At 42.6% G+C, this 64,391-nt stretch overlaps 1 protein-coding gene across 1 annotated transcript; it reads left to right on the top strand.

Moving 5' to 3' along the window:
• Positions 1 to 12,564: 12,564 nt before the first annotated feature.
• Positions 12,565 to 45,745, top strand: tmtopsb (teleost multiple tissue opsin b). The gene is made up of 4 exons (XM_070553259.1): positions 12,565 to 13,110; positions 24,317 to 24,645; positions 31,981 to 32,214; positions 45,328 to 45,745. The coding sequence occupies exons 1-4, from the start codon at positions 12,702 to 12,704 to the stop codon at positions 45,598 to 45,600; spliced, it is 1,245 nt and encodes a 414-aa protein (XP_070409360.1). The 5' UTR covers positions 12,565 to 12,701; the 3' UTR covers positions 45,601 to 45,745.
• Positions 45,746 to 64,391: the final 18,646 nt, after the last annotated feature.

Raw genomic sequence — 64,391 nt, 5'->3', positions numbered from 1 at the left:
TCACCAGGCTAAGGCTAAGGGAGAAAGCAAAGCTCTATTTATCATCTGACCTTCATTCCAGTCCTCATTAGTTCATAAGCTTTGGGTAACAAGCAAAACAAAAACAAGCAGCTGAAACTAGTTTTTCTCACAGGGAGGCTGGACTCATTTCAACCCAGTGCCATAGAACTAAATGTGAATGAAAGCAATAAGAGTAGAAAGTGAAGCCAAGGTCGTATCCCTGAAGAAAAAGGTTCTGTCCTCACCCTGGCAAGCACTTCTGAAAAAGCAAAGAAGCTTCTTAAAATAAATAAATGCTAAATCCACCGAAAGGCAAGATTACTCAGCAGATTACTCGTCACAAAGCTGCAATACAATATTTAACTACAAGTACAAAGATCAGAGGGAAGCCAATAACTCAAAAGGAAGTACTTTGGATAAATAATTTTGACATTATTGACAAGCCAAAAGCTTTTTTTTTTGGATTTCTGCCTAAAACGTCTACTTGACCTGGACGATTTTGGTCTTTAAGACGAAACCAAAGGACCTGTAGAACACACACTCACACACCGAGAAGAGATGTAAACACATAAAACGGTCCCAGAAGGAACTCATACCAAGGACCTGGTTGCTAGTGCTAACCAGCCTTCCACACCACCACGTAGCCTGGAGAGAAAATCTAAAGGCAATAACATCTGACTGTGTCTGAGGAGGAGCTCACGTCTTTAATTAGAGTGGACCTAGTGACGTATTCATATGATTGTAAATAAAATGAAGACTTTCCAAGAACCATTTAAGGGCTACCTAAGAATACTCATGTTGAGGGGTATTCATAGGTAGTTTCAGCTCGTTAAGAAACAACAGACGGACACAGTTTAGACGCTCAACCCTCCCATATTACAGTCAGAACTGACAAAGCTCCTCGAATGAGAAGCAAAACATCTTCAAGAAACCAGAGAAGTCCAGTTGCCTTCACCCTTTGGAGAACGTTGATTCCATCTCAGGAGGACAACATGTCAATCAAGGGGATCCGTTTCAAAGACAAGTGGAACTTTGACCGCAGAAGCTTCAAGTAATCAGATTAGATTTTTAAATGTCTGTTTATCTTTTTGAACATATATGACGTCTTCCTCTCATCAACCTTCTGCTATCTGCCTTTTGGGTCCGACCCAGTCATCACATTGGAAGAGTGAAACTACCTGAGGCTTCGGTGATGCAGACCAGGACCTGAAACCAGGTCATCCTCTCATCGTTTTGGGATCATTTGCTGTTAGCATCAGTGAGCCAGATATCTGGGGGGCAAACAGCGCTGCCACTCGGATTGTGCTCCTGCCAACACTGACCAAACACCATCTGGTAACCACGCCTGACTGCGGCTCTAATGAGTGCGCTTGAAAGGTTCGATGTCTTGGCTGAAACGGGCACCCCCAATTCAAAGAGCAAGTTCCATCAGAAAAATGAATGATTGCACTGTGTAGCAGCTATAGCTCCACTGAAGGGACATCCAAAATCCTGTTCAATGTGACCTTAGCACTCGGATAAATGTTTGTATCAAATGATGAAAAATGATCTCCAGCCGCTGAAAACATGAAGAACATTCAGGTGAAGGTTCCGGGCTCATCCAGAAGTTTGTTTGGAACCAACCAAAAGTTATGAATCTAATCCAGTTGTCTTTGTTTAATCTGCTTAAGTGAAACGCTAAATCAAGCTTTATACTTTTTTTATCCATAAAGTCAGGAGCTACTTTTAGAATTTAAAACTTCTGTGGCTGCTCCACGAGGACAAAAGCAATAGTGGTCCCCAGTGAGTCCAGATGGGTGAGTCCATGCATGTCAGTGACAGTGTGACATAGATCTGTCAGGATTTTCTAATCCTAGAGTTTCACCGTCAATTTTCTATCAGAAGCTACAGCAGGAGATAGGTGTAGGAGACTATTTCCATGTTCAGCCTGCATGAAACACTCAGAGTGACCCGTTAAGTCTGGTTCATGCTTCTCCGTCAGCTCCGCAAGGGACAGACACGCACGGACTGACAGAAGCGTTTTGCTCTCATGCTTCTCCGTCTCCTGGAGAGTGTTGCAAAGCAATTGCCCGGCAGGACAACAGAGGGCGTAGCGCTGTTCTGTGGTATCCTGTCATGCATCGGTCCAAGATCGTGTGTTTATATTGTGTTTTTTGTGTATATAAGAGACTTTTAACACGGACATATTTGTCTCTCATTCTCCCACCTCTTCGTGCGCTCCCCACCTCTAAACCCACGTTTCCTGTCATTTCAGTCCACAAATAAAACGCTTGCTGCGCATCTTTTCACTCCTCCAGTCACGGGAGGATGAAACGTTCATATTTTTAGAGTTTTTTCGCGAGGTTTTCTTCAAACTTCTCTGTGTCTGCCGCTAGTTATCCTCGGCTCTCTTTGCAATGGCGGCGCTGTAAACAACAGCGGTGTCCTGACCAATCACAAACTTGCGTAATCCGTCTCGTTCGACGGATGTTAAAAAAGTGGGCTGGACTCCGTACGTACTTGCGTGCCTGCCGGAGCCCTACGCAAGGACGGCTAATGGCGTTGCGTGTCTCCGCACTGACGCAGACGGAGAAGCATAAATCAGGCTTTAGAATCAAAAACAAGGTGTTTTTCATTGTTCCACACCTTTAATAGGATAAGCTGAAGACAAACCTGTTTGTGAACCTGACCTGAGAAGACGCTCTCCTCCTTTCCACCGCCGGCTTTACATCAGCAACACAATCGTTTCTTTTCAGTCTCAAATTTGCCCAGATGATGTCCTCTACTCTTCTATTCATGTGTGTGAAAGGACACAAACTCTGAGACGTGAGTCTTAATCTGACCTGATTGAAGACAGGAAGCCATCAGGTAATTATTCAAGTACAGACAAAGAAAGTACAGCAGGAGACGAACAGAGGGGAAATACTGAGAGTGAAAATGACTCATCCTTGAAACGGGTTGGAATCGATCGAGTCAGACTGCGAGGACAATGTGTTCTCCCTGCAGAGAAGTGAAAGGACCACAGGACAAGAGGGGAGAACTGAGGCGCTGGAAGATGTTAGGAAAACAAACGGAATGAAGCAACAAACAACAGTTCCTTAGTGCACTAGCAGCATTCCTTACATGGGATTTATGAACAGTGAGGCCTCATGATCCCTACAGCACAAAATGCCGAACATGAAAATAAATACTTGTTTACTTTGAGTTGCACCTTGCTGACCTCTTCAAGTGCGACTTTTTTCACTTCAGGCTTTTTTCTAATAAAAACATGGACAGGACGGCGAGGTGTGTAGAGGACGATGTCCGGTTTAACAGCATCAAGGTCTCATCGCTGCTTTTTGCAGATGACCTGACCTTCAGTGTGCACCGGGGCATATCAGACCTGGGATGAGATTCAGCTTCACTACATCTGAAGACATGGTTCTCAACCAGAAAACAGTCCAAGGCTCCATATTGAGCCTCTGCCTCCAGCAGAAGAGGTAGGATGAAGCAAGAGCTGGACCAGAAGTATGGAGCGCATATCTTTTGTCCGTCACGGTGATTTACCCGTCCATCTACATCACATATGTCAGACACAAGGCCCGCGGGCCAGATGCGGCCCACGGAGCATTTTTATGTGGCCCGCGAGATAAATATCAAAAATATATTAAAACTGGCCCGCTGGCCAATTTTACCGCAAAGACTTCAACTCCCATGATGCTTTGCGGCGTCAGCGCGGAGCCGACGCGCCCCCTCCTTTGTGTTTTTTCAGCGCCTGCTGCCGGTGTGCAGCTCCGCTGTCTCGGACAAACTACACTCCTCTCACTCAGCGCCGAGTTCACTCAGCTGTTTTCTGACGTTGAAGCCCAGAAACGGAGATTCTAGCCGCTCAGTAATGTGTTCACGACTGAAAGAGAAAGTTTTCAAACTAACGTCCAGACAGAGCCGATATAACTCCAGCGAACAGCGACACGCTCAAACCAGCACGACTCTGTCGTTGTGTTTCCTCCCCGACACACAACAACGTGGTCAAGCTGCTCAGACATGTTCAGCAGCACAAACCTATGTGAGCACCTGTTGTCATCTAATGTTGTCATTATTATGATGAAGATGAACAAAACAACAGGAGTCTCCTCCTCAGCTCAGATCAACCCCATGATGCAGGTATCTGGCTGGAACAGGTGAGCATCACAGTAAACCAGTGGAGCAAACTGAGCTTTAAATATGTTGGTTTTATGCTCTTTTTCTGCTCCAAAACGTGAAAGTTAACAGGTGAGATGTTGCGTTTTCATTTAAGATGAAATTATTTGTTTATTTTGTTGTTGGCCCGTGAGAAAAGATTTAACCTGCAGTAAACAGGAAGTGGAAAGGCTGCAGATAGATGAATAGAATAGAAAATCCCTTTATTGTTCCTCAGTGGGGAAAGCTAGATGTCACAGCAGCGATGACACTTATTACAGGAGAAAAAAAGGAGAATAAAAAATAAGAAAAATGAATAAACAAGTAAACATAAATCCTGAATAGATTTTAAAAATGCTGATTATGCCACAAGTAATGAATACCACTGATGCCTTTTATTTAAAACTGACTTGCTCGTGTGTAATTTGGTTATTCCACATTCAGTGTTAATGCAGAATTATGTTTGTTTCCAAATTTAAAGGTTCAAAATTGCATATATGTTGATAAAGAAAATGTGCAAATTTGCCGTCACTTTTTCAAAAAATATTAAGTTTGGCCCTCGACTCCGTCCCAGAGTTTCATTTCGGCCCCGTGTGAGTTTGAGTTTGACACCCCTGATCTACATTCAAGCACTCACTTATGGCCCCAAGATTTGATCGTGAACAGAAGAACGAGGTCTGGGATCCGAGTGGCTGAAATGAGCTTCCTCTCAAGGGAATGCCATTGCTTCTCCTCAAAATGAGTCTGCTGAGGTGACATTCCTCTGAGGATTTTCTGCAACTAGGATGAGACCCTGGAGCAGACCAAGAACTAACTGGGTAGGCTGAATATCTTCTCTTGTGTGGGAATGCTTTGGGATTTCCCAGGAGAATCGTGGAAGGAATGTCTGACTCCCTCCTGCTGCAGCCACAACCCAGGATGGGTGAAATGGCTGAAAGGACCTACACCTTTACTTGTTTATTGATAACGTTGTGGAGACCCAACCCTGAGCTGAACATGTCCTTTTGAAACCTCTCACACAGGTGACATCACCAGAAGATTCCACACATTAGGCTAAGTGCAGGCTCGTGCTGTACGAGAACCTCAGACCACTCAGGAAAATCATGAGATCCCAACGACTAAACTCCCAACTGGAAAATAAGACGTCCAGAGTCTCGGAAAGGTGCAGAAATGCTTTTACTGACCCGTCTCTAATTCTCTGAGCCCAGAGTGTGGCACAGGAGTCAAGCGCTCGCCCCGTAATCGGAAGGTTTCAGGTTCGAGCCCCGCTCAGTTTGTCGCTGTCGTTGTGTCCTTGGGCAAGACACTTAACCCACGTTGCCTGCTGGTGGTGGTCGGAGGCTCGGCAGCCTCGCCTCTGTCAGTGCGCTCCAGGGCAGCTGTGGCTACATCGTAGCTCATCCCCACCAGTGTGTGAATGGATGAATGACTGATTGTGTTGTAAAGCACCTTGGGGGGTTCCAGGATTCTAACAGGCGCTGTATCAAACACAGGCCATTTACCATTTCCCATATATCCTAATCCTGTTCCCTGTTCTCATGTTTGCCTGGTTTAGAAAAACAACAAGTTTTTCTCCATCTTTAAAAAAACATTTGAACCTCTTCGAGGTTCTTCAGGTGTGATGTTCTTGTTGATGTCGGGAGACTTTTCTGTGTGTGAACATTTGGCACAACGCCTACAGATGGCATCTGCTCCAGAACAATCTCACCTACAGACAACGGCAGCAGCAATTCAAGCCTCTGTCGATGATCCGAGTCAAAAACAACAAATGAGCACCTTTCTCCACTAGAACGAGGTCAAAAAGGTCTGATACCACACATAAATCAAGACCTGACACGTATGAAACAGAAGGGCGTGTAGGCATCGTCGCTGCGCAGACTTTGGGACATTTCAGGCTGAATTCCAACAACGGCACCCCCCACCCACCCTTGTTGACTGCTTGGATCCTGTCGCTCTTTCAGAACGCAGCATTTTAGCCGTATCTTCATCATCTTTACATTACTTCTCCAGGTGAGTCTTATCTCCCGGGTCCAGCCTCGCGAGCTGGTCCTCATTTCATTACTTTTCTTTGCTGCGGTCCCAGATTGATCACCTTCCTTCGGGGTCGATCTGGTGACCTTACGCTTATGGAAGCTTGTCCCTTGACAATGCTGTCCCCACTTCAATAACCTCAGATTGCAAAGACATAAAGAGAAATGGCTCGAGGGCTGGTATTGATTGGCATCTTGCTGATGTTCCACACGAGGTTTGGTTCTCTCCTTCATGCGGAGCAGAGTGAAGCGCTCTGCTCTACATCCTCTGAGACACCTCAGCCTTTATTTCTTTGCTGTTAGGTCTTTAATCGGATGCCCTTCTCCATTTGCTTATCCACACGAGGATCCCTGTGACCCGCTGATGGCCAGGAATGCCACTCTGCTCACAACACTCAGTCGAGCGAAGCCTTAAACAACAACGATGCTCTAATAGAGTTTATTGAACTAGAAGAGGAGAATTTCTTAGGTTTGAGGTTTCGCTGCAAAAATCAATTAATCACCAATTCAAAACAGAAGCTCAAAAAGAAAATAAGGAAATTTAAAAATAAGCCACGAAGAAACAAAAACAACCTAAAACAACGTTTTTGTCCAACATGGGAGCAACACAGGCAACAATAACAGGACGTCTGAAGTTTGAGTCTTAGCCGAAGGGTGAAATTAAGCTTGTTGTAGTTAGCTGAGAGGTTTGGAAGTAAGCATAACAGTTTTTAATTTTAAGAAAAAGATTTTATTGCTGAAAAAGGGAAAAGAGGGGACAGAAAAAGGAGGAGAGCAGGAATGAGGGAGGAGGAGGAAAATCAAGAAAGGAGATGGAGGAGGAGGAGGCAGGAGGAGAAGAATCGACACAACTAGGAGAATTTCAAGGAGTTTTCATTGATTTATGAAAAGCTGAATACTTTAAAAAGTCTAAATTATTTTAATGTAAAAAGACAAGATGGAAAGTCCTGAATGTTTGTTATAAAATTTGTTTAAATAGCTGAAAACTAAAATGAGTCCAAGACAAAGAAACGCCAACAGGATCTTTAAAGTTTGAATACCGACTTCTACGTCTCGACAAATGTGGCCGCCATATTTGTTCCAGTCAGAGAGCATGACGCAGGCTACATGATCTCAAAAAGCAACACGTCACGTCGGTTTCTTAAGTAATTCAAAAATAAAGCAATATTTCTGGAAAAGCAAATCAGTGCCGTCACCAAATACAGTTTTTATCAGTTAAGGAGGATTGCCAAGGTTAAGCGTCTGCTCTCAAGTCATGACTTTGAGACGGTGATTCACGCGTTTATTACATCACGTCTAGACTATTGCAACGCACTGTACCTTGGTCTTCCTCAGTCTCACCTGTCCCGTCTTCAAATGGTGCAAAATGCAGCAGCACGCCTATTGACGGGTTCGAGAAAGAGGGAGCACATCACCCCAATTTTAGCTTCGCTGCACTGGCTGCCTGTGGTTTATAGGGTCCAGTACAAGGTTCTTTTATTGGCTTTTAGAGCTGTACACGGCCTTGCTCCGCAGTATCTGTGTGAGCTTTTAGTAACTCTCTCCCCGTCTCGGTCACTGAGGTCAGCCGACCAGTTTCTCCTGGAGGTGCCGAGAACAAAGAGAAAGCTCAGGGGTGATGGAGCTTTCTCAGTAGAAGCTCCAAGGTTGTGGAACGCACTCCCGATTAGGATTAGGATGGTTTCCTCACTGTCGGGTTTTAAATCACTCTTAAAGACTCATCTGTTCTCAGTTGCTTTTAATTCAGTTTGAGAATGCATCTGTTTTTAGTAGCTTTTATGTCAGTTTGATATGTTTGTTTTATCATGATTTTACCTTGTGATGAACTTTTTATCTTGTTTTTAGAATTTTTGAGGAAATTCTGTTCGTTTTGTCTTGTTAAGCACTTTGGTCAGCTTTTATGCTGTTATAAAGTGCTGTATAAATAAAGTTGACTTGACTTGACTGTTGCAAAAGCAAAGGCCCAGCTTACAATAACTAGAAAACACTCGCGATCATCCCAAAGGCTTCAGGCAAACACGGCACTTTCTAGAAGGTTTGTGTCCCACAACATCTGGCGTTTAACACTAAAACATACAAACAGCCAAGCATGGCGGGGCTAGTGTGATGGTCCGGGACCTGGACCACTTGCTACGACTGCTGGAACCATGAATTCTTTCTAGTAGAAAATCCTGAAGGAGAACGTGTGACCTTTGACCTTAAACAGGAAGTTCATGCTTGACAACCCAATGTAGCAAAATTTGTTAATAGACTAGATTCAATCATTTTTTATTTTGTTTTAGTTTTGATTTACTCTTATTCTTTTTTATAATAACTGCACCTTTTAAGTTATTAAAATAACAAAAATCTAATAAAAAAAGGGGGAGAAATAAAGCATCCGAGAGGCTGCAGCTCTTCCGCGACCCTGGTGCACTTTGTTTCTGTTTGTCTCCTCAGCGATCACATGGCAGCTCTTCCCAGAAGTCGATGAGTCGTCCTGTGGACTGGAACGCCGAGTCTGTGGCCACAGTGCTTGATGTGTGTAATGATGTGGATAAATGGAAACTGACGTCTATCCCAACGTGGTCATTCCTGGTGGCTCCTGGTGGAGCACAAAGAACCAGAGGAATAAAGCAAAGAGCATCCCTTCATCTCCCTCCATCCTGACAACTCATAAGTATAAAATACACTTTATAATTTAGCTACATGGGCTCATATTTGGGGTTTTTCCTGGTCAGATTTTAAATTTCTGGTGTGGAAAAGAAGAATAATTTTCATCTTGATGAGAAAAGTCTTCCATCATAGTGAAAAGCAAGGTAAGAATTAGAGCCCTGCATTGGGACTGGGATCCCGCGGGACTAATCTCAAATCTCACACGAGCGGGCGGTTGCAAGGCTGCTGTGGGCAGGAGCAGGCAGCTAAAAATAGATAAGATTGTCAGTGGAGAGAAGAAGTGAGGTTTGTGATAAAATAATAGACTGGAAAGCATAAAACTAAGGGAAAAAAAAACAGGAATTATGATTTATAAGTGAAAGCTCTGAAACAAAACATATTTTTGTTGGATGGAAATCATACAGATACAGAAACCGGTGATAACGGTCCAAAAATAAAATAATCCCATGCTGGGATCGAAGAACTACATCGACACATACATTTTATAATTTATACTCGACAGTTTTACTTTAAATGAAAGGGGTGGGGCTTTAAATGTTTACTGGAGTCAGCCACTAGGGGGCAACCTTTGAGCTGGTTTCTGGGTTTAGTCATACTAAATATGGCTGTTTGGACTAGATTGACAGGAAAACACCACCATGACTTCCTTTATGCTGGAGTAAGTTTTCCAAACTGGTGCAATGAAGTTGTAAATAATGTCACTAAGGTCATGGAAATGCTAGCCTAGAAACCTAGACGAACCGTAGAAGTAGCAAAATAGCTGCACGTGCCAGTCTAGCCACGCTCCATTGTGACTCAGCAGGTCTACCATTGGCCCGAACACTTTTCTGTCTTACCAATCACAGCACTACATTTGGTGGGCGTAACACCAGAGCTGTGAGAGAAAAACTACAAAGATGGCAGTGGCTCAGTGAATCTGCTCGTTTTAAACAGCTTTGGCATCAACCTTGGACTATTTAGACTTGAGCCTTTCTTTGAGATATGACCACAGCGGTATTTAAGTCCTTTATTTTGAAAAAGGATGCATGCGCTTCAGCTTCATCGATGCTGCATGGTGGACTGCTCCGTTGACAGATATCTGCTCTGATTGGTCCTAGCACTGTCCAATAGTGTGCTTAGACAGAAAGACAACTTCCACTTGGGTTGTTTCAACGGCTCGAGGCCAGAGAGGAGGCTCGTCAGGCTAGGACCGTGCAGGAAAACTGTACGTTTTCATTTCGTTACAAACTGCTCACAAACGCTCAAACTTTGATAGATTGAGTTTTTGTTTGTGTTGCAGAGAAAGTCGGTGTCACGTTGACTTTCTGCCTGAATGAAAGAGATCTAAATTTATCTAATTTCCTGCATGAACATCTGTTGCTTCTCAGCTAACTGGGAAACCCTGAGTCAGTGGGAATGACGCCACTGGATTCTTCATCGTTCTACTGATCAGCACTAATCGATGCACCATCTAATACAACAGCACAACAGAGTTTATTCTGGTTTTCTTCAGCTATTATTTACTTTTACATTTTAGTGGAAGAGACACCGATGAAGCTAAACCTTGCACAGCTTCCTATTAAAGCTGAACGAAGACATGGCGACTTGTTTCATAACATCTTTGCTAGAACATCGAGCTGCAGGGGGTGAAGTTGCTTCTCTCCGATTCCTTTGAGGCCAATTGCAGCTTTGATGCTTTTCTCACGTGTTTTTTTTACAAAAAAATGAATATTTTTAAATATTTTACTTAAAAAAAAATCCCCAATGTTCCAGAATTCAAACATTCTTTGAAATGTTTTTATTTTTTAGCTTCAGGCACAGAACATTAATATTTGTTGCATTTTTGTAACATTGAATTGATATTTATGCAAATTTATTTTCAAATGTTTAAAACTTCTAACAGGTAAACTTGATATTCATTTATTCAAGCCTTATCATCAACGCCGAGGATTTTGATGTGTTAATATTAATACTGAGCGGTGAGCATTTCCCTGGTTGCACGGCTGCGTAGTCATGAGAAGACAACATGTTGACAGCAACGTCTTTGCTCAGGAGATTACATTTTCTACGATCCGCTGGTTTTGTTTCAGTTACAACAACTTACAGTTGAATTACGCTTTTACTTAGAGACGTGGCAAGCCCAAGAGCTTCAACATACAACAGGAACTGGGAGTAGACTCAACATTCGGAGTATTTTTATTGAAAACGATGCTTAAAGTGAAACAGCTGATCAAACGTTTAAGATCACACCTCCAACAAAACCTGTCAACCCCCCAAAACAGAAATCAAAGTTCCAAACATGAAGACACAGACGACGGCCCTCGGATGTTCTCTGCAACATCTGGACATAATAGTTTCACTTAATAATTTGAATTATGTAACGCATATGCTTCTTACCCTGATGCACCATCACTCTGGAACTAGGGATGCAACAATACCACTTTTTTCCAAACCGATACGATACCGATACTTGGATCTGAGTACTCGCCGATACCGATTACCAATACCGATACTTCTACCACACACAAAAATGCAATGATTTGGAATACAGATTTTATTTTCTTCTCTGCTTTCAACAGGAAAAGACTGTTAGGTATATATTAAGTAAAATATATGAATGGAAATCGTCACAAAACTAAAATATTAGGTGAACAGAAATGACAAATTACAGTGGAGCCATTTTCAAGCAACTGCATTGGTATCGGTTCCTGGTATCGGTTAACTTTTACCGATACCGACACCAGTATCGTATCGGTGCATCCCTATCTGGAACAAGGTCCATCTGGACTCAGACAAGTTGATAATAAAGCGCCGGACAGTTCTTAACCCAGTTTTAATCATTTCTGCCATCTGCTTGATGCATGCCATGATCTGACCCTTCTCACACAGACCACCATCTTCTCCACGACCACCAGATGTGTTGTTCCACGTGGTTGTTTAAGAAATGAGAAGCAGCTCGTTGTATAAGTTGGGTTAAATAAGTTGTTGCAGCTGAAATGAAGTAATGATCCAACAGGAGGCTCCTGTTTGCTTAGATGAATCCAAGTGCAGACTTTTTTGGCTGAAAAATGTATCTAACCCATATAAATGGTGTCATCCACAACTAGTTATTCTTTTCAAGTCAATGTTTGTAATTTTAAACAATGTTTTGCACCAACCAGCAACATGGCCCCATTCATTCTGACCCATTTCTGCTCACCAAGACAATAAGAATTGTTTTTTATTTTATCCAGAAGCTGACTGGTTTCTACAACACTGGATAGAAATATAAAATTCACATTTTAAGTATTCATTTTAAAAGTAACAAGAAAAAATTTAAGTAAAAAAAGTATGACTTAGAATCTTGTAGGTTTGAAAGTTTTACACTTTGTGTGATCATTTAAAAAACTTCAAAAGTCATATTCTTGTTTTAATTTTAATTAAAAAAAAGTCTCAATATAAACAGTTGCAGTCGCGAGGATTTAATATAAAATTATACATATTAAAAAGCCAGATAATTGAGATTTAATATCGTCTGAACTTTCTTGCCTTAAAATATTTGCAAAGCTGATTTTTTTTGTTTCATTTTATTTATTAAATCCGGAAAAAACAGCGCAGTTTCACGTTGTCTTTTGTTGTTGTTGTTCTCATAAAACAAACAAAAGCAACCAACTGTGCATGTTGCCACTGTAGCTCCTCCGCCTCCAGTGAGTTCTGCGCTCCTTGTGCGCATCGTGCGCACGGCGGTAAAGGACCAGAGCGCGCGCGGTAGAGGGGCGGAGAAGAGGGGAGGTGAGGGGGCGGATCTATGACACCTGCATCTCTTCTCCCGAGTTCTGATGCATCCACCGACTGGACAACCTCCCGTCTCCACTCGGGCCACCTCTCCAGATGAGCTGACCGAAAGGAAAGCACCGAAATCGGATGGTTCCGTCCCGTGGTGCAAACTTCTTTCCCGCTGGTCCAAACTTCGCGGCTCAGCCCGGCATGATCGTATCGAACGTCAGCCTGAGCTGCGCGCGCTGTCATGGACAGGGGGTGTCCGGATCGCTCCCCCCTCTGTCCCTGAGCCCGACGGGACACCTGGTGGTCGCGGTGTGCCTCGGCGTCATCGGCACCCTCGGATTCATCACCAACTTCGTGGTGCTCGCGCTGTTCTGCCGGTACCGAGCTCTGCGCACGCCCATGAACCTGCTGCTGGTGAGCATCTCTGCGAGCGACCTGCTGGTCAGCGTGCTCGGGACCCCGTTCAGCTTCGCGGCCAGCACGCAGGGGCGCTGGCTGATCGGACGCGCTGGGTGCGTCTGGTACGGCTTCATTAACGCGTGTCTGGGTGAGCGAGCTGCTGTTTTTATTCCAGTCATCAGTTTGAGAGTTTGACTGCATTATCTCTGCACGCGCCCCTTCTACAACCTAAGGGACAGGAACAGCTGACGCTATTTAGCACTGAAGTTTTAAACAAAATAATTTGCGTCATTTCCAGATAAACGAAACACCTGTTCAGCGGTGCAAACCTGAAGACTGAATAAAGACCAAGCTCCCCTCAGCTGCGCCTGTCCCAAAGGGCTCTGGGCTTGGATGAGATAACATGAACACTAAAACTAAAACATGAAAAAAGCGTTTCTGGATCTGGTTCATAATAAAGCAGCTTCTGTCTGCATCCTCTGGGGTTTCCTGCTCAGATTGGGAATGTTGAGACAACTCAAGCAGTGACCTTTAAGGTTCCAGACCATCAGTCTAATTACTGACCTGGATTTATTGGCTCTGCAGCTTATGAGATCCAGATTCTCCACCCAAGGAGCCATGAAGGGTGACCCTGACCAGATCCTCTCTGCTCTATTTGTGCTTTAAATGTTTAAGAGAACAATCGGTCTTTAAGCTTGAGGAGAAACTTCTTTTATTTAAATGTAGACACAGAAAACGAGGATTTAATAGCTTTAAGAGCTTGAATGCAGCACAAAGAGCTGCATGTCTCTAGACTTCAGGTGATGTGCTGCATCATTATGTTGCAACAATTCTCTCGAGTCTGGAAACAAAAAAAGATTCAAATATTCTTCAATAAAACTTTGTTTTTGCAGCAACTTTTGCTAGTTGAAATGTAATCAATGACCATATTAAGAGAAAATGTTGATTCAAAAGCCATAATGAATGCTGAATAAACTAAAATCAATTCAATAAAGATAAATAAAAGGAAAATAAAGGGATTTAGCTTGAAGAAAATGCTAATCAAGCAATAAGTTCAAGGACAAAAAGTGAATTTGTGTCAGCCAGACTAAATGAATTGGATTCGAAGTCTCTGCAGGCTGAGCCAGCAGTTTGGAAAAATAAAACATCTAAAAGCAGCATTTTTAAATGTTATTGTTTTGGAGCAAAAATTAAAAGTGTTTAACACGGAGGTCTCGCTGAGGTCACCGAGTCTAACACGTGAAAATTAAGAAATCAAACGTTTACAATTGAAATTAAATTAATGGTCTTAAAAAACGAGAGAGAGAGAGAGAGAGAGAGAGAGAGAGAGAGAGAGAGAGAGAGAGAGAGAGAGAGAGAGAGAGAGAGAGAGAGAGAGAGAGAGAGAGAGAGAGAGAGAGAGAGAGAGAGAGAGAGAGAGAGAGAGAGAGAGAGAGAGAGAGAGAGAGAGAGAGAGAGAGAGAGAGACAGAGAGAGAGAGAGAGAGACAGAGACAGAGACAGAGACAGAGACAGAGACAGAGACAGAGACAGAGACAGAGACAGAGAGAGACAGAGAGAGAGAGAGAGAGAGAGAGAGAGAGAGAGAGAGAGAGAGAGAGAGAGAGAGAGAGAAGAAAAATACAGTTTATGTTAGTTTTTCAAGATTTGACCCAAAGGGCTGAAGATCGAGTCTCTGCTTTTTGTAGATGATGTGGTCCTGTTGGCTTCATCAGAACGCGATCTCCTGCTTTTGCTGGAGCGGTTCACAGCTGAGTGGGAAGCAGCTGGGTAGAGAATCAGCTCCTCTAAATCCTCTAAAGGGTAGAAAGCCTTCTTCGGGTGAGGGATGAGGCCCTGCACCTAGTGGAAGAGTCCAAGTATCTTGTTTACGAGTGAGGGAAAGAGGGATCGGGAGGTGAAGCTCTCGATTTACCAGTTGATCTACGTTCCTACCCTCACCTATGGTCACGAGCTTTGGGTAGTGACCAAAAGAACAAGTTCGCGGGTACAAGCAGCGGAAATTTGTTTTCTCCATACGGGGTCTGGGCTCTCCCTTAGAGATAGGGTGAGAAGCTTGGTCATTCGGGAGGGGCTCGGAGTAGACCCGCTGCTCCTCCACATCGAGAGAAGCCAGTTGAGGTGGCTCGGGCATCTAGTTAGGATGGCTCTCTGTTGAGGTTTTTCTAGCACGTTCATGGAAGGAGACCTAAAGGGAGACCCTGGAGAAGCTGGAGGGACAATGTCTCTCAGCTGGTCAGAGAACACTTTGGGATTCCCCTGGAGAAGCTGGCCCAAGTGGCTGGAGAGAGGGTGCCCCGTGACCCGACCACGGATAAGTGGATGGATGGATGGATGGATGGATGGATGGATGGATGGATGGATGGATGACTGTAACCATGTCAATATTAGATGATCTTACTTTAATCTCTGGAGGTTAGGAATTCCGTGAGGAGCTTTTTCTTTTTTGCCGTTAAACATTTTGTTTAATTTGGTTACATTTTCTGATGCACTTTGAGATTTCTCTAGATTTTCAAATTACAAAATCTGATGAATAGTTTGTCTTGGATCAGAAACTGTAGAACAAGGGCGTCAAACTCAAATTCACACTGGGCCGAAATAAAAAACTGGGACGAAGTCGCTCTACATTCCTTGAAAAGTGACGGCAAATGTGCACATTTAGCTTTATCTACAGATACGTGTTGTTAAACAGAATCTGGTATGATTACACACATCAGTCGTTACTTAGGTCTTTTTATTCTTTTACTCTTTATTCCTTAAAATGTGGACATATTCAGCAATTTAGAATTTTTTACCTTTTGAAAGTTTTTCAGTTCTCTTGTTGTTTACTCGTTATTCTTATTGTTTACTCTCCTCCTCTGCTCCTGTAATCAAAGTCTTTTATTTTATTTTTTTATTTCATTTATTATTAAAATAGAAAAAAAACAATGCTAACAAATAAATTGAGGTTTCTCAAACCAAGAAAATGAAAAGGGAACAGAAAAAAGAATACTTGTGTTATCTGCCCCTTTTAAACTAAAATGACATTTTTACAATGAAATAACAATAATTATAAATTAGCCTATACAAAGTAATTGCTCGACTGGTTAGCTGACTTGAGTTCAATTTGTAAAGAAGAGAAAATTAATAGTAATGGTAACAATTCAAAAAGCAAAAGGATTTTTGCACATATGTACATTAAAGTGCATCGCATGCCCATATGCTCGCACATACTTCATCTATACATATCCATATAGACATACACACATATTTATACATACACACATGAATAAACCTACATACATCTCTATAGCTTTATTAATTATTTATTTTTATATAATTGATTTGCATGTATATGATTCCAGTATTTAATTTTTAATTAGTTTATTGAAAGTAAATATTGTTTTTGCATCCTTGATTACATTACCTAGCTTATTCCATATTTTAACTCCATATATAGAGACACAGCGCTCCTTTATAATTATTCTATGCTTAGGTATTGTAAATAATTCATGTCCTTTTAGTTCATATTTACTCTGTCTTTTTATAAATCTTCCAAGTAAATTTTTAGGAAGGGTATTTTTGTTTGCATTATATTTAGAAATATTGTAGTCCACTAGGTCATAGAATTTTAATGTTTTTGTTTTCATAAATAACAGGCTAGATGGATCTCTAATTACTCCTTGTAAAGATTCTTATTTCTTTTTTTTTGCAATATATAGATAGAATTTGTATAAGTTTTATATGTTATACCCCAGATTTCTATAAAATAGTTCAAATATGGTGCAATAAGTGAATTATATAATAAATATAGGGAGTTATCATCCAGTGACCATTTTACTCTATGTAACGTTGCAATTGTTTTAGCTATTTTAGTTTTCACATTGTTTATGTGTGGCTTCCAAGATACACCATCATCGATTATAACTCCCAAAAATTTTACTTTGTTTACTCTTGTAATATTATTATCATCTATATTTAACAGACTTGTATCATTTGAGTTACTTTTACTAAATATCATGAAACATGATTTATCAGTGTTTAATGAGAGTTTCTTCCCATCAAGCCATAATTTTATTTTTTTCATCTCAGTTTGTACTGTTTCTACCATCTGTTTGATATTATCTCCTGCATAATAAAAGGTAGTGTCATCTGCAAATAGAATAAAGTCGTTGCTGCTGCGACACCAGCGTTTCCCCACTGAGGGACAATAAAGGGATTTTTTATTCTATTTCTAATCTATTCTTTTATCTGTAGCCTTTCCAGTTCCCATTTAGAGTTGGTTCAATCCTTTTTTTAACAAAAAATAGCAAACATCTCATCTATTAACTTTCATGCTCTGGAGCAGAAAAGGTGCATGAAAACAAAATAATTCAAGCTCAGTTTGCTCCACTCTGATTTACTGTGATGCTCACCCGTTCCAGCCAGTCGCCTGCATCTCTGGGGTTGGGCTCTGAGCTGAGGAAGGAGTTCATCAGCAAGACTCTTGTGTTGTTTTGTTCATCTTCATCACAGACAACAGTTGTTCACATAGATAAGTGCTGCTGAACATGGAGAGCATATGAGCAGCTAAGGCTGGAGTTGGGTCGGTGTGTCGGGGAGGAGAGATTAAAACTGCAGCAGCCATATAGTCATACTCTGACTTGATCGTGTCGCTAAACTGGAGTTCAATCAGCTCCGTCTGGAAGCTGGTTGGTGAGCTTTTCGTGTCAGTCGCGGACGGACTACTGAGCTTCAAAGTCGGCAAATCGCTGAGTAAACTCGGCGCTTAGAGTTGTATTTTCAGTTTGTTTGAGACAGAGGAGGGTGTCGCTTCAGACGCCGATTCTAGTAGCATGGATGCTAATGACTAAACAGAAAGGAGGAGGCACTTTCACTGATGCGATAATGCCGCAAAGCACTATGGTAAAATGGGCCAGTTTTACTATACATTTGATATTTGATCTCGTGGGCCAAAAAAAAAAAAAAAAAAAAAAAAAAAAAAAGACCGCGGGCCAAATTTGGCCCGAGGGCCTGAGTTTGCCACCTGTGCTGTAGAATAAATAAGAACGACCAGTGAGGAACATAACATCTATGATAGTTTCAAGTCAGGTTTTCATTGAGCTCATTCTACTGAAACAGCTCTTCTTAGGGTCTCTAATGACCTTCTGACTCACAGTGATGCAGGGGACTGTTCTGTTCTGGTTCTGATCACCTGCTACTGGAGAGGAACTCAATCAGGAACTGCTCTGGAGTGATTCTCCTTATTTGTCTGAGCGTTCCATCTTTGTGGCCATCTCCAAGTTTAGGTCCTCCACCACCTTCCTCAACCATGATGTCCCACAAGGTTCTGTGCTGGGGTCTCTGCTCTTCCTCCTCTATCTGCTTCCTCTTCAGCACATCCTGAGCTCCTTCAAGGGAATCTCCTACCATCTTTACGCAGATGACATCCAACTGTACATCTCCTTTAAGCCCCATGAGCTGTCTAAGCTGCAGCTGTTACACACCTGCTTAGACTCTACCAAAACCTGGTCGCCTGGGAGCTTTCTGCAGCTGAATGAAGATAAGACTGAGGTCCTCATCTGAGCCCCAGACAAGCTGGTTCCTAAAGTCAAAGACTCTCTTGGTCAGCTTGCTTCTCACACCAAACCCTCCGTCAGGAATCTTGGTGTGACCTTTGACCCAGCTCTCACCCTGGATTCTGATGTCAGTTCTCTTGTTCGCTCTTCCTTCTTCCATCTCAGGAACGTTGCTAAGCCGAGTCCCATTCTGTCTCGCTCTGAACTTGAGACAGTTCTCCACACCTTCATCTCCTCACGCTTAGACTACTGTAACGCTCTTTTCACGTGTCTGAGCAGAACCTCCCTGAACCGTCTACAGGTGGTTCAGAATGCCTGTGCTCGGCTTCTGACCAAGTCCTCCAAACACACCCACATCACCCCGCTTCTCCAGCTTCACTGGCTGCCAGTCAACTTCAGGGTTCATTTCAAGATCCTGGTTCTGGTCTATAGGGCCTTACATGGACAAGCACCATCTCTCTCAAAAACCAGCTGTTATGTTTCAGATTCACTTGAGGGATTTCTGTGTTTTTATTGACTGAATTCAGACACGAGCACCGCAACATCAAAGGTTTATTAAGTAGTGATAATTGATTGATGGTTAGAAATTCCTGCAGGGGTAAATTACGTTGGACCGATTCTTAGTTTGATCTTTTGGTTGGACGAGATCAAACTTGACTGTTTGATTGCTGCCCGCTGAGGAGACTTTTTGTTGCCTCTTTAGTGCCGCAGCGTATTCATTAAGTATTTAATCTGAGCTGCTGTTTAGAAGCTCAAACATCTGTTTGCATGCAGATGGTCTCCCAGACTGCCAGAGTAGACAACATCAGGCGTGTTGTACTGTAAGTTTAAAGGGCAAGTACCCCAATGCTCCCCACAATAGGCACAAAACCAGAAACCCACCCTAGAGGCACATAATTGTACAAAATAAACTGTGAACTCTGTGGGCGGAGCTAAATGATGCCTAAAGCCTCTTCAGTTTTATTTGACACTCATCACATCCTGGAGGATGACACATCGCATTCTATAACTGTTATTGTATTAAATGCAACATTTGTAAACCTCTTTCTGGTGGAGTTGAGCACCAATCAAAACGCGACGCGTGAACCTAATTTGTGGAGCAAAGAAAAAGTGAATGCTGAACGTGGGACAGGTTTGATAGGTTAAAGAGGAAACGGGGACATTGTTTCATCCTGAGATGAAGTTTAGCTTGTTTGTTAAATGGGACGTTGTCCTCTCCTGTTTAATTAGCTCAGACAACACAGGAGGGACATCTGTACATCACTGCATCGTCTAGCAGCAGCTAAATAAAGAAAAGGTCTAGACTCTTTAGAGCATCATCCACAGCCTGTGCCGGAGTTGATGGAGGTATAGCTTTTTGTCAGACTTTAGCTCTCTTGGTGTTTGCTAATATCAGCTAGCCATGACAGCCATCTTGAATCAAGTAGACTCCAAATGGTTTGTGGTTTTGATCACTGGAAATCACCTCTGCTAGCATTTTCAATAAAAAGAGACGTTTGAAGAAAGACCTGGCAGCTGATTGGCTGAATATTTGTTGCCTTTTTTTTATCACAAAGACTTCAGCTTAAAGAGTGTCACAAACGAAGCTTTCAGTGACTTTTTTGATTATATGTCAAGCACAGAGGTGTGGAACACTGAAAAACATATTTAGATGCTTTTTTTTCTGATTAGAAATTGGTCACTGAGTGTTTCATGCAGGCAGAACATGAAAATAGTCTCCTACACTTATCTCCTGCTATAGCTTCTGATTGAAAATACACGGTGAAACTCTAGGATTAGAAAACTTTGACAGATCTACGTCCATCTGTGAATTACTTTTGTGTTCTCGCTGGTCTTTACTGTTGTTGGTTTAGCGTCCGGGAATCAGCAAACAACATCTTTGCTAGTTTAAGCTAACCATTAGCATTAGCAACAGCACCACACGGCGAAAGCTCCTCCAGGCTTGAGTTATTTATGGAGATAAAACGTCAACGTTTCAAGTCAGTGGTAGAGTCACATTGCTGTTGTCCAATCCAGGATGAGATGTCCAAATATCAGGAAGTAGGACTCCTAAACCTGCCGTCTGTAGCTCAGCTGCGCACCAACATAAGTGAGAAAAAATTAAATTCACTTGTGAAAAGAAAAGATTATTATTAAAGTTTTCCTTTATGCTTCATTGTTAGTTGAAATTTGAATAAATAGTAAATGTTTACAATTTTACTAAAGGAATGACATAAACTCCATTTAGGTAGCAGTTTGCTGATTTTGTTCATGTTTATTTTAAATACAAGTTATAAATATGCCAAGAAACATTTCTCTGCAGATCAGAGACTAAACTTACTTCTGACCACTTTAAAAAAAATAAATGTCTTCTTCAAATAATCTTTAGAATATTTGTCAGACAAGCAAACTCGATCATTTATGACACCGAATCAATAATAAACATTTGTCTAAGAGGAGAATTCGTCTGAGCTGATGTTTTACCATCAGGATCAAAAACAACGAAAAGGAAGCAGAAAAAGACAAATGAGAGCCAGAGTCAAGGAAAGATGATTAGTTCTGGTGCCGACTCTTTGGGCCATTCCCGTTACCTTAAATCGGTTCCACACCTTTCAGGAACAGGTTGAGGAAGAGCCGGGCCTCGGGTAAAAACCCATTAAAATGCGAGCTACAGAATCAAAGTGGGCCATGTTTGATTCAAAGCCAGCGTCTGGGACTGATATTCCCTCCAGGCTCCGAGTTCAAACTGTGCAATTGTTGCAGGAAATTAATGGGAAACTGGTCACTGCTGAGCAAGCAGTCCATTTAAATATAGCGAGCCGGTTTCCACGGGGAGGGAAGGTCATTTTTATTATTTATCTAGCCGTAATTACAAAAGAAATGTGCTGTCATGTCTTCTGTTCTCCTGTCCTTGTAAGGTTGAGTCTTGCATCATAATAGAGTTTATCTTTACAAAAGTTCTGGAAACTTTCTACAGAGAATAAAGTTTAAATTCCTTCAAACAACTTGTGGTTAAACAGCCTTCAGAGCCATTTTGTCCCAAATTCGTTTCGAAATAGTCGAACTTTACTCTTATGGCTAAAATGATGTGACGGCAAAACGCGGCGTCTAATCCCAATTATTTAGGAATATTCTATACAAGATAAAAAGTTGCATAAAGATCAAATCTGTAAAAACGATCATGTTAAGCTTTTTTGTGTGAAATATGATAAGAAGACTTAGGTATGGTGGTGAGATTTTACCAAAATCCTGCAGCGAAAGGAAATATTTAGATTTAGTTTAATTGGGTCAGAAATGCAGCCAAGATCTCATGAATCTGGATTCTGTGGAAACAATATGAGCACTAATATCTGGTATAAGGTGTTCTGTGAACATTTAAATGCACTTTTATTTTATATGCACCTAAAGGTGTGGTTCACTTGTTTATCAATACATTTGCAGTCTAGTAGGAATGAATGCCTTGTACGTCGTACTCCGGGTACAAAAAGCCCTGGTTCACCTGTTTCAGGATCGAGAAAGCTGCCAGATCAGAGGACCGCTTGAGACGACAGGCTTTGGAGTCTAACTTCCTGATATTTGAACATCTCACCTCTGAAAGGCTAACAGCAATGCGACTACCACTGAATCCGTTTACTTAACACAAGCCTGGAGGAGTTCTGCCACGTGGTGGAATTGCTAATGCTAACGTTAGCTTCTACTAGCTGAGACGTTCTCTGCGGTTTCCGGATGCTAAACCAACAACAGCCTTCCCCGTCATGAGTCAAGATGGGTGAGTCCATGACGTAGATCCGTCAGGATTTTCTAATCCTAGAGTTTCACCTTCTGTTTTCTATCAGAAGCTAAAGCAAGAGATAGGTGTAGGAGACTATCTTCATGTTCAGCCTGCATGGAAAACTCGGAGTGACTGATCATAATCAGAAATCATTAAAATTGTTATAAAAATAATTTACAACAGCATTTGATGCCTTAACATGTATTCATGTGCTAAACATCTGCTTTAACATCAGTTTGGTGGTTTTGGAGAAATCTGTCAATTTGTCAAAGTTACCAATAAACAGGTTAATGCAAATTTTAGTTAAATACTAAAAACACACACCAATACAAATTAAAGCTGCAAAGGAGAATTTGCAAAACAAGCTTGTTTTTGAACATAAACAATGCCACAGCACCCTCACCCCTCCCATCCACCATCATCGTAGGCCACGCCCCCCTGAAATGGGAACACACATTGCCACAGTAAACGAGAGCGCGCTAAACACCAGTCACAGTTTTCTAGGCCCAAATATTTGTTTTCCTAGACTTCAAACAGCATTTTTCCTTTTGGGACTCTGATCATTTGTCTGAAAGTTGAAGTGTCCATTTTTAATCTCCACAAAACATCTTTAGCTATTCCACAGTTAAAGAGCAAATCAACCCCTACCAGAGTCTTAACTCCACTCCCACTTCATGTTTGAAAAATGCAACAAATGCTGTTGCCTGGCAGACCGAGAGGGCGGAGCTGCTAACAAATACACACACACTCAGGCTCACGACAGCATTGTGACATCATAATGTACCAGTTTACATCATAGCATACTTCTTAGCCAACAGCGGTGGCAGATTTAAATTAAAGTACAGTGCAGAGTTTTTACCAGACAACGGCACAACACTGCCAGTTTTAGGCAGAATATTTAAATTTTAACTAAGATGCACTGACGTGCCAAATTATTGACGACACGTGTCTGCAGCACAATTAGACGCTCGTTTATTTAGTTTATCAGCAATAAAAAGTTTATTTGGGGGTGACTTGCTCTTTAATGTTGTTAAGAGGCATGACAAATGTTTATAAGCTATGCCGATCTGCCTTTGCAGCTTTGGGGTTAGGGTTCGGTTTATATGCGTACTGAAATTATGTTCAAGACCGTTTAGTCAAGAAAATGGCTGAATCCCATTTTTCCTGGTTGTAAAATTTAATATAAAAGCTACTCAGGTTTCTTCAGAGTGCCACACATGAGCAACTAAAATGAATTACTGCCAACAACTTTAACCTAAACAAAGCATTTCCAGCTTTTTATCTCTTTAATATCATAGAATCCTTTAGTCAGATTATCAGGATTATCAGACAAGGATGTGAGACCTTGGTTTTCCTCATCTCCTCTGGTAATTAATTAGGCAGCCACCTGTAGACACATAAAGGAGCTTCCTTTTCATCTCATGCATTATCCAGCCAGTACATCCAGTTAATAGTTTTATCCAATCAGAGGGCACCGTTTTGCACACAGGTGCCATGATTGCAATTAAAGTCTTTGTTGCTGGGAGACCCATCCGATTAAAGTTAAAGTTCCTCTGAATCAGCACTTCATGAGATGATTAGCTCTGAGGTCACTTCCCTCTTCTGAATGTGTTCAGTCCGTTATCTTTCTGAAGAAAATGGCTTCCCTTACAGTCAAGGCCTCCATCAGGTTTGTGGTTTGAACACAGATAATCTCCTAAACCTTGAACACACGTAATGGTTAAAAGCATAAAAACAAAAAGGTTCTGTGGCAGAAGGTGTTGGGTAGAGAGGAGGAGATGCTTTACATCTGTAGTAGTTGGACGTAACTCCTAAATTCCAGCTCTGGAAATCAGTCACGCTCACATTAAGTTGAGACGCCTTTTCACGGTAAATGTCAGTAAATTAAAAGATGATCAAAGCGAGTGGGAAATTGGCTTCACTTTGTGTCTAAATGCTGCTCAATCATCAAACAGATGCTCCAGTTGGGAGAAAATCCGGCTGATTTCCCTAAAATGGCTTAATGAGAATGAAAATCAGAACGCGGGGTGGATTTGTGACAGTTCCATGTGACCTGCTCCTCTCCAGGTATCGTGTCCCTGATCTCCTTGGCGGTTCTGTCCTACGAACGCTACTGCACCATGTTGGAGCCCACTACAGCCGACGGCAGAGACTTCCGCCCGGCGCTGGGAGGGATCTGCTTCTCCTGGATCTACTCTGTGGCCTGGACCGTGCCTCCGTTACTGGGCTGGAGCAAATACGGACCAGAGGGACCTGGAACCACTTGCTCGGTGGACTGGAAGACTCAGACGCCAAACAATATCTCCTACATTATCAGCCTTTTCACCTTCTGCCTGGTCCTGCCATTTGGCGTCATCGTCTACTCCTACGGCAAACTGTTGCACGCAATCAGACAGGTGAGCTCCTGCAGACTCAGGTGGTAAATGTACCTCCGATTAAGCCGTCTAAGAAGATCCAGTAAAACTGCGCCCAAGTAGATCTGAGACAAGTAAAAGTTCATTTGAAAGTGAGTGAAATGCACACTGGCAGTGCACTTTTCTTATCTGTGACCTTAACTACATCACTGCTGCATCAAAAAGATTTGGTCCAGTTCACATTTTACAGACGAGAGAGCGGGGAATAGCAGTTCAAACATTACATCAACTTGAAAGCTGAGAAATGTTCTGATGGGAGAATCGGGTTTGACATCTTCACAGCGTCACCATCAAATACGCCAACATCACTTTCTGTCTTGGTCTAAAGCTTTGCTCCATTTAAAAGTCATGCAGAAACAAACATGGCTGCCTGGTTATGCAATAACGCGAGGATGCAGGGAAGATGCTAAAGCAGGGGTGCCCAATCCTGGTCCTGGAGGGCCGGTATCCAGCAGGTTTTGTGGTTTTTCTTCTCCAACACACTTGATTAAATGGTTGAATCACCTATGCGGCATCTCATCAGGCTCTGCAGAAGCCTATTGATCACCTGCTGATTGAAATCAGGTGTGTTGAAGCAGAATTAAAACTAAAACATGCTGGACACCGGCCCTCCAGGACCAGGATTGGGCACCCCTGTGCTAAAGTTTTCATCAACACTCCTACTCCTTCCACTTATCCAAGGTCAGGTGGCCAAGGTCCCGCTCTCCTGCTCCTCTTGGTGGATTCTTAATCATTCCCAAAACAACGACATGGAATACTTCCACCGAGTTCTAGACCTGTAGGGTCTAATCCCAGGGAGATGCACCTGGAAAACCTCCAAGGACCAGGAGGCATCCTAAGCTGTGTGTCCACTTTAGGAGTTCTGGGAAACTTCTGGGAGGTTAGGGTTAGGGTAGACATACAAAATCAGCCCATTGAAGACTTTGCTTGCATGTCACCATTTATCACCACCGCTTTGGCAGTGGCCAGTTAACCGAACCACCTTAATTCACATACGGGCATGAAGAAACCAGCAGAACCAGAGTTAATTAGCTGCATCACATGAGAAAAACGGATGAAAAATGTGCTGCATCTAATTCAAACAGGCAGATTCAGATGGTTAGAAGCTGAAACTTGAGCTAAACTGAGAAAACATTTGGAGTTTTTAGGCAGGTAGAAGAGTCACGGGAATGTTTGACAGATTTATAAACGAGTATCTTCATTACTCAGCGCTGAGTCGCCTCATTAAAACTCAGTAGGACGGACCTCTCCAACCATTGTCATCTTTTCTCTGCAGACTAAAAGCCTCTGTGTGTATTTGTGCTTAAAACGGGGTCTAAACCAACATGGAGTGTCTGGGGGGTTTTAATGATCTAGATCTGCAGATCCTCACAAATTAGAATCAAGTATTTATAGTTGTTGCACTTCTACAAACCAGTTTGTCTTATACACCTCACAGAAATCTCCAGGGACATTCTCTATTTAAGGTCGCTGAAACCTACATGAGTTTCCAGCATCTTGTTCAGCACCTGAAGAGACTCGACTCAAGGCACTTTAAATCAAACACTCCAGTTGAGTTCAGTTCCTTTTGGCCAATTAGTTAAAAGTTTCCTTTATAAAGAAAGTCAGAGTCTTTACAGCAATCGCCGTTAGCGAGCATGCAGCGACAGTGGAGAGGAACTGCGCTGCTCTGGGTGGCTGCATGTTGGAGTAACTCTGCTGACCATATGTAAGTTTTGCCTTTTCTTGAGCATTTTTTCTTCTAGTTTCTCAAGAAAAACTGTATGTTTTTGGACACTCTACTTTTCTGTTTCTGGTGCTGTGAAGCTTGGAGGATTTTTACTGCTATTTTTTAGCTTTTTTCACTTTTTGAGCATTTGTTATGATGCGTAACCATGGCAACAAGCTGGTTTACAATCGGGAGCGGCTGATCAACATTGGAAAGGCTGAAATAATACCTCAACTGAAGCCACAAATCCCAAAGGAGCTAAAACACAAGAAGTGTGGGTGCAGAGCGGGAGCAAAACGGAGACAGAGAAAGAGGAAATTCAAACCATCTCTTCCATCGATCATAACGGGAAATGTGAGATCACTGGCCAACAAGATGGAGGAGCTCCAAGCCCTTTCAAGGACTCAGCCAGAGTTTCTGCAGTTTCTGAACCGCTGGAGGAGATAATGCAAAGAAGGATTCTCCAGAAAATGATGGACAACCCTGAGCATTCTCTTCACAAGACTGTCCGACAACGGAAGAGTGTCTTCAGTCAGAGGCTTCCTCAGTTTGGCTGCAACACTGACCGCTACTGGAGATCCTTCCTGCCAACAGCCATTGTAATATACAACAACTCTTTGATGACTTGATTATTATTATTATTATTATAAGCTACTACAGCAATCAATTTCCCTTTGGGATTAATAAAGTATTTTTGAATTGAATTGAATTAGAATTAGAATTTGCACTTACTGAACATCAAAATTACCCTAAAAAACAAAACTTTTCTGAAATAGCTTCCACCCTGGACCACTGAACAGATCGGGAACACGGCTGCTATGATCAAATAAACCTGCCTCCAGTTCAGTTAAGACGAGTCTTAAGTAATCATTTCAGGGCCACGTGTAATTAAGTTTCCGTTTTTCTACCAGCAGGGGTGGAACGCTGCACTCCATCCCAGTCTGAGTCAGACCTTCCCGACCGATGCGAAGATAAATGCATCACTGCTTTCAGAGCAGTTTCCAGCCACGCAGTTGAATCCACATCTGTTGTGCAACTGTCATGGATGCTGTGGGGATCGGGGAGTGGAGATGGAGGAGTCAGGATAGAAAGACAACATCTGACAAAAGTTCAGGAAGATACCAGATCCAGATCATGTGGTGGGAAGTCCCTCAGCAGACGTTACTGACAGTGATGGCAGGTGCGCTGATGGATTCTCCAAAAGGTGTAAAGAGGAGCAGAAAGGAGAAAAACAGCCACAGGACAATAGCGTGCGTGATCGTTATTACTTATATTCATGAACCCGATGTTAATCTGAAATTTGGATTTAGTTTTAATTTGATGTCCTGAATTAAATCCGATTCTGTGAACAGCTAATCTGTAACGTAGATGAGATTGAAGGATAATCTAGTAATCTGGAATTGGCTAATCAAATTAGGTCCAGTTGGTAGCTCATCTTTTTGTTGCTGCAGGACTTTCATTCTCCAGTTACTCCGTTTGTAACTCATGCTCAAGTGAAGAGACACCTTGATGGTATTGACTTTGATCAGCTGTACTAATACACAGTCCTATAAGACCTTGGAAGCGAGCAGTCGTTTAACCCTTACCCAACGTTTAAATTTTCTAACGTTAAAGTCATTAGAGCACAAAAAAATGCTCTAATGTGAGGTAAGGGTTAAAGAGACATCTGTAGACCCCTGAAGTTAATCACCTCAGAGGAGATGTGGCTAAGCAGTGTCGGCCAGTGCTTTGAAAACAAACCAGACTGCTTATGCTTTTGGGCTGAACCTCCTCCTCTCTCTTTCCCTCTGTTGCTGTTTATTTTTAAAGGAGACGACAGCTTTTATGAATATTAAGTCGTAAGTGATGTTCTTTGGTAGAGGAACTAAAGAAATGACAAAAACAAAAAGAAACACATAAGTAATAACAAAACACTTAAAGAGCAAGTCACCCCCTACCAGATTCTTACTCAACTCCTACTTCCTGTTTGAAAAATGCAACAAATGCTGTTGCCTAGCAGACCGGGAGGGCGGAGCCGCTAACAAATACACACACGCACGACATTGTGACATCATAATCTACCATCTAACATCGTAGTGTACCTCTTAGCCCAAAGCGACGGCAGATTTAAATTCAAATGCAGTGCTGAGTTTTTCCCTGACGATGGTGCATCACTGACAGTTTTAGGCAGAACATCTAAATTTGAAGTAAGATGCACAACATTTGTCTACAGCACTCATTTAAATAGTTTATCAGCAAAAAACAATGTTGATTTGGAGTGACTTGCTCTTTAAAGGACAACTTGGGTGTGTTCTTTACTCATAATGCATTGCTGAAGGATAAAATTGAGACGCATCATCGATACTGAAAAATAATTACTCGGGACTCGGACTGGGGGTGAGAAAATGTGATTGGAACATCCCCAGTAGAGCCCTGCGCGGGACTGTTTTCTTCATCCCTCTCCTGCCAGCTCCCGCTGAATTTCTGACCATTACCGCCCGCAACCGCAACGTGTGTGTTACACTCCCGCCCGCACTCGCAGTGTGCATGTCTACTCCCGCCCGCAACCGCAAAACTCTGAGAAATTATTACCTCACAATAAAAGAGATGTACTGGGTTTGTGTCCTCTCTGGTCCTGGAGAAAACATGTCACAACCCGCGGCTCTTCCATCCATCTGATGCGGCTCTCTGTGCTTGTAAAATAATGAATGGATATTTAAATAAAATGCTTTATATGTTACTGAATTAATTTTATATCTGTATGTCAATTCTAGGTAAAGATTGTCTGCGTAAACCTGAACAGGTCCAACCCGGTCTTACTGTGAGACCGGGTTGACGGGTCACGCTTGTGCGTAATCATGTGTGCTTTCTGAGCTGAAGAGGTTGTGAGATTCTGGGATTCTCCTCAGATGGCTCCTGGATGCGTCGCCACATTGGAGACAGGAACAAGCACTATTCAGCCAAAGTTTCATAATCAGGAAACATTTTCTAAGTGACAAGTCTCTCCGAGAGACAGGATTTGGAAAACACTCGCTTCAGTGGGAGGAACCTTCCCGCATGCGCTCTGGTTCTGCGACACGCTCCAAGCCCCTCTCCACATCTTCAGCTCACTGTGCACCGTACGTACGCGCCGACAGCGAGCTGCGCTGAGCAGTGTCCAGCTCAGATTTTCAGATGGGAATCTTTTCTTGGGTGATTTAGCTACATCTGCGATTTGCGTAGAATAAAATGTCAGTTCGTCTGCATGTGTCGGGGTAATTCTTTCTACTCTTTCTCCGTCAAAATAAACGGTCAAATACGGGAACTGTCCAGTAGAAACAACACAATCCCTGCTTTTGACTGTTCTGTTTTCTTGTGAAAATTGTTGGAAAGAGATAAAATGTAACTTGATTACCACCAGAGCCAGGAGCACTGCGCCGTTATCTCCGTGACGGTAAATGAGGGAAAAACAAATTGATCGGATCCTGCACGTCTTTTAACACATTGGTCAGGATTGACGCACTTTGTTTTCATTTAGTTTTTAACGCCGATGTGTCACCAGGATCACCGGTGACGCCTCAGCGCATGTGATTTCAAAAAATCAAATAAGAATGAAATCAAGGCCGTTTCATATTCTCTTCTCTGTAATCAGGCAGTGATCAAGGTCGCTTTTCTAAGAGAGACCTGAATGAGAAATATTAACACAGTCGGAGAAACTCCTCCAAATGTCTGACTTGCCTTGCTTTGGTTTTTGTGTCATAAAGACCTTGTTTCAGCTTCTTTTCAACATCAGTTGCCGACTCCATCATACTCATCCCGATCCCGCACTGTTTCTTTTAGCCGACCGTTCCCGCCCGCAGCAAAATTCACACCGCCCGCCCCCGTAAGATTTTTGTTGGGTCCTGCGGGACCCAAACCCGATGCAGCCCTCTGATCCCTAGCATCCAGACAACCTAATAAGCCAAGTATGGATCCATCTGGTTTCATTCAAAGTCTAGATACTCCCAGAACATCCTGGAACATTACATGTGTGCTCAAACCTTGATTGTTCTCCTCTCGTCTGACAAGGATGTTAGCAGTAGCTCATTGCTTTTGCAGTTAGCATTATCGCCACCAGCGTTTATATTTTGCCAAGGCTGAAGTAAGTTGGGACGTGCAAATATTAGGGGACGTGTGTATAAGCGGGCTAGAACTCTGATTACCACCGCTTTGCTCAGAAAGAAACAGTTTCTCTGTGTTTGTTACAAAGTTACTCATTTACATAAGGAAGTAGACTCGATGGCACACTCTTTGGTTTATTACACTAAACACCCCAGCTATCCTGCATTCAACATTGACTACGTTTACATGCAGCCAATATCCGGGTTATGATCGGGTTAAGGTCGGTATTCGGGTTTCTGAGTTGATCAGAATAACCCGTTTACAAGCACAAATAGAAAGAGTTACCTCTAACTTGCATAACCCGATGTAAATGCGGACGTTGGGGTAGCGTCTGGACGTATGGACTACGTCCAGACGCAATATGCGTCATTTCCGGTTCTTCTTGTTCCGGTATCCGTGAAAACAGCTAAATTTTTCCCATTTCGGAAGAGACAGTGACCGCGTTTGTTTGCGCTTTAGTTTCCTCGTCACTCCGAAAGTGTGGTGCTGTGCCGCGACTCGCCATGTTGCTCCCAACTTGTTGTTTACTTCCGGTGTTCTGGCGCATACAAGACGTCTCGCTACTCAAAAGACCAAGATTCCTTGCGAACAGAGCATGTGCAGAACACACGCTTTGATGGGGATATCCCGATATGTGTTTACACGACCAAACATTCGGGTTAGAAAAGGGTTACCCCAGGTGTAGTAACCAGGTTTTTAAAAACCCGGTTATGAGCATATCCGGGTTTCTGGCGGTGTTTACAAGGACCTGCAGAACCGGGTTATTGAGAATATTCGGGTTTTAAAAAGGGTTACTGGCTGCATGTAAACGCATTGACTAGGGCCATTCTAGAACCCCTTTCACAAGCAGATAAAACAAGCTTAAAGCACAGCGTTGAGCTTCATCAAGAATTAGTTATCGACATCGCTGCAGGTTCATATGCTCGATTCTCAACATGTTTGTTCGGCTTTGAAACAAAACTGTGGAACAAAACTTGCAGGAGGACAAAAAGAAAAGCAGGTGGGCTAAAGGCGCTCGTCAACAATGATGGTGTAACCCAGGACTAGCTACTGTGAAATGCCGTCTCTGCAGCCCTGATTCCCAAATACTACCTAGATGTAAAAATTCCACCGTCAGCCGACAGTGCAAGAGATGTCATCAGCTCAATATCTGCAATGCATTTGCAATCCTGGTTTGACTCATCCGTATGCAGCCAATAATGGCACGATCCTGATGGTGTAGTGGAATAACCATCCATCTAGAACCCTGAGAAGCTGCCACTAGCATACTTCTACCCTGGTGCTCTCATTTTCTGCCACACATAACGGGGAGCCCTTGTTTCCTTTCACAAAACACACAACAGACGCTTACCGACTCGTCTGAACAACTGGATTCCTTAACGTTTCCTTATCTGATGAAACTAAGATTGAGAATTTGCTTCAGTTAAAAGAGGAAAGTTGTAAAAGTTAGAAACCGTTATTACAGAGACTGTGTTCTTTCTGTTTCTCAGGTGCGCAGAGTGAGTTCAGTAGTGACCCGTCACCGAGAGCAGCACGTTTTGGTGATGGTCGTCGTCATGGTGATGTGTTACCTGGTCTGCTGGCTGCCGTATGGAGTTGCAGCACTGCTCGCCACCTTCGGACCCCCCGACCTGCTGACTCCGGAGGCAAGCATCACGCCGTCGCTGCTGGCCAAATGTTCCACCGTCGTCAACCCTTTTATTTACGTCTTCATGAACAAACAGGTGAGACTCGTTAGCTTTCGTTCCTTCTTGAACCATTCAAAGGCGTTTAGTTCTGACGCGATTGATGCTCGTTGGAAAACTATGTCATGTGATTTGAGTAGCGTGTGAACAAGATTCTTTAGTGAGTGATGTTGCAGGAAGTAAATAACCAAATAAGAGAGCATGACTTCAAATGACTTAAACAAAAAAACATCTAGAATATGCAGGATATCTGCCCAAGAGGGCAAGAATTAAAAACCACTGTTTCAGTTGTTTCTCTGCTTCAACTCACTCGTTTCAAACCTCATCGGTGTGTGATTAACTTCTGAAGAGGTTCCCGAAAAACCCATTTATTTAAATCAACTGAGAGTCTTAGATGCCCAGAATTACAATTATTAGCAATGCTTTTGTTCTTCATTTGGCAATAAATGGGTTCACAGATTTTATTTTGTAGGATCAAATGTGAAAGGTTTGGGAGCTCCAGATCTAAATCTGTCATTTTAAGAGTTGGTTTTGAGATCCGTGTGTGTGTGTGTGTGTGTGTGTGTGTGTGTGTGTGTGTGTGTGTGTGTGTGTGTGCGTGTGTGTGTGTGTGTGTGCGTACACGTGTCCTGATTGAGGTGCAGGAATCTAATCAAATTTTAAAGTAATTACATTTGACATATTTAGTCTCAGTGGTAACAGAAGTCAAAAATATCCATCAGAACAAAAATACTAGAAGATTATTTTTAAGTGACTTATCTGCAGAATTTGTGCTCATGGGAGTATGATGGCTTTTATTTTGAAGGTCCAAGTTTGATAAGCACTGCTCTAGTCCCCCCAGGAGACACTTTAGGTCAATTTCATGGTGTGTGATAAATGCCATGTTGTTACCGTACAAGCAGAAAAGGTGTATATATATATATATATATATATATATATATATATATATATATATATGTGTGTGTGTGTGTGTGTGTGTGTGTGTGTCTAAAGTTTCTCCTGGGGGGACTAGAGCAGTGCTTATCAAACTTGGACCTTCAAAATAAAAGCCATCATACTCCCATGAGCACAAATTCTGCAGATAAGTCACTTAAAAATAATCTTCTAGTATTTTTGTTCTGATGGATATTTTTGACTTCTGTTACCACTGAGACTAAATATGTCAAACGTAATTACTTTAAAAATTGATTAGATCCCTGCACATCAATCAGGACATGTGTACGCGCACGCACACACGCACGCACGCACGCACGCACACGCACACACACACACGCACACACGCACACACACACACACACACACACACACACACACACACACACACACACAGATCTCAAAACCAACTCTTAAAATGACAGATTTAGATCTGGAGCTCCCAAACCTTTCACATTTGATCCTACAAAATAAAATCCGTTAACCCATTTATTGCCAAATGAAGAACAAAAGCATTGCTAATAATTGTAATTCTGGGCATCTAAGACTCTCAGTTGATTTAAATAAATGGGTTTTTCAGGAACCTCTTCAGAAGTTCATCACACACCGATGAGGTTTATATATCATATAGAAGCGTACCTAATGTCGGGCTTGACTTGATACCCAACTCCATCCACCGGTGCTTCAGTCGTGGATCTTAACCACAGCTTCAGTTCAGGTTTTTCTTCAAAAGATGAGATTCCCAAACCAGGAAGATCAACTGATATCCCAAATTTCAGCACAATTCCTGGTGGTATGATAGCAAAGCCATCAAAACAGTCCTCCTGTCTGAGGCCAACTCCTCACTCCACCACAGCTGAGTCTCATCAAGCTGATCAAGGACCACCCAAAGCGCCTCTCAGGTGATGTGTTCAATACCTCAGGACATCCCAGCTTCACCGTGTTGCTCCACAAAACCAGCCCAACATTTTAAAATCTGATGAAATGTTATCATTCATCACAGTTTCATTTCATTTATTTTCATAAATATCACCAAGTTCTCTCCAAATCCTTGTCCTTCCTTGCATAAATCACCAAAAAAATTTATTTTTGCTGATCAAATTCAGGGATTTCTGCTGCTGTTTTCATGCACAGCCCTCTAGAGCATCCCGTTGATGCTCTGTTTTCTTGTAACTTTGCCCTCCATATGCTCTCAGCTGTTTGGTGATGCCATTTTATTCCTCCCACCAAAACTCAAGCTAAATCGTCTTGAGTTGAGGTGTGTGGGCTGCAGGACTTAAAAGCAGCCGGAGATGAGCGAAACGACGGCATTTGCTTTAAAGCTGAAGAATCAAAGTTTTTATTCTGGCTGTTTTTTGTGCAGCAAACTCACAGAGCAGCTTCTCATGTACTCCACCAAGCCAGCAGCAGAATAAATCCACTAATGACCTTTACTTCATCACCTTTGTGTCTAAAAACTTTCATTTAGTCTCGTTAAAAGGCTCAGTGGATGTCTACTAAACTAAAATAACATTTCTCAAGGAAAATGCTTGTAGTTCAGGAAGGACGCCTTATCAATTATTGTTAGAAGGTGGGGTTGCTATGGTGACCATCGTGCTCCACTCTCTGCAGCTTAAAGAGCAAGTCACCCCCAAATCAACATTTGTTTTTCTGATAAACTAAATAAATGCATGTCTAATCGTGCTGCAGACACGTGTCGTCAATAGTTTTGCACTTTAGTGCATTTTAGTTAAAATTTTAAATTTTCTGCCTAAAACTGACAGTATTGTGCCGTTGTCAGGTAAAAACTCTGCACTGCTGTTCTGTGGTATCCTGTCATGTATCGGTCCAAGATCGTTTGTTTATATTGTGTTTTTTGTGTATATAAGAGACTTTTAACACGGACATATTTGTCTCTCTTTCTCCCATCGCTTCATGCGCTCCCCACCTCTAAACCCACGTTTCCTGTCATTTCCGTCCACAAATAAAACGCTTGCTGTGCATCTTTTCACTCCTCCAGTCACGGGAGGATGAAACGTTCATATTTTTAGAGTTTTTTCGCGAGGTATTCTTCAAGCTTCTCCGTGTCTGCCACTAGTTATCCTCGGCTCTCTTTGCAATGGCGGCGCTGTAAACAACAGCGGTGTCCTGACCAATCACAAGCTTGCATAATCCGTTTCGTTCAACGGATGTTTAAAAAAGTGGGCTCGACTTCGTACGTACTTGCGTGCCTGCCGGATCCCTTCGCAAGGACGGATAATGGTGTTGCGTGTGCTCCGCACTGACGCAGACGGAGAAGCATAAATCAGGCTTTAGAGGTACCCTAGAACATTAGCTGGTACCATATGATGTCACAATGTCTTAGTGAGCCTGTGTGTGTCTGTATTTGTTAGTGACTCCGCCCTCTCGGTCTGCTGGGCAACAGCATTTGTTGCATTTTTCAAACAGGAAGTGGGAGTTGAGTAAGAGTCTGGTAGGGGGTGACTTGCTCTTTAAAGATTCGCTTCAGTTTGGGTTCTCTATACACCTTAGGAGTTAAAATGTCAAAATTGTCACCCGCCCATCCATTAAAGGTCTTCCTGGGGGGTCTCCCCCCAGTGGGATGTGCCTGGAAAACCTCCAGAGAGGAGCCTTTTCAGATGCTGGGGCCACCTCTTGACTCCTTTCACTGAGGAGGTGCAGAGACTCTGATGGATGAGGTCCAATTCCGCCATCCTACAGAAGAAGCTCAGTTTGGCTGCTCCACGTCTCGCTGTTTTGGTCATGATCCACATCTTATAGGTAGGTGAGGGTTGGGACGTAGAAGGACCAGTACGTTTAGGGCCTTCCCTTTTGACTCAGCTCCTTCTGCACCACAACAGAGCAGAGCAGCACCGGATGAAGCCCGGATCTGTCATCCGTCCATTCTTCAGTCTACCTTCTAGTCAAAATCACGGCCTCAGACTTAGAGGACTTTTATTTTAAGCGATGAAATAAAAAAAGGACCTCGTAGTCTTTTTATTTTTGTTCAGCAACAGATTGGGTCCAATTAATCAACCCTCAGGCCAGCTATTCGAGTTTTTTCTGTGATTAACACCCAGCAGAGGATCGAGCGCTCACCGCTATTTCTGTCTTTACACCTTCAGACAGAAGACACATGAACCGACACCCGCTGACTTCAAGGCTGCACGTCCTCCGAGGACACGGGGGGGGGGGGGGGGGGGGGGGGGGAGTAAAACAAAGGAATCTTACTCCCAGCAGAAAGCAGCTGGAGGTTCTCTCTGAATGCAACATTTTAGTAAACCTCAAACTCTCATTAGAGGATTTCTTTACTGGCTGAAAACAAGTTAAAACATTTAAATTAAACTTTTACTGAAGTAAATTCTTCTGAAAAGGTTGAAATTAACATTTTAGTTACAGGCGAGAAAGAGAAAAGAAAGGAGAGGATGATGCTAATGATTTAGGTTAGCATGTGATGATGACCTTTCCACTCCCTCCTTTCATGTTCCCCCGTCTCTTTTCATCTGACTCATCCTCAGTCTGTCTCTCAGGGTTTCAGGTTGTCGCTTTCAAGCTAGCGAGACGTTTGACTCGGCTTGATGGCCGACTTGTCGTGTCAGCAGGGTAAACTCTTCCCATTTGACGAGGCTGCCGGCGAGCGGGAAGCTGCACTGTGTGGCGCTTTCAGTCTTCAGTTCCTCCCAGCCCATGATCATAGCAGCACTGAGTTGAGGCGAGTTGAAGACTTCAAGCGCTGCACAGATTCACGACCTCAGCTGACGTCCGACAAACGACTCCTTGACGCCGCTGCTCTGAACCGGATTTCTCTCTCTTCCAAGATTTCTGATAATTCTCCTTTTTGAAGAAATTTAAGGAATTGAAGGAGAATAGATTCACACTTTTTAGGGAAATTGTTCAAGAATTCCTCCTAATTGTCAAAAGGTGCAATAATGTGAGATTTTTTTAGTTTGAATGAAAACTGCAGGTCCATAGCTGAATAGCTTTTGGAGTCAAACCACATAAAGACGATTTCATAATCTTGACTAAATCACATCTGAATTTTAACATGTCTAAAAATTTCAAAACACATCTGGTAACCGATAATAAAAATATCAGTTTATTAAATAAAAATTCTTATTAAAACAAACAAAATAACTGACTTTGTTAAATGTTGTTATGTTAAAATGTACATTACTCTTGACATTTAAGCAACTAGGTTTAGTGGAACCAGTTGACGTAGCTCATTTTTACAGTGATGATTCTATTGTTTTCTTTAGAAATGCTGTTTTATTTTCTATGAATAAATTTGTCTCCTGAGTCTTTTATAGAATTTATTTTTATTAAACCGACTGTAAACATGGAGGTCACATTTATCAGTGACAGAGTTTCTGTTTGTTTTCAGAGAGAAAGCAAAGATAAACGGCTGCGTTGTGTTGAATTGGGTTTGGTAATTAAAAAAAAAAGGTATATTTAGAAAAAAGCGTGTTTGTTATTAACAAAGGAGACTTGCTTTAGTTTTTCTGTTCTTAATTGTTTTTAACCGTTCTTATGTTAGTTTTTAAGTCGCTGAAGTCTGACAGAAAACTCAAATCAAAAGAGGTTAAAACAGCAGCTTAAAATTAAAGTTAGTGAAATTCATTAATTTCATTAACAATTCTTATAATACATTTTTAAAATGCACACTGCACATTTCGCTCAAATATCCACCAAACTGACGCCCCTCGGGCCTGTTTTCGTTCCTGAGGTGTATTTTGACTGAACCTCCTGCAGCGTCAGAAGCAAACCAAGAGCCCATAATCACATCTCCTCCTCGATGCTTCATGCTGGGAATCACACGTGAACACACCATCTGTTCAACCCCTGATGTCCAAACAGCCTCTCCTTTTTAGTCTCTCGCGGCAGTGGCCTGATTCTCGGTTTCCTCTGAGCAGCTGACGCTGCGACGGGACTGATGGCTCTAATCTGTGCTGCTGTTAATGAACTGCTAGAAGCATCTTCTCAACAACAGCTGGAGCTCTTGAGGCTGCCGTCTTTCTGGCTGACTCTTAATCAACATCTTGAAGGATGAATCAACTCTCCAAAATGAACTTTCAGCAGAGAACAAGCTTGTTGGAAGGCTTAAAATGTAGATGAACAGATGTGTGCTCACCTGTGAGATCAGGATCTATGAGGTGTGAAAGCAGCACTGCTGTCACTGACAGCTCCTATGCTAAATTAAAACGACATATATGTGAAATGAAATTAAGAGCACTGAAAGGGAAAATCTTTTTGCACTGACTGCAAATACATTTCTGAGCAAAGCAAAAGAAATTGTTATCAGCATGCATGATCTGAGCTTTGGTTTCTGGTGGTTGTTGAAGAAAGTCGGCTCTGTAAAATCATGATAGTGCAAGTCTTCATAAAGCAAGGGAGCACATTTATTTGTGCACACTTTCAAACTTTACTTGATGCACCTGGAAGTTTTCAAAAAGTAAAAAAGGTAAAAAAAAAATTTAATTTATTAAATCTAGCCAAAAATAAAAGAACTTAGTAAAATAAAATGTATTCCAATATGTGTTTAAAACATCTAAAAATTTAATTAAATTAAATTAAATTAAAGCAAAAAAGGTTAAAAAATTAATAACCTACATATGCCTCTCTCTGGGCTGCCTGCACCTTACCGTGGTGGAGGGGTTTGAGTGTCCCAATGATCTTAGGAGCTAAGTTGTCTGAGGCTTTATGCCTCTGGTAGGGTCACCCATGGCAAACAGGTCCTAGGTGAGGGATCAGACAAAGAGCAGCCCGAAGACCTCTTATGATGAATTATATAAAAGGAAATCGTGTTCCCTCGCCCGGACGTGGGTCACCGGGTCCCCCTCTGGAGCCAGGCCTGGAGGTGGGGCACGCTGGCGAGCGCCTGGTGGCCGGGCTTTCACCCATGGAGCCCGGCCGGGCACAGCCTGAAGAGGAAACAAGGGGCCCCCTTCCCACAGGCTCACCACTCGTGGGAGGGGCAAAAGGGGTCGGGTGCAGTGTGTGACGGGTGGTAGTCGAGGGCGGGGACCTTGGCGGTCTGATCTTCGGCTACAGAAGCTGGCTCTTGGCACATGGAATGTCATCTCTCTGGTGGGGAAGGAGCCTGAGTTGGTGTGTGAGGTTGAGAGGTTCCGACTAGATATAGCCAGACTCACTTAAACGCATGGCTCTGGCTCTGGAACCAGTTTCCTTGAGAGGGATTGGACTTTCTACCACTCTGGAGTTGCTCCCACAGTTGCCCCCCATCTTGGTGTCTGTACGTTGGGGTTTACCCCAGTGAATGAGAGGGTAGCCTCCCTCCGCCTACATGTGGGGGGACGGGTTCTGACTGTGGTCTGTGCTTATGCACCAAACTACAGTTCAGACTACCCACCCTTTTTGGAGACCTTGGAGGGGGTGCTAGAGAGTGCTCCTTCCAGTGACTCCCTCGTTCTGCTGGGGGACTTTAACGCTCACGTGGGCAACGGCAGTGAGACCTGGAGAGGTGTGGTTGGAAGGAACGGTCCTCCTGATATGAATTCGAGTGGTGTTTTGTTATTGGACTTCTGTGCCAGTCATGGATTGTCCATAATGAACACCATGTTCAGACATAAAGGTGTCTATGTGTGCTCTGGGCACCAGGATACCTTAGGCCGCAGCTCGATGATCGACTTTGTTCTTGTTTCATCTGACCTGCGGCCGCATGTCTTGGACACTCGGGTGAAGAGAGGGCCGGAGCTGTCAACTGACCACTACCTGGTGGTCAGTTGGCTCATTTGGTGGGGGAGGATGCCGGTCAGACCAGGCTGGCCCAAACGTATCGCGAGGGTCTGCTGGGAATGTCTGGCAGAGTCTCCTGTCAGAAGGAGCTTCAATTCTCACCTCCGACATAACTTCCAAAATGTCCCGGGGGAGGCGGGGGACATTGAGTCTGAATGGACCCTGTTCCATGCCTCCGTTGTTGAGACGGCCGACTGGAGCTGTGGTCGCAGGATTGTCGGTGCCTGTCGTGATGGCAACCCCCGGACCCGCTGGTGGACACCGGCAGTTAGGGATGCTGTCAAGCTGAAGAAAGAGTCCTATCAGGTCTTTTTGGCCTGTGGGACTCCAGAGGCAGCTGACGGGTACCAGTGGTCCAAGCGGAACGCGGCTCGGGTGGTCGCCAAGGCAAAAACCTGGGCATGGGAGGAGTTCGTTGAGACCATGGAGAAGATTCTGGTCCACCATCCGGCCCCTCAGGCGGGGAAAGCAGTGCGCTACCAACACTATCTATAGTGGGGACGGTGTGCTGCTGACCTCTACTCAGGATGTTGTGGATCGGTGGGCAGAATACTTCGAAAACCTCCTCAATCCCACCGACATGTCTTCCAGTGAGGAAGCAGAGTCTGGGGACTTTAGGTTGGCCTCTCAAATCTCTGGTGCTGAGGTCACTGAGGTGGTTAAAAAGCTCCTCTGTGGCAAGGCTCCAGGGGTGGAAGAGATCCGCCCGGAGTTCCTTAAGGCTCTGGATGTTGTGGGGCTGTGTTGGCTGACGCAGCTCTGCAATATCACGTGGACATCGGGGGCAGTCCCACTGGACTGGCAGACCGGGGTGGTGGTCCCCTTATTTAAAAAGGGGGACCGCAGGGTGTGTTCCAACTACAGGGGGATCACACTCCTGAGCCTTCCTGGTAAGGTCTATTCAGGGGTTCTGGAGAGGAGGGTCCATTGGATTGTTGGACCTCAGATTCAGGAGGAGCAATGTGGTATTCGTCCTGGCCGTGGAACACTGGACCAGCTCTTTACCCTTAGGGGGATCCTGGAGGGTGCGTGGGAATTTGCCCAACCAGTCTACATGTGTTTTGTGGATTTGGAGAAGGCGTTTGACTCCGGGTACTCCGGGAGCATGGGGTACCAGGCCCTCTGATACGAGCTGTTAGGTCCCTGTATGACCAGTGTCAGAGCTTGGTCCGCATTGCCGGCAGTAAGTCGGGCTCGTTCCCAGTGAGAGTTGGACTCCGCCAAGGATACCCTTTGTCACCGATTCTGTTCATAACCTTTATGGACAGGATTTCTAGGTGCAGCCAAGGTGTGGAGGGCATCCATTTTGGTGGCCTGAGGATCAGGTCTCTGCTTTTTGCAGATGATGTGGTCCTGTTGGCTTCATCAGAACGTGATCTTCAGCTTTCGTGATCTTCAGCTTTCGCTGGAGCGGTTCGCAGTTGAGTGTGAAGCAGCTGGGATGAGAATCAGCTCCTCTAAATCTGAGACCATGGTCTTGATTCAGAAAAGGGTTGAATGCCATCTCCGGGTCAGGGATGAGGTCCTGCCCCAAGTGGAGGAGTTTAAGTATCTCGGGGTCTTGTTCACGAGTGAGGGAAAACTGGAGCGTGAGATCGATAGGTGGATTGGTGCTGCATCTGCAGTGATGCGGGCGTTGTACCGGTCTGTCGTCGTGAAGAGAGAGCTGAGTCAGAAGGTGAAGCTCTCGATTTACCGGTTGATCTACGTTCCTACTCTCACCTATGGTCATGAGCTTTGGGTAGTGATCAAAGAACGAGTTCACGGATACAAGCGATCGAAATTAGTTTTCTCTTCAGGATGGCTGGGCTCTCCCTTAGAGATAGGCTGAGAAGCTCTGTCATCCGGGAGGGGCTCGGAGTAGACCCACTGCTCCTCCTCATCGAGAGGAGCCAGTTGAGGTGGTTGGGGCATCTGGTCAGGATGCCTCCTGGACGCCTCCCTGGTGAGGTTTTCTGGGCACGTCCAACCGGGAGGAGACCTAAAGGTGGACCCAGGACATGGTGGAGGGACTATGCCTCTCACCTGGCCAGGGAACGCCTTGGGATTTCCCCCGAGGAGCTGGCCCAAGTGGCTGGGGAGAGGGAAGTCTGGGCCTCTCGCCTTAGGCTACTGCCCCCGCGACCCGACTCTGGATAAGCGGATGAAAATGGATGGCTGGATCTAAATATGTAAAAGTTGAAACAATAAAAACAAAACTTTCAAAGAATGAAAAAAAGCATCTTAACTTAAATCCATACTGGCAAAAGAAATTAAGTAATAATTCATGTTTGTTATCAGAAATTTGAGAATAAATTAGTAGTAATTTCTGTATTTTTAATCCAGCAACAGTCCTCACAGGTCCTGCTACTGTTATTTTTGTGGGTCATAAGCTGAAAAGTCTGGGAACAACTAGCTGAAATAAATCAAACCCATTTTAGTTTTAGCGATGTTAAATCAGCCTCACCCTCACCTGGCTGGCTCATTAATGACTTGATTTTTCTCTAGTTTGGATGATTAATTATCGGATTTCTCTCTGAGTGAACACGGTCGCTCCTGAAGTGTTTAGTGATCTCTGATACGATAATCTGCGACTTTAACGCAACATTGTTGTCAACAAACCATCTTTTGGGAGAAAGTTTACATAATTTTCAGTCACCATTTCAATAATCTGTCATCGAGGAAGCTTTAAGGGAGCTGCATATATTTAATAAAGTAAAAACTCCATCCAAGGACCATTCCTTCATATTAACCTGTATCTGCAGGTGGTTCAGTTTTAATCCCATAATGTGCTTGTAATCCCTCATTGGTCCTCCCATGACCGCTCCTGTAATTCTCCGTTTGAAACCAGCTCCTCATTCTTCAGACGTATACTTTTCCACCCTTCTCCTTTAGCTCCACACATTTTGGATTCGACACTTCAGAAGCCGTAACACCAAGAGCTAATTATGAGAACTGCTGTCTTTCCTCGGGGAATCAGAAATTAATTGGCTTATGCATTAAAAATTTCGAGTTAAGAAGCGCCACAATCTGTTCTCATTTGTTATATAAATAAGTGGATGTGTTTATTGGGAACATGCTGGAGGAAAGCAGGCTCTGTAATGGGGTAATTAGTGGCATGTTTGCTGCTGTTTGCCTGTTGGAGCTGCAGCACCGTGGGGAAATGTAGTAGACTTTAAGTATACGTGTGGAACAGGAGAGTATACTAAGTACACTACGTTTATCCAGGGGATGCCGGCTGGACTACAAAAGTAGAACAAAGAAGAAGATGCTGAAAATATGGAACAAAGTAAAAAAAAAAATGTTTATTTTACCGATGCTATGTATCTGTCTTTGTCTTTTGTTTTGCTCCAACATGTTTTTTCCCTCTCAAACTTATTTCTAACATCTATTTTTTTTAGAAACGTCACCCATTGTTCTTGGATTCTGAAGCCCTTTAATTATTTCCATAGTCGCACGCCTCAAAGAGCTGCATATATTTTTATTTGTCAGCTTCGTGACTCTGTTTGTGTAAAATTAGTATTTTTTCCAGCAAAAGATGGGTTTTTATAAAAGCGAATCCCACATTTATGAGCTTTAGAAACACGTGTCAGACTCACATTTTTACATGAGCTGAAAACTTTTTTCCTCACGAAGGCGCTAACAATGTAATCGTTGGTGCATTTCAACAAGCATCTCTCAAAGTATTACAAAATCAGTCTTTAATTTCTCTTTTTCTTATTGTATTTTATATATTTTTGACGTGGTTTCATGTGTTTCATAAAATAAAATAAGTCAAATTTATTTTAGAAGGAAAGCATCAGCAAATGAGGAAAATTGGTGTTTTAGAAACATGAATGTAATCTCAGTTACATTCATGTAAACAGGAGTGTGCTGGAGCCTCTAAGTCATACAAAGTAAATAGCATTTAAATACAAGTTACTACAATGAAGACAAGCCAGTACGATGTGCATATAAATGTGTTTACTGTTTACTACTGGTTAGTATTAGTAGCTCCAACACATAATCGCCTATTAATGTGTACTTATCAGTTTGCATGATTTTGTAAGTAAGGTTAGAATTTACAGTGTCTGTAAAGTACTGAAACCGTCACGTGCCACTTCCACACTAGCACCCGCTCCACCTGCCCGCCCCAGCCTGGCCGCGTTCATTCCACACTGCCTTAGGAATGCGGACGTGATTGAGCACACGGGCGGTCTGTGGTCTGTGATGTCATGAGCGCCTCTACGAGCTTGTGCTGCGTCAGTCACTGCCTCCGCTCCGGTCGGTTTTTTCCCTCTCTCTCTCTCTCCTCTTCCTCAGGATCCACTCCCTCTTTCTATTCACTCCCTCTCTTTCTTTACATTTTTTAATCACAAATGTCTATTTTTTGCTCATTTTAAATATATTTTAATCATTTTCTAAATTCTTTTTTCTATTTTACATGTTTTGTTTTTGTGAAGCGCCCCGTGATTTTTATCTTGAGAGGCGCTATAGAAAAGATCTTTTCTTCTCTCTCTCTCTCTTAATTCATGCACTTAAATGTTAATGTCCTGATTTTACTGAAACACTTGTTCTGTAATAGTTCCTTTACTATTGTGATCAAAAACATTTAATCTCAACTCTGAGGCTGCTCAGTAAATAGTATTCAGATAAACAATACACATAGCAACTTCTGATCAGACTTACCCCCAAATTCCACTACCTCCGCTCCGCTCGGACACGAACGCCGGAGCAAAATCGGTCCCGTTGTAGTCAATCAGAGCAATTCCACTACTGCGGCCGTGCTCTGGCAGTGCGGCGCTGTGCGCCGCCCTCTGTTCCGGCGTCCGGCAAAAATAGAATCGATCCTATTTTCGCCGGACGCCGGAGCACCTCCGCAGTAAATGGACAGAAATCACAACCGCCCAACAGGAAAAGGAGCAAGCACAACTTCCGTTTTTCACAATAAATCGATAAACAAAAGGCGTTTTTTGTTTCATATGCACAGGTTTAACAACTTTTAACAACTATCAATGGCGGCTGAAGTTTAAATGCACAAAAGTAAGCCATAAATACAGTTTCTACTATCAAAGTAGTCACACTTTGTTGATCCAAACACTGCTGATCTCTCAACACAAATGATGGGCAGATTAAACAGTTCATGCCGATGCTTCTCCCACACAACGGGTGTTTGGATCTAACTTCCGTGTTTATTGCTCGGACTGTATCGCAAGATCTCGAAAATCCCGCGCATGCTTGTTTGTCCACCTCAGGTCTCCGCACCGGAGCGGAGCCGTTGTAGAGCGGGTACCAAGAAAAATTAAGTTCGGAAGCGAGCGGCTGCGGAAGGCGGGGGTGGACCGGAGCGGAGGTAGTGGAATTTGGGGGGTTAAAATAACGTATTGATGTAAACCACACCCACTTCCGGGTTAGGCCACGCCCACTACGAGTACAGATACAGATACAGATAATTTAGATGGTTGAACAGATACAGATAGTGGTGTACTCGCTCATCCCTAACAGCTCCTCCTGTTTTTCTTTGTTTAGTTCTACAGATGTTTCCGGGCATTTTTCTGCTGCTCCGCCCCCCAACGAGGCTCCAGCTTAAAGACGTTTTCACGAGTGACTAAAACGTTCCGCACCGTTCACCAGGGAAAGGAAATCCACGCGACTGTCCCCGCTCCGTACACACCTGGGGCCACGCCCAACTCCATCCACGGGTCCTCACAGGGAGCCAATGACGTGGCTCTGTCTTCTGAAACTCCTGCTGTAGTTGACCTTAAACCTAAGGTGATTCTGGTGGCGCTCTACAGGGAATAAGCTCCAGGAGCCGACCATTTACGGACAGGAGAAAACTTCAACAGCAGAAAAGTACCGCGATTTTTGATTCCTGCAAGATGGCTGCTCTACAGAATAATAATAGATCAAAGGTTTCAGAGACCTTTTCCACAAAACAAAGTGAAGATATGAATATTAGGGCTAAACATTGTGGTTTGTGTTGACGTTACAAACTCAAATGTGATTCACAAGAGCACAAAGGTCACTCAAAGTTCACAAAGATTCAGACGTTTTGCAAAAAGTGAAAAAAATTCCCAGCGGGAGATCCACACTGAACAACCTCAGTGTCAAATCGAGACCCACGCAAAGGAGAGCAAAACGTAAGAGAGAATGTTTCGTGACTAAATTATTGCTAGTGGTAGAGAAGAGGATGTGTTGGGATGTCCTTTCCTTTATTCTGACTTTACAGTGCGTTTATGTTTATGGGGTTTATTAATGAATATGGTGTGTGGAGCTGAGAATTAAAATGTCTATCAGGTCAATTTTAGCAACGAGTATGGAAATCAGCACAAATGCACTTTAATTGTTCTAAACAAAAACAAAACCCAATTAATTATCTGGTTGTAATTCGAATACCAACATGCTTCGTTCTGCATTGATACGCGTTGCTACGATCGGATCAGGAGGAGGAACACTTTGGAGAAGCTCCATCTACTTTAGCATCAAATTCATTATTTCTTTTTATATTACTTTCCGGTTATGTTGAAGGATTTTTCCTTTTCTAATATCATTTCGGTTGAGCGGGGTTTAGAGTTACTTCCTAACCTAATTCCCACTCACAATGTTCAGGGATTTGATTCAGAGTATTAAAATTTGTCGAGCAATTTCATGCAGTTTAGATCTAAGAAGGATTTTTGTGTCGTTATTTACATTTTCCGCTGATAAGGGCTCTTTCAGAGCTGGGGTGGTTATAAACGTCGTTAAAGGGACATTTCTCAGTTTTAAATGAGACAAATAAACATTTTCCACTGTTTCTGAAGCTGCCGTTTCTTTTTTTCTGGATTTAAATCATGTTTTGCGTTGTTTCCCTTAATGTATTTTCCATTAATAAAATAAAATAATTTCACAAACTGATTGAGATGTCCATCGTTTTAATCAGTTAGTGTAAAATCATCTTCCTTGTGAAGGAGGGCTCAAATTATTGTTTTTCTCTATAAACACAGTAAATTATTAACATGAGCAATAATAAAAAGCAGCTTATGGATTTTGTAGTACAGATACTTTTATGAAACAAAATATTTGGTTCTGACAATTATAAAAACACTGAAACCCTTTTTTGCTTTTAACGCTATTATACACAAAGAAAAAAGGTGTGAATATTGCTCATTTATTTATTTTTTAGCTTTTTTTACTCACTAATGAAAAAAAATGTCAATAATGTGATATTATGTAGATAAATAATGTTTACCTCTGACTCAGAAAGGCAGTACACAATCCAGGTCTTTTACCATTTAAACATTTATTGGTAACGCTTCCTATTACAGTCCCCTAATTACTAAGTACTTACATGGTAATTACATAGTAAGTTAAAGTGTATTATTCTTTCTGAGTTCTTAAACAGTTATTACCATGTAACTCATGTTCAATTTTTGTTTTTATTTTTATTAATCATTTCCAGTAAATACTGCTTTACACTATAATTACACTTTATTACAATTATACACTTTAATTACACAATAATACACTTGAACTTACTATGCAGTTACCATGTAAGTACTTAGTAATTAGGGGACTGTAAAAGGAAGCGTTACCCATTTATTTCCTAACATTAAAAATATGATTACATGAGGTAAGTTTGATTAGCGAAGGTAATGTTATTTAAATCTGAAATAAAATATGATGGATACAAGGGAAATAGATGAACAATCACAGTTTTAAGTCACTTTATGAAAAAAGCAGCAAATAAATGTTTCATTTCATCATTTTAAGAAACCCTGAGCTCACCACTTTCATCATTATTGATGTTTCCAGACCAAGGCTGCTTCGTGCATCTGTGTATTAGTTTGTACACGGTTCTGTGTAGGATGCAATTATGAACACTATGTAGTCCCTGAGCAGTGGCCTTGTCACCATACTGACACGTTACATTACCAGAGCGGTCCCAGACGTCCTCGGCTAACTCGTCCTACGGTATAATAAACAGCTTTTCAAATCTGAAGGAATGTCAAGACGGAGATTTTCTTCCATACATCTGATTAAAACACGTGTTTAACGGCGATGAGAGCTGCACATTTAAAAGTGTATTTAAAACAGTTTCTGTGTAAAAATTAAAAAAGAACCTGCTGTAGTTTCCTGAGCAGCCTGTTTGGAGAAGCAGATGAATCCATCTTCCAAAATCTATCTCTTCAGTGTATCTAGGGGTTAGTACTTTGTTAATATTCTTGACAAAATAATAAAGGTGTCAGGTTGGATGGGCTGAGCTGCAGCGTAGCGGAGGTGATTGTAGTGTGGCTGTGTGACCCAGACGCGGAGTGACTGGCGTTTGGTTACAACAGGAACGCAGTTTGCTTTAGGAACGGCGAAACAGCACTCGCATGGAGTCGAGGCTGAGTCGGGGTTCCTTTTAGGTAGGGAGCTGTCGTGATGGAGTGCAGACAGCGTGGAAAGTTCTCTTTCCTGGATTGATTTAGGAATAGTTCGGTTGGGCTGGTTTGGCGTCTGTCATGAGACGATGACTGAATGACAGCTCAGCGGTGACAGTTCCTTAAATAGCTTCCGCGTGTCACGTCACCGAGTAGCGTCGGTGGCGGGAATGCTGGGAAATGGAGTGCTGCGCCAACCCGGCCCGCAGAGGAGGTCAGGGGGAGGAAGAGTTTGCGACAGGACCCCCCCCCCCGCACGAGGGACGGCACGAGAAGTCCCAGGGCGACGGGACCAGAACTCCGTCAACAAGGTCGGGTCCAGAAAAGAACGTGCAGGTTCCCAGGAGCGTTCCTCCGGGCCGTAGCCCACCCAGTCCACCAGATACTGCCACCCACGGCCCTGGCGACGGGCATCCACAATCTTGCGGACAGTGTAAACCTGGTCGTCACCCACAACACGGGGCGGAGGCCCCCGCCCGCAGAGGAGGTCAGGAGGAGGAAGAGTTCATGACAAAAGGCTTATACCTTTTTATTGGATAATCTGTGGCTTAGTTACCGCACTTAGCCTTAGAGATGAGGCTAAGTCCGGTCACCCGGACAGCGACTGCTGCAACTCCACATCAACACATGTCAGGTGATTTGGGAATTTGGTTGGAATGCCTCCTGGACGCCCAGGGAAGGCGTTCCAGACAGTAGGAGCCCCCCAGGTTGTCTAGACCTGGATTAGAGGAAGTTTGGATCATTTAAAGTCGACTTTTCCCAAAGGACCCAACATCAAAGCAGATTGTCGTTGTCGTCGTCCTAAGCTGGGTGTGCACGGTGCAACTTTTCAGTCGTTGGGTTAAGCTCCATCTCAAAAGTATAACTTTGTCGCAGAGCACAGCTCAAATCACGTTCTCACGCTTTACGATCTGGTTTACTGTACAACGAGTTGTACGCAACATGTCGGACTTTTGAATACGGGATTGCAAAGTCTACGGAGCAGAAAGGCCTGGGAGAGGACACTGTAGTGCTGCCGTAGATGCCTGTGGTCCTCGAGGCTTGCTGTAGTTGTGGGAGGACACATCGGGGTTCATGGGGGTGGATGTAGAAGAACAAATGGTAGAAAGTAAACTGAGGTTGAGGATCTGTTTTTTAATATAAACTCAGTGAACATTAACGAGACACTCACCCAGGCGGGAGAGACTTTTCAACACAAACACATTTTCTGGACAATCCTTGTCGCTGTGTGCAAAGAAGAGTAAAACTAAGAAGAGACGACGAGGATGGACGGAGGTGACTGGGCAGATGTGTTGGTGCATCTGGTGTGTGTTCATGTAGATCTGGCTCACAGCGCTGCTTCGACGGTGCAACACCATCACGACGAGGGATGAGAATTTCAAACATGTTAGATTTCATGCCAATCGGGAGCTAGTCACGAGGTGTTAATCGCGCCTCGCGTCCTCCTTTATTCCCCGTGATGCCCAAAACTCGGCCTGATCTCAAAGATTGTTGCAAGAGTGGAAAACCGACCAAGTGGACGATTGTACGTTAAATGCCCAATTTTACATCAGCCCAGACCTACTAATCATAATAAATATCAGTTATTTCACGAACATTTTACAACATCTTCTGTTTTACATTACATGGTTTTTACAGCAGAAGCATAAATCAGTTTCTGCCTAACTTGACCCCTTGACCCCATTAACAGATTAGTTACTTAGTCCTTGGCCTGATAAAGCACATCAGATGAGTGAAGAAGCTTCCTCTTCAGTGTGCACACCTCTAAGAAATTAACCAAATGACTCCTAAAATATGTCAAACACTTCCTGTTTGATTCAAACGAATGAACTAAATTACACAGGCGAGCGTTTCACTTCCTCTAGTTTATTAATAGTCGTGTTCTGTGTAATCCTTAACCTCAAAATAATCTGTCATATTCCCCTTCGCACTTCCGCTGTCTTTGAATTTGTCACACATTAACATTAATTTAATTTCAACTGGGAAATTAAGCTGCCGTACTGTTATAAATCCATGACAGATTGCCAGGAGGCACATGAAACCGTGTGTGTGTGTGTGTGTGTGTGTGTGTGTTCTTATATTTAGTGAGCTCTGCTGAAACACTGAATCTCTCTTCAGAAATGAGCAAAGCTGCTGAATGTCTGTTCTTTCTAGGAGTGTAGAGACTGGCTGCTGGTAGTACTGGTGGTATTTTCTATATTATATGTGCATTAAATCAAGTAATTAAGTTTAAAATAATATTTATAATGAAGTAAATACTTTTCACTTCCCACGATTAACCGTTATCCTAATTATTTTTCTTCGAGTTTTAAAGTGACAGTGTGAGTTTGTCCTGGCAATAGGGGGCAGTACAAACCTAAATCACTGCAAGGAAAGCATTAGTTTTGTGTTCAATTAAGACCGTACCAACGGAGGGCCATTAGGGTCAGAAATCCCTGGGAGTGCAACCTCCAGCAAAATGACAAGAACGTCAGATTCCCTTTGATCCCTGGCAACGAGTGAAGAGGTAAATGTGTAAAGCAACAATATTTATTAATGGTGAAAGTTTTGTAACCATTTGCTACGAATCAGTAAATGCATTTTGTCCTCACGGGCTTCCGTAGAAGGAAACATGTCATCCAATATGGCATCGCCCAGAAACTTAGACCCGCTCCATGTATTTATAACAGATTTTAATGGTTATTTTAATGGTTTAATGGTTTTAATGGTTATGTTATGAAACTGCCAATATTTTTCAACTACTGGGAATCTTTAGGTCATTTACTGCAACATTTTGATGGATATTTCCAGAGATTAGCGGTAAAAACTACACATTATCTCTTTATGCATTTCTGAGTATTTTTAAAGCCACAACTTGTAATCCAGTTTCAACGTATTTGAGAGATGACACTCTTCTGGAAAAGCCTTTTCTGCTCTTATTGGTCAGTTTCAGCGGCCTGTTGTTTTTTGTTTTTTTTTTCATTATAATGTAGGAGAATTTCCCATTTATTTCCATAGAGGGGTTGGGACTGCAGCCAGCCACTAGAGGGTGCTTAAGTTCTCATTTGGTCCAACAAAATGGTTTAATCCCTAACAAATTTAAAGAAAAAGTTTTAAAAAGTGCTTTAATATCTACTGTAAGGAAGCTCAGTGATGGCTAAGTGGCCTGTGTGGCATTTGTTGAATTAAATGTTAATTAAAACTATTTAATCTAATCATTATCCAGCTTAGATCTGTCCAATTAATTACTTTTATGTAGGTCTTCATTTTAATTAAAAAAACATTGTAATTTCTTAAGTTTTAACATATAAAAACAAAAGCATGAATATTCAGAGAATTGTCACTGGAGATTTAAACCAGATTTACTTCATTAGCTTTTTTTCTTCCCCTTTTGGGTCAACTTTGTGTCATTAAGCTCTTAACTTGGGTATTGAAATCTAGAGAGGGGATTTTAACTCTCGCTCATGGACGGCTTGCTTTCCTTCCCTGCTCAAACGAACTTGACTCAAAGGTGACGTTGACAGAGAAACGGGGGCTCGGGAGAATCTCAGTGTTAACGTTCTGAGAGTTTGAGATGATGGGAAACCCGCCGTTAACAAAACAACACAAACCTGCACTGACCTGCAGGAAATAAACCCGTGAGCTTTTGGAAGAGAAAAAGACTCATTTCCTTTTACCTTTAGGATAAAGCTATTCTATTCTATTCTACTCTATTCTATTCTATCTCCAAGCAACAAAAATAACCTGCTCGACACAATTATGTGCTAAAAGAGGAAGTTTTGATAACCATATTGATGGAAGATGCCAGAGAGTAATTGGGCCATTCCCAGCTACTTGAATCTATGGGTGAGTACACTGAACACATTTCTGCATCCCTTTGTTTACACGCATGTTTGCTTCTGAAGCACTGCCGAGTTTAATTTGCTAAGAGAATTATTCGTTGCTCACCCTCGGACCTTTTATTCGCTTGAATGATCCGGTTGATGGGGTAAGACGGGAAAAGACGGCTCCAGAAAACGATAATAATCAAGATGGCAGCAGGGGTAGCCGGAGCCTATGCAGCTACAACAGCAGACTAACGCCTTCATGAACGGAAGAAACCGTTCACAGCTGAATGCTTTCATCCTGCACGTTGTTGTGATGATACATTTACCTGCTTTATTAGACAAGAACAAACTAAAAAGGTCTTGCACTCATTAGAGCTGTTATCTATGATGGAAACTAAAAAGACTTGAAACATTTGTGTTTGTGTTCATAAGAAGAAGAAGAATTCACACCTGTTTATTCTGACCATTATGAGAAGCTAACGGCTAGCCTGAGCTAAGCCAAGCCTTAACACTACTCCACTCACAAAAAATAGAAAACAGTTCATGTGAGTTCTTTTTCAAGATTATTTAGGAAAAACTCACAAAATTCCTGCAGGAAGTGACCCAGTCTGCACCAGAAGTCATACGACCAGCTAGCATAATAATGACTGGTTGTTTGTAAAAAAAAGGCTGCAGCTATCAGTTATTTTATTAATTTAGTAATCAATTAATTAATCCACTTAGTAAAGCCTTAAATATGCGATGATAATAAATTCAAGAGTGTAGTAAAGCGTGCGACATGTCCAGGAGATTAGGTGGGGCAGGACAGCGCTGCCTCCGGAGGACCACTCAATCCGGGGTTTGTTTCTTTACTCTGGGCAGTGCTGGCAGATAACCAGCGAGGATCTGGAGCTGCAGTTTTCTCCTAAGAGGAACAAAAATAATCATGAATAAAGACGGGTAGTATAAATATTTAATCCAGGCTTACAGCAACACAGCTGCTGCAGACAAGACCGGGGAGGAAAAGTGACAAAAACTCTGCCAAGTGTGTACCGTAATTTCCGGACTATAGAGCGCACCTCAGTATAAGCCGCACCAACAAAAAAAAAAAAGGTTTTCCACACACACGCCGCACTCAAATACAAGCCGCGGCGCAGCAGCCACATGCAGGTCTCCGGCGCACAGCGCATGCACGGCCATAACAGAAGATAATTAGACAGAAAGACGCTACACGGAGGATTTTCGTTGTTTTAATTCAACAAAACGAATTTTAAACACGGGTGAACGTGTCTGCAAGTTTAGAAAAGAAAACAGCACTGATAGCATTCATATTTCTGGATGGTTATAAAATAAAAACAGCACTGACAAGTTCTTACCGGTAACTTGCATGTTTAGAGGAAAAGAACAGCGCTGACACAGCATTAACCCTTTGATGCATGAATTATGAAATCTTCAACCATGATTTTTTAAACAATTTTTTCATTCATTTTTAGGTGCGAATGAAACAAATTTCAACAAATATCTTTTGTAATGTTTTGTTTATTTACAAATAAGTCATTACATGTCCACCTCTGTGGACAGCGTGCATTCTGAACATGAAATATGTTGGCTTGACTCACTGAAGTCCAAATGGAGGGGCTCAAGTGCAATAAAGTCTTCAACAGCTGTGCTTAATAGCAAAAATAAATAAATAAATAACAATTTTGAATACCTGTCCACTGTAGTGACCATTATGCATCAAAGGGTTAATAAGCCCCGGATGATTAGAAAATACAAACTGCACACAAAACATGCCTGGTTAGTAAATAAAACACACTTGCCTACCAGAAGAAGTCATTCGCTCTCATCTTCCTCTTGCACACTAAAGCCATTAAAGTCCTCTTCTTCAGTGTCGGAGTTGAACAGCCTCAGAAGAGCTTCGTCACATACCTTTTCCGTGGCGATGTCGGTGTCGCTGTCCGTGTTGCTGTCATCATCCCCGGGTGAAGCTGGCTTGAATGAGTTCTTCCCGCTGCCGTCTCCAGCGCCGAACCATGGATTCATTCATGCCAAGCTTACGTGCGGCAGCACTGTTTCCCTCCTTTACTGCCAGATCGACGGCCTTCAACTTAAATGCGGCATCATATGAAGTCGTACGTGTAGTTACCATGATGAGGGGGTATGGATTTTAAAAAAATCTTCGTCGCGCCGGCTGCTTGCATGTGCTAAATTAAAATGAGCACTTTCTTCGATTTCCACCTGTTTCACTTTCTGCTACAGCGCCCCCTGCAGGTGAAGGAAAATCTTCAGTAAAGCCGCACCTCATTATAAGCCGCACGGTTCAAAGCGTGGGAAAAAAGTAGCGGCTTATAGTCCGGAAAATACGGTAAATGAGATGTTTGATTTTACAAATGTCGGTTAAATAGATGTATTCGTTTGAGTCTTAGCCTAAACTTTTCATCTAAAACTCTGGTAGTGTTCAGAAGACACATTTCTGCACATTTATCTTTAAAACACAACACAACAACAACAACAAAAAAGCTTTTTGCAGCTTTAATGTCTTAATTTACATAAAACACATAAACATGGATGTCAAGCAAAAAAGAAGAATGCTTCTTACCACGCACATTTAAGAGTTAAACATGACTTCAGCTTAAGTTATGATAATATGCACCCCTCTGAGACTGATAACTGAAGATTAAATGTGTTTTCTTCGACACCTCTTAGCTACAAATGTAGCTGGACCTGCTGCGAAAAACTCACCAGGTCTGAATTCAGTCTGATTTCATTACATCTCACTGATTCACGGTAGACGACTTTTCTGGGTGAAGCAAAAGTAAAGATCAGAGCAAATAAAAATCATTCTCAAAATAAAACAAATTCCTTTATTTAGAAACCCCCCGGCAGATTCAGTCTCTTTGAGCATGCGGTTGGTAACAGTGGAGAGAAAAACCTCTTTTTAACAACCATTTTCCGTTTAAAGGTGTGAAACACTGAAAAATACTTTTTAATGATCATTTCTCAGTAAAATCAGTCACTCTGAGTTTTTCATGCGGGCTGAACATGAAATAGTCTCCTACACCTACCTTCTGCATTATCTTCTGATAGAAAACGGTGAAACTCTTGGATTTTAACTCTAGGATCTCCAGTGCCCAATGGGGCATCTACGTTTTCATGTCTATGTTTCTGCATCTGAACTTATAAGGCACTCATTCCTACTACAGACCACCGCAGACGTATTGATTAAAGCAGTGAACCACTCCTTTAAACAGCTCCACGCGCTCGTTCACCCCGTCGACTAACTGTTTTATTATCGGGCAAGTTTAAAGTAAGCATCAGTCCCCTCAAACAGACACAAGGACAACGAGACCACAGAAGATCAACCTCAGAGTCTTTGTGTTGCTAGAAAACGATTAATGAAGACAAAACAAGAGAAAGATGCCCCCATTAGTACAGTCTAATAGTCCTCAACCATTTTATGGTCCGATTAACTTGTAATTCTGCTGAGAGTCATTTTAGAAAACGTTTTCTCTGCTAAACCACACTAGGAGCCTTCATTAGTGTCTTAATGAAGAATAAAGAGCTTCACATAACGAATAAATAATGAATAAATAGATATTATGATGTCTTGGTGTGAAAGATAGAAGGACATTTTTAAATATTGATGCTTTCTTACAGGATTTTCTGACATTTTCACCAGTTAATTCAAAGGCTGCAGAACAATAAGTCAAAACAGCTTTTTGTGGATTTTGAAAGTTTGTTTTGCTTAAAATTTAATTTCAGTCATCTGCCCACATTCCTGAAGCTACATAAACTGTTTTAGGATAGGAAAACCATATTTTGAAAAGTAAGTTTGACTTTGAAACGCCACTAATATCTACCGGAAAAGGGTGGCTTGCCAACTCCGGGTCGGGGGAGAGGTCCTACCTCAAGTGGAGGAGTTTAAGTATCTCGGGGTCTTGTTCACAAGTGAGGGTAGGAGGGATCGGGAGATCGACAGGCGGATTGGTTCGGCGTCTGCAGTGATGCGGACGCTGAGCCGATCTGTCATGGTGAAGTGGGAGCTGAGCCAGAAAGCCAGGCTCTCGATTTACCGGTCGATCTACGTCCCAACCCTATGGTCATGAGCTTTGGGTAATGACCGAAAGAACGAGATCGCGGGTACAAGCGGCCGAAATGAGTTTCCTCCGTAGGGTGGCCGGGCTCAGCCTTAGAGATAGGGTGAGGAGCTCGGACATTTGGGAGGGACTCGGAGTAGAACCGCTGCTCCTCCGGATCGAAAGGAGTCAGTTGAGGTGGTTTGGGCATCTGGTCAGGACGCCTCCCTGGGGAGGTGTTTCGGGCATGTCCTGCTGGCAGGAGGCCCCCGGGTCGACCCAGGACACGTTGGAGAGGTTACATCTCCAATCTGGTCCGGGAACGCCTTGCGGTCCTGCCGGAGGAGCTGGTGGAGAAGGCCGGGGAGAGGACGGTCTGGAGCTCCCTAGTTGGGATGCTGCCCCCGCGACCCGGACCCGGATAAGCGGAGGAAGACGACGACGACGGTTCAAATATGGTATGATATTTAGTAATACACATTTTTATGATAAAACTGTGATATTAATAATAAGAGTAAAAGAAGTCAAATGTTTGGGAGTCATCATCGATGGAAAAACGTCTTGGAAATCACGAATAAACAGTGTCAAAACTAAAATAAGTGGAGGAAGACAACAACTAATATCTAAAAATGCACTTTTTGTCCATTTTTGCTGAAATGTAAGTGCCTCATAGAACAAACACATTAAAACAGTTCAAGAACAAATTCAATTTTATGGGAAATCTCTTTTTGATTTTTTGCAAACAAACAAATGAACAAATGTCTGATCCCAACTTAAATTTGTGCAGAGCTGTTAAACCATTAGCCACCTGTCTCTCTGGGGTAGGCTCGAGCAATCACAGTGCTCATCGAGATCAATATGGGAAACGCCACCTGAGGCAAGGAAACACTTCCCAGTAGTTGGGAAAAGAGGAAATCCATCACAGAGCTATCTGTGACTCCGACAGAACAGCTGTTCAAGTGTAAGGTTCATCGTTACAAATATATTTCTCTTTCATGAGTGTATTAGCTCCTGATGGAGAAAAGGGACTGTGTGAGGTTATAATCTGCCAAAACTAATGAATAAATGGGATTATTTAAAGATTAAATAACTAAATGATTAATGTAAATTTAACTGAGTAAAGCAGCCTGATGGGGGAGAACTCATAAACGAAGATAAAAGCAGATAAACTGTTCTGCTTCAATCACTCAGATCTTTTTTTGTTTTTATGGCCATTTTGAAAGTATAAATTGTAAATGACCACGTTAATATTTTGTAAAGTAGTTCCTAAAGTTATGAGTGACTGTTATATTGTTGGAGCAGATGCTCTTACTTTGAAAGTCACAGAGCGACAAGGTGCCGTAAATCAAGTGGCGTAAACTATATAGCCGAAGCGCGAGATCTAATCAGGCACAAATAAAAGACAGAAAGCATAAAAGGAAATGAGCCGACATGAACGATCGCGTGGTAAATTTATTTCTGAGGTGGCGACACCTAATTGGATAATGTTACTGTGGCCGTGCTCAGGACGCAGATGTCTGGAGCGCGTCAACGATCAGAGCTTTGCATGCGCAAGCTGGTTAAGATTAGGATGGGGGTGAGGAGAAGGTTAAATTGCAAGAGGGTAAAGGTCACATTTCAGTCAAATGTCCGTTTTACCGCGGACGTCAGATACCGACGCTCTGGCACAGCGCGTCGCCTCCCAACGCGCAGGAGCTCATCACCTGCTGTCTTCTCCCAGGACTGCATCTTGTCGGTCATTATCATGTGACAGCGACTAGTCTATGAAGGCATAAAAAGTCACTACAGAGCAGTGAAGTCGACTAGTCGACTAGTTGTTACCCCTAATGTGCAGCGTGTAACAGCAGCGGCAAGTCTCCCTGGTTTGGTAATCTACGGTTTGATTTACACCGGACGCGGTGCGGCCCGTTTCAGGTACAACCCAGAAATGTTGCGCCGCACCGCTAACGATAGAGCTGGATTCTATTTTTGATTTTTTCATTTGCTTTCTGAATCATTTGAGGGAAGCAGCGAGGTGTTTTTCAGCATGGCCGAAGGCTAGGGTCGAGAGGAGCCAGTTGAGGTGGCTCAGGCATCTGATCATGATGCCTCCTGGACGCCTTCCTGGTGAGGTTTTCCGGGAATGACCAACTGGGAGGAGACCTAAAGGAAGAACCAGCACACGCTGGGCCTCCCTGCTTGGGCTGCTGCCCCCTCCACCCAACCCCTGATAAGTGGTCAAAAATGGATGGATGGACATCACAAAGGAACATTCCCATAGGGAAGGGAGAGAGAGTGAGTGAGTGAGTGAGTGAGTGAGTGAGTGAGTGAGAGAGAGAGAGGGAGAGAAAGAGAGGTTTGCCCAAAAGCTGCTCAGAAAAGTAGAATGCTAATGATCACACAGGGAGGTGGGAAATAAAGGTGAGATTACGCAACAACATCAGGGATTAAACATGTCACTGCTCTGATTTGTCCCCCCCCCCCCCCCCCCCCCATGGCTTAGCTGTACATCCTGCTGTTTTATTTTAAGTACACTTGCATTCCTAGCTGTGGGAACGCTAGAATACATTTGGATATTTAATATTCAACAGCAAGATATCTGCAAAGTTTTCAACAACACTGTTGGGAAATTTCGTTTAAAAAACTAACTAGTTCAAAGTTCAGTTCATACATTTAAAAACTAACTAGTTTGTTTCTTAATTCATGACTTAAAACATTTTGAACTAAGTTCACTGTTCCAAAAACGAACTAGTTCATAGTTATTTTTTCTCCTACATATACATACATACATATGCATACATATACATTCATATATATACATATACATACATACACATACAGTACATATATACATATACATACATACATTCATACATATATATACATACATATGCATGCATTCATACATATATATATATATATATATATATATATATATATATATGTATATATATATGTATATATATATTTTTTTATGAAATCATTTCCAATAGTTGGCACCCGTTCAGTCCGCACTCATACCCAGCTGCAGTTTTTACCCTACAGTATGTTCTCAGTAACATGAGGAGAACATTATTTTAATGGGAAATTATTAAACAATCTTAGGAAGCAGGCTGAGGAAGCAAACTCAAAGTGCAATATTAAAAGTGAAAACATTAAAAAATGTATAATCTTTCAGTTAAGTCCCTTTTCAATTTTTTCTGAATGAACTTTGACTCCTGCACACAGCATAGACGTAGAAGAGTAGACGCCACACCAACCGCTACCACATTTGCAGGTTCCAGTTTTTATAAACTCTGGTTAACAGGATGTTTTAGCTAGGCTTTAGCTCCGGAAAAGCTCCGTGGAGATCTGGAGCTAGAGCGGCGAAAGAAAGCGTTCCTAAACCCGTTCACGCACGCCACGACAAACGCACTCTATTTTATGTTCGTCAGGCAAAATACGAACGAGTTCATTTCATGTTCACGAAAAAAATTAACAAATTCACGAACGATCGTTCAATGAATGCGTTCGGGCACAACGCAGGTTTTCAAGCTAAAAAAAACGTGACAGCTTAAAAGCTAGAAATGTGCACCCAGCCCTCCTCTGGGCTCCACTCAGAGACGTAAAACAGAAAACAGCTCTAAAGAGGAACAATGTTAGCATCGGCATTATAACAGTAGTAAACAACGCAAATTAGCAAAAGCTTCAAAGTTAAAAAACAGATAATGATGAGGCACTTCTACGGAAGCCCTAAAGGTCAAGCAGATGGAAAATAAACTAAATTCTTTTGTCTTCAAATGTTTGATTGTGCACACCAGGCGGCTTTTTCTCTCTAACCTTCACATAAGAGTGACACAGATTTGATACCAACCATTCCATACCATACCAACTTTATTTATAAAGCACAGTTAAAGACGGCATGGCAGCTGACCAAAGTGCTGTACAGAATAAAAAGTAAAAACACAATATAAAACAATACCCAGTCAACAGTAAAATGCACAACAAGGCAGATAATCACGGTCAATAAAAAGACACATAATAAAATAATAAAAGTCAGGGATTTAAAAATGCCTGGTCGTAAAAGTGAGCCTTAAGCAGCGACTTGAACCGGAGGAGGGATGGTGCCAGCCTCACTGAAAGAGGAAGAGCATTCCAGAGTGTCGGAGCAGCATAGACAAAAGCACGCTGCCCCCGTGTTTTGTATTTCATTGATGGAACACGAAGCAGCAGGCAATCAGAAGACCTCAACACCCGGTTTGGCACATAACGAGTGACAAGATCCGACAGGTAATCCGGAGCCAGACCTTTTAGGGCCTTAAAAACAAAAGTCAGGATTTTAAACTTGACTCTAAAGTTTACGGATAGCCAGTGGAGCTGCGCCAGTACAGGTGTGATATGGTCTCTTCTAGGGGTGTTTGTTAAAAACCTGGCTGCCGCGTTCTGTACGACCTGAAGCCTGTTAAGAGCGGAGGCAGGTAAGCCAATTAAAATGGAATTTGCATAATCCAGTCGGGAGGTGATAAAAGCATGAATTACAGATTCCAGGTGTGCTCGTTTCAGGATCGGTTTTAAGCGAACTAGTCCGCGCAGCTGATAAAAACACGATCTGACCACTGCGTTAATCTGAGGGCCCATGGAAAAGTGTGTATCCAGTTTCACCCCCAGGTTGGTAACACACTGCTTGAGGTCAAAAGGGAGAGTGGCCAAATCAGAAGATACGTGTATGGTTTTGTTAGGAGTCATCAGGAGTGCCTCAGACTTAGAATCATTTAGCTTAAGGAAATTGTTGGCAAGCCAAACCCTCACTTCAGCCAAACATTGGTCCAGAAGAGAGAGGGAGCCTGAATTGTTCAAAACCAGGAAGATCTGGCAATCATCTGCATAAATATGATAGCACAGGCCATATTTCCTCAGGATAGAACCCAGGGGGAGGATGTAAATTGAAAACAGGAGAGGCCCAAGCACAGATCCCTGCGGGACTCCCAATGGAAGTGGAAGGAATGAACCTTGAAAACTCTGTTTGACAGATATGAGCAGAACCACTGGTGAGGTACCCCTAAGCCCTACCCATCACTCAAGTCTATCCAGCAAAATACTGTGGTCAACGGAATCAAATGCTGCAGAACGATCTAATAGTAGGAGCAAAACAGGCGACCCAAAGTCAGAAGCCACCAGGATGTCATTGGTCACGCGAAGAAGGGCTGATTCGGTACTGTGAAGTGGCCTAAACCCAGACTGGAACACATCAACCAGAGAAAAGCTATTCATGTGTGCTGTAATCTGGGAATAGACAATCTTTTCAAGGACCTTAGACAAAAACGGTAATTTGGAGATTGGCCAAAAGTTTGCAAGGTTTGAGTTGTCTAAACCAGGTTTTTTTGAAAACTGGTTGCACAACCGCCTTTTTAAAAGAAGTAGGAAATACCCCAGTGGCCAAGCTAGAGTTAAAAATGTCTAAAATTGAGGAGCCCAAAATAGGGATGATCTCACCCACCATCCTCGGGGGGAGAGGGTCCTCAGGAGAACCTGTTGGTTTCATATTTCCAATCAGATCTGACAATTCACTAAGAGATATGGGAGTAAAGTTACAGAATGAGGGAGGTGCTGGTGGTACATCAGGACAGCCAGATCCTGGTTGCACAAGACTATCCCTAATGTCCCGGACTTTGTGAAGAAAGAAGGTCTGGAGCTCAGCACACAATGACAAAGAGGGATCAACACTACCAGGTTCAGTTATTGACAAGATGGAATTGACAGTGCTATAAAGTTTATGCTGATCACTCTGATGCTGAGAGATTATGCATGCAAAGTATTTGTTCCTGGCTGATCTAACACTTCTCTGATACAGGTCAAGGGCATCCATCAGAAGCTGCTGTGAGATTAGTAGCTTGTCCTTTTTCCACCTTCTTTCCAGCGCCCTACAACGCCACCTGAGGCTGCGTGTGTCATTGTTCAGCCAAGGATCAGAGGTGGTTTTCTTCCGTTTAAATTTAAGGGGAGCGACTGAGTCCAGGGCAACAGAGCAAGTCAAATTAAAAGAATTATGATGTACATAATAAAAACTGCCTTCAACACCAAAGGCACAAAAATTCCCGTCTACTGAAAACGATGCACCAATTAAAGTAAAAGATGTAGGAAAACATATATTTTCTTTCAAATTTGAAAGAATGCATACTTTCTTTCAAATTGCAGCTCAAATTTATCACGTCTTTAAAGACGAGGTTCACGAGAAACGTGATACATATTTATGAAATATGATAGGTCAACCTGCAGGTTGTATGTGGAAATGGTGCCTCAGCTGCCAAAAGAAAAGCCTGGATATCAGAAACAGATCTACGTCACTAAATTAGCAGTAATGGACACAACCATCCTGGCTTGTGACCGGAAGGTCATGTTGAATTAGGAGCAGGATAGAGCAGAGCATGCTAGTAGAAGCTAACCACTGCACAGCATGGCCGAACCGAACACATTCAGGGTTTTGTTATTTGTAGATGTGATACCTTGAGAGATACCTTGAGAGATACTTGAGAGATCGCCCTGCGATGGTCTGGCAATCTGTCCAGGGTGTACCCCGCCTGTTTGCCCGAAGACAGCTGGAGATAGGCACCGCCCCCCGCGACCCTGCGTGGAAAGGCGGGTGGAGAAAATGGGTGGATGGATATGCTGAGAATATCCAGCGGGTATAATTTTATCTTCAGCACACTGTGAACTTGTGACAGCAACAAAATATGGCTGACTTCTTGTTTTCTTCCGTATGGGAGTCTCACAATCACACAGTAGAATACTAGCTCCCTCTAGTGGTTCAGATAACAGCATTTTTATCAGAAGAAAACTACAGCAGAGATAATATCAATGTGCAACTTTTACCCAACAAAGAAGATCAAATGAAGGCAGTGGAAGAGTTGCACTGTTAGCCAATCAGAGAGAAGATGTTCACATATTTTGAATAACATTACGTAATCCTGCCGTTTTCTATCCCCCACTCCTTCGGCTGACTTCTACTTCCTGAAACAGGAGCACCAGAGCTTTTTTACGACTGAAAATGACTCTTGGGCATTCATTCAGACTCGAGACCACAGCAGATTCAGTGAGATGACGAGTGTGCGCCCGATTTAAAATATGCAGACATTGAAATTTAATCGTAACAATCTGATGGAGTCCTGCAGGTATTTGTCGCCCAAGAATAACTGATACAAAAGACATTTAAGCTTAGCATTAGCATCTTGAAAAATATTTTTATTAGGCTTCAGGGTGGAGAGAATTTATCATCGCCGCCTAGTGGCCTCAATAAGCATTACAGGAAACAAACAGAAAACAAGCTGCTTGGCAAACTTTCTTTCTCCTGTTTGCCCCAGGGCTAAGTGGAGAAGGAAGTTAATCACATTACACATCTGAAAATGTTATCTTTGAACATACATCAGCAAGTGTAACGGGAATCTGGTGAAGAAAAGATCTGAGGTGCATTACATTTATCTGTTCAGGAGAATGTCACTGAGAAGATTTCCCGTTCTGCAGCCAGCCACTAAAGGCCAAAGGTTCTGATGAGATTTCATTTGGTTTTCAATGTTTTAAACAGAAATACTCGTCTTCTACTCTGATTACTGAATTATGCATATGAACAAAATTTAAACCCAAATCTTTGTTTTGCTTTAATTTTCTTGGCAGAATAAATTCCCATCAAAGGAACAGCCAAAAGGCATGCTGGGTAATGAGAATATTCATCACAGCACATTACACACACTTACAGAGCCATGTGATGCATGTTTATTGCTCTGCCGTTCCCATTCATCCATCATCTTTCACCTTTGTCCTTCTCTGCATTCTCTGGCTGATCGTAGAGATGAAGACAAATGTTGATGCTCGTCCTCAGTGAAACGACATTGGCCTATCCTCGACCTGTACGCCTGAGAGCAGCTGTGTTTACAGTTGGCTTTGGCTCCTGTTTGTTGTTCTTCAGATGAAAATTTTAGGTAGCAGATCAGACACCTTAAGGACCAAAGAACGATGACATCACCAGAAATATTAGGCAGCAACTCAGTATATTTTAATAAATAAATACATCATTTCTGTTTTATTTTATTTTTTCATCTTTCAATTTGGGGTAATAGCTAAAAAAATAAAAGTCTAGAACTTAATTAAATCACATCACTCTTAAATAAACATTTGATTGTAATACAGGATTTAAACCCAAAACCAGACGAGCACCCCCTAGTGGCTGGTTCCAGTTCAGGTTTTGAATTCTTACCTTGCTCCGGTCTTTGTAAACATAGATTTTTCCTAATATTCTTATTTAATATTAATTATTTTATGCTTTGAAGTAACTCAGAGCAATTTCCTGCTCCTCCACCCTACTGGTTAAATGAGGAATT

Source organism: Nothobranchius furzeri, chromosome 7, assembly GCF_043380555.1.
Source record: "Nothobranchius furzeri strain GRZ-AD chromosome 7, NfurGRZ-RIMD1, whole genome shotgun sequence".
In the NCBI taxonomy this organism is placed as follows: Eukaryota; Metazoa; Chordata; class Actinopteri; order Cyprinodontiformes; family Nothobranchiidae; genus Nothobranchius; species Nothobranchius furzeri.
The sequence above is the reverse complement of the archived record's forward strand: the minus strand, read 5'-3'. Positions and strand labels throughout refer to the sequence as shown.

Coding starts and splice junctions, on each gene's coding strand:
- tmtopsb (XM_070553259.1), top strand. CDS start 12,702: ATGGTTCCGTCCCGTGGTGCAAACTTCTTTCCCGCTGGTCCAAACTTC. Junction 13,111..24,316: donor CTTCATTAACGCGTGTCTGG/GTGAGCGAGCTG, acceptor GCTCCTCTCCAG/GTATCGTGTCCCTGATCTCC. Junction 24,646..31,980: donor TGTTGCACGCAATCAGACAG/GTGAGCTCCTGC, acceptor TCTGTTTCTCAG/GTGCGCAGAGTGAGTTCAGT.